The sequence below is a fragment of the Lynx rufus genome, unplaced genomic scaffold, assembly GCF_022079265.1.
Source record: "Lynx rufus isolate CCGP_SWC_20201006 ecotype Redwood Valley unplaced genomic scaffold, mLynRuf1.p SCAF_13, whole genome shotgun sequence".
Classification (NCBI taxonomy): domain Eukaryota; kingdom Metazoa; phylum Chordata; class Mammalia; order Carnivora; family Felidae; genus Lynx; species Lynx rufus.
The window spans coordinates 57,121,870-57,193,958 of record NW_025814827.1 but is presented as its reverse complement, the minus strand read 5'-3'; the positions used below and the strand labels follow the sequence as shown (position 1 = coordinate 57,193,958).

The 72,089-nt window shown below is 36.7% G+C and overlaps 1 protein-coding gene across 7 annotated transcripts; it reads left to right on the top strand.

Moving 5' to 3' along the window:
* Positions 1–14,842: 14,842 nt before the first annotated feature.
* MBIP (MAP3K12 binding inhibitory protein 1) lies at positions 14,843–36,983 on the top strand. Of its 7 annotated transcripts, none has more exons than XM_047075621.1 (9): positions 14,843–14,981; positions 18,753–18,872; positions 20,646–20,870; positions 20,960–21,056; positions 23,821–23,886; positions 24,115–24,267; positions 27,884–27,981; positions 34,599–34,637; positions 36,384–36,983. In XM_047075621.1, exons 1-9 carry the CDS (start codon positions 14,853–14,855, stop codon positions 36,486–36,488), a joined length of 1,032 nt encoding a protein of 343 aa, XP_046931577.1. In that variant the 5' UTR covers positions 14,843–14,852; the 3' UTR covers positions 36,489–36,983. The 7 variants fall into 7 exon arrangements, with proteins under 7 accessions (XP_046931577.1, XP_046931576.1, XP_046931578.1 ...); XM_047075620.1 differs by having other exon boundaries at positions 36,381–36,983; XM_047075622.1 differs by lacking the exon at positions 18,753–18,872 and having other exon boundaries at positions 36,381–36,983.
* Positions 36,984–72,089: the final 35,106 nt, after the last annotated feature.

The following is a 72,089-nucleotide window of genomic DNA, read 5'->3' as shown; positions in this document are numbered from 1 at the left end:
TACATTATTTTAAAATTTTATACTGACCACAGACTCTACTAAAATGTTAACCACCACAAAATTTAGTGTTAGATTTCCATAACTTTTATATATGTAATATTTCTCATTGAATATTAAAATATCATTTGTATCCTTGTAGATACAGCTACAAAAGGATACGCATATTTTGGGCATTATTTTGCTGTTGGTATTGTCCAGGGAGTCAAAATAAGAAATCATAGATCTAGCTTTATTCACCTACTTACAAGTTTCTTTTATTTAGTTATAGCATAAGTACACACTTTAAAAATTTTATTTATTGTTTTATTATCCTTGTTTCAAAAAAGAATATATAGCTCAAGTTTCAAATATGACATATGATAACTTACTGAGTATGCTTATTTTGTTTTTACTTCTATTCTTTTTTATATACTAAGATTCTGAAAGATGCACTCCCCTCTGACTACATTCTTCACCATACATAAGTACTATATAGTTATGAATAATGAAATTTAAAAAGCACAATGAAAGAACAGCACAACTGTTTTTTATTTCTCACTCTTGAGGACTCATCGCAATATTTCCTGCTCCATATTAAGTTTGAGAGCTTCTGAGTAGTATTCTCAGAATTCTGATCTTTTGGAAAGAATAATGATTCAATTAGGGTTTTTTTTTTAATCATGATGATTACTTTATGATAATGATCTTATATAGCTAAGATGTTGCACTTATATTGCATTTAGATGCAGGATTTCATTTTAGCAAATTCCAAGAATCATCCATGACTTTATTATTGTACCTGATTTTTATAAGTTCTTTATCCAAGAACCTCTTCATTCTCAATTGAAATGGGGATGCTATTTGATAAAGTGCAGTGATAACCAGTAGCAGCTGAAAAACATGACAAAATGAAGAATATCAGAACTATTTGAAAGCAAACCAAAAATTCCCATTTGTAGTCTTCAGAATCCACCTTGGAACTGGTTCAGAAACCTGTCATTCAGAGGTGCCTCACAATTCCCTTTAAGTTTCATTGGAGAAATCTAGACTTTAGTAACATATTTGATATAAAGCATTAGTTTCCTCCAACAATAAACACAGGGAACTATGGCTATACCACTATCACCATTTCTAATAACATCCTGCTAGCTTAAAACTGAAGCTGGCCAAATTGCTGACAATTTCATCTTCATTCATTGGAGTGGCGAGACATGGATAGAAATAGCATTTAAAATGAATTGTTTATTAGAGTGATTAAAGAAAAAAGTTTATTTTGTAAAAAGATTAACTATTTTTTCTTTTGCCATCCCCATGTAAGGTATTCAATTTATCGATGTTCATTCAACCAATGTTTATTGAACCCTATGTTATAGAAATGAAACCCATGGCATTGCACAGAAATAAAAGGCAGGTTAAGATATATATCATAGGAGCAGCATAGACAATCCTGGTTCTCTCAAGAGAGCTTCCAGTTACAGGGGCCAGAGAATGTTTGGTGTGAGAGATGAGTCTTAAAAAATAGGTGAGATTAAAAAAAAAAAAGTAGGGGAGATTTTAGTTGGTATAAATGGGAATAATAAAATGACAAAATACGGGGCGCCTGGTGGCTCCGTCGGTTAAGCATCCGACTTCAGCTCAGGTCATAACCTCATGGTTTGTGGGTTTGAGCCCCACATCAGGCTCTGTGTTGACAACTCAGAGCCTGGAGCCTGCTTCAGGTTCTGTTTGTGTCCCCCTCTCTCTGTCCCTCCTCTGCTCACACTCTGTCTCTGTCTCTCAAAAATGAATAAACATTAAAAAAAAACAGACAAAATGAATTCAAGAGGACAATATGGGTGACAAGGAAATAAGTATACTATAGTAATTGCAGAGCACTTATACAAAAGGTAAGTATGCAAATGGGATGGTTATAGTCAGTAGGGTCAGAATTTTAGTTGTTGATGATGGTGATGGGTTTCAGAGAGGTGTGTTTAGATATAATGAAGTTGTCCTTCTTTGAGAGAGCTGAATCACTTTCAAAGAGGAAGAAGAAAGGAATGGTAAGAAGAGTTTAGCCCTGGAAATAAAAAAACAAAACCAAAAACAAAACTCTTCTTTCTTTGCAATAGGAAACCATCCTTCTTTACTAAGAACATCCAAGGTCAAAATTACCTATTGTGCCCTTCCATTCTGTACTCCTCCTCTATGTAAAGTATCTCAGCCCCTAGACCTATCTTTTCATCAACACATAGATTCATTTCAACAGTTATTGAGCACCTACTATGTGCCAGGAACAAGCATAGAGCCCGGCACATCGTTGATAATAAAAGTTTGCTGCTTGAAGGTAGAGATAAGGAAAAATTAAACAGCACTAGTTACCTGTAAATTTCTCAGTAAAGTTGGATGGATATTATCTGGTGAGAATGGAAAGGGTAAGTAGTGAATCAGATGTGTGAGCAGAAAGATCTGAAGCACCTTCTAAGGGAAGTGTGCTGGGGAATAAATGGGAGATCAATATCGAGATTGTCAAGCAGCAATGAGAACCCAGTTGGAGTAGGTTAGATTGATTTTGCAGTGGGCCAGGGGTACACATAGTGTTATGACGTTCTCCAAGAATACTATGTGAACAAAATTCTCTATTGGACAGGAAAAGGATCAGGGAAACACATAGGGTAGGGTAGGGTAGTGACTAAAGATGAGGGCATGGCAGAAAGATAGGGGTTTAATAAATGCAAAATGCAGCTTCTCATTTCCCTATAAGCAAGCCCTGTCTCCTCCAAATAACATGGTGTTACATGATATTTCTCTCATATTCTTAATCCATAAAAAATGAATTAGAATTATATTATAAACTGTCCTATTCTAAAATCACATTTTAACATGACTTCTGAAATAGCTGATTAGTAAACTAGTCTTAGAATTGTTTTATTTATATATGAATGTCCACAGAAGTGTCCTCTTATGATAAACTTCTATACTAAACTTTCATAAAAATATACAAGTATTAAATGCAAGATGTAATAAAATTAATATTAAATAAATAACATTTACTTTACCATTGTGAGATTTTGGCAATCCCATACTATAAGCCTTAGAAATCATTTTTTAAAAATAAATTGGAGATCCTTCCAGAGGACATTAAATCTACACAAAGTAAAGAACAGCCTCTACTGGTTTAGCTATTAGCACATTCATTTATGCTGCTCATTGTCTAGTCAGAATTTATATATCCCATGTGTCTGCATATCTGAAATGACCATAAGAAAATATGGCAAAACTGCATTAGCTTATTAAAAAGTGATAGGATTGAATACATCACAATTCTAAAACTCTGTGGCAGAATTAGTATCTTTTATTTTAAATCAATTTTCTGACACCTGGATTTTCTTCAGTGTAGAGGGGTTCCTAGTCTAAGATGGACAGAAGCTGACTGATTCTGGCTATTTTCAATTCCTCTCGTTCAGAAGCCAGGTAGGTAGTCCAAGGAAGCTATTATGCAGTGGTCAAAAAAACATCATTCAAGAACTAAAAGGCTCTTCAGTATATGGAGTATTTTTCCTTTAGGAACCCTGAAATTCTCAGGATAGAGCTAGGTACACACCAGACACTCAAATACTTGTGTGACTAGACTCCATAAAACCCAAGGATGGATCTGTATCTCCTGTTCATAGCTGGATCTCCATTGCCTACCAAAGCATCAGATACATAATTGGTACTGAGGAGGAAGGAAGCCATGAGGTCCAGAAGTAGTTCAATTGTAAGTAATAACATTCTCCTGGGCAATATCTTGAAAGGGCCAGGCACTGAAGAAAACATCTGCACTTTAACAACTGTGTTAATAATAGCACATGTTATTAAATACCAAAAGACTTTGAAACCACTCACATTAAAAAAAATTTAGAAAATTGCATTCAAATTATAGATAATCTACATATGAAATCCCTTGCAGTTAATGTGTTGCTTAATAAACACACGTTTGTGGGGTGCCTGGGTGGCTCAGTCGGTTCAGCGACCAATTTCAGCTCAGGTCATGATCTCACGGTGTGTGAGTTCGAGCCCCGCGTCGGACTCTGTGCTGACAGCTCAGAGCCTGGAGCCTGCTTCAGATTCTGTGTCTCCCTCTCTCTCTGCCCCTCCCCCACTCATGCTCTGTCTCTCTCTGTCTCAGAAATAAATAAAAACATTAAAAAAAAAAACCACACGTTTGTTCCTGTAAATTTGGTATTTTCTTCCCCTGTGATTTAACTAACTCACCTTTTAGAGAAAGTTGTAAAACTGTATTTTAAATCTCAATAGTTTTATCTTTTTTTTTTTTCAAGGGGATACTGCTGTTGCCTGGGTACAAGAGCAGGAGGTAAAACCAGCTTAAGGGGCTTTGTTTATTATCATCATGGTAAGAGTTCAAAGCAATAACAAAAAAGGTAATATAGTTTATTATCCTCAGGGAGATTTTCGAAGTGTTCTGCTACCCCATTTGTATTGACAAAAATAAATTAGATGAAATTGACCGAAAAGAGAGCTCTCTATAGGAAGAGTTCAAAAGATGAATTATATTACCCTTCAGTTATTGCTAATAACAATAATTTAGCTTACTACTTCATTTTATAGTTTACAACATGCTTTCACTTACTCTGTCTCAATTGATTTGAACAACTTGTAAGTTAAGTCATGCAGCGAATACTAGACCATTGATTTTTTCCCCCTATTTCCTTGATTTTTCAAGCAATTCAGTCATCACAGAAAATTATAGGAAAAATTGTCAGGAAAGTATACAAAAAAAAAACCTACTCTAAACCAATCACAGTTAATATTTTGGTGAATTTCCTTTCAGTCTTTTTTCTATGCATCATTCCAGTATTCGAGTTAACAATCTATACAGTTTATTATCCTATCTTTTTCTTTTGACATTATAACAACCATGTTCCGATTTTGAGTCTTTAAGTATCATTTGACTGAATGCACAAGATACTTCTAGTTTTTAAACATGTATAAATAGAAGGGTATTTGGGTATATTTATGCTCAAAACTTTTTTTTTTAATTTATTTATTTATTTTGAGAGAGAGAGCACAAGCAAGGGAGGGGCAGAGAGAGGGAGACAGGGAGAGGGGAGAGAGAGAATCCCAAGCAGGCTCTGCATTGCTAGCATAGAGCCCAATACAGAGTTTGAACTCACAAGTGGCAAGATGATCACCTGAGCCAAAACCAAGAGTTAGATGCTTAACCAAGAGTTGGAGACACTCAGGCACCCCAAAACTCTGTGTGTTTTAGAATAATTTCTTAGAATAGATGGCAAGATTACATTTACCAAATACTAGAAGCAGCCACAGGATTAGAAGGGATTTGATTTTATGTAGTCAATGTTCTTGCCTTTCAGAACAATCCTATTTTTACAATCCTAAAAAAAATCTATAAAAAGTTTTCCTTGCATCCCCCTTAAATGTTAAAGACAGAAGCCCTCAAATGTGTTTTCATTTTCTCATCTCACTACGTTCTCTGGTGAAGAAAGAAAACAGCTAGTTGCTATCTTAGTACAGTAAGACATTAAATGAATATATTTAATATGTTCAAAGAGATAAAAGAGATCAACAAACAAATAAAAACAGATGATAAAACACACAATTACTTAGTAGTTAAGAAAAATAACCAGACATTTTGGAAATAAAAACTATATTTTATATTAAAAAAACTCAGAAGATGGGCTAAATAGCAGACCAAATATAAATGAAAAGTAAATTAATGAAGGAAGATGGAACTGAGGAAAGCCCCTATCACCAAGATATAAGAAAAAATATAAAAGATGGGGTGCCTGGGTGGTTCAGACGGTTAAGTGTCCGACTTCAGCTCAGGTCATGATCTCCCAGTTCGTGAGTCTGAGCCCTGTGTCGGGCTCTGTGCTGACAGCTCAGAGCCTGGAGCCTGCTTCAAATTCTGTGTCTCCCTCTCTCTCTGCCCCTCCCCTGCTTGCTCTCTGTCTCTCTCAAAAATAAACATTAAAAAATTTATTTTAATTAAAAAAATTTAAAAAAGAAAAACAAAATATAAAAAAATGACATTCATATTACATATTTTCAGGAGGAAAAAATAGAATGGTAGGTGGGCAATACAGTAAAGTAAAATGAGTAGCAATTTGGCAGAATTTTAAAATTTTGTCAAATGCTGATCAAAATTAAGTTAAAAAAAACTCATATCTGAACTCATGGTGAAGCTTGTGAAAAGTAAAGGATATTGACAAGCTTCCACAGGTGAGAAAATACTGTCATTAGATTTCTCATTAGTAACACTGGTACTAGGAAAACAAACAAATACAAGACCAGAAAAATACTTTCAAGGTATTGAGGAAAAAGAAAACAAAACTTGGAACCTAGAAACCTTTGACAAGTCAAACTATCACTCAAGAATGATGACAAAATAAAGACTTTTCAGGCATACAGAAAGTTTAACGCTCACAGATCTTTGCTTTAAGATGTTTGGAGAAGTGGACTTGTAATTGTAGTTCTTGAAGCAAACTTAGTAGCAGAACCACTCTTTTAAGTGGTGTTAAATCAGAGTCAGAGAATGAACTTCTAAGAACAGCAGAATATTAGAGGTCGAGTCATTGTCAGGGACATCTGGGAATTATCTGTGCTTTGACCAACACCTTCTCCCTCCCTTATGAAAATGTAGCCCTGATAGTACTAATGGCTTAGCATAAATTTGGCTTTCCCAGTTCTGGAGGATGTTACCTGTGCCGAGTGTCACAACCACTGCATGAACTATAAGGGAATCAAAAGGCCTAATTAAATCAGTGGCAGACCGCTACATCTGACCAAGGGGCAAGATTTATCCTCCCACTTAAATGATTAGGTGGGGGGTGGGGGGGTGGGAAGCAAAAACACAAAAAAGAAGCAACTGTTTTTTGGATATTGGATAATAGAAAGTATAGAACTGTCATCCCTGAGGGAAAGGAAACAAACAAGTTGAGCCCAGTAATTGTACAAGTTTGCTGCCTATAGACAGTTTCCAGTCTGCAGGTCAGGGAGATGGAATGCAGGTAAAGTCTTTGTCTCACTGGGTTGAAGAGACAGCAATCAGTTTGCAGAGTCAAGGCAGTTAAGAGTCTGTGGGACAGAGTATCAGAGAAAAGGGAGCTCTGCAGAGAGAGTTCTGGAGATCTATAGAGGGGTATCCTAGAATCTTTGAGTATTGATCCAGGTACATGTGAGAGGAAAGTACTCAAGACTTGAAACTAATAGGCAGAACAATTCCCAGTGCTCATTAGAGGGCTGGGGATAAGAATAGTTTGTTTTCACTAACAAGAGTGAAAAGCTCTTGCAATGCAAGGAACATTAACTAGAACACTCAGAATAGGTATTACCTTCGTTGTGGGGCTAAATTAGCCCTGACCTACGACTATTCTAAACTTGCCAAGACAAAACTTAAAACCAAACCTCAAAAGCAGCTTATTACATGTAATTTAACTGCATTTCAAAATAAAACACTATTTAAGTGAATGCTTCAAATTCCATAAACCAACAATGTAAAATTTATGTAATATTTATGTAAAATGTCTGGTAACCAAAAAATCAGGAAAATATGACTGATAACCATAAGAAAATCAGTAGAAACAGACACAAAATTAAGAGATGATGTAACTAACAATGATATGCGACATAGCTAATATAAATATACTCTGTATATTTAAGAAAATATGAGGAAACATGACATGATGAGGAGAGATATGGAGGATATAACAGTGACTCAAATGGAACTTCTAGAGAAGTACAATATAAGAAATGAAAAATACAATGGATGGGATTTAGAACAAATTAAACACTTCAGAGATAATGCCAGTGAACTTGAAGACACAACAACAGAAATTATCCAAACTGAAGCACCAAGAGAAAAAGACTGGAAAAGAAATGAATAGACTTCTGAGATAATACTAGGTGGCCTAACAGATATATAGCTAGAATCCCAAAAGGAAAATAGAGAGAAGAGGTAATAGAAAAAAAATATTTGAAGAAATAAAATTTAAAATTTCCCCAATTGATGAAAACTACAAACCCACAGACCCAGGAAGTTCAATGAACTCCAAGTAGAATAAAAACAAGGCACAGCATAAACAAAGTTGCTGAAAACCAGCTATAAAAAGAAAAATGTTAAAAGTAGCCAAAGGAAGAAAGAGGTATATACAGCAAACTTCTCAATAAACCATGCAAGCCAAAAAATAATGGAGACACATCTTTAAAGTACTGAAAGACAAAAATACTCAAGATTTTTTTGTCCAGCAAATATATTAAAAGCTGAAAGCTCAATAATAATTTTGTGTGTGTGTAGATTTTCCTGACTATTCTTGTCTGTTTATTTTTCCACATTAACTTTACTTTTTTAAAGATTTTTTTATGTTTATTTATTTTGAGAGAGAGAGCTAGCAAGCAGGGGAGGGGCAGAGAGAGAGGGAGAAGGAGAATCCCAAGTAGTCTCTGCACTGCCAGAAAAGCGCTCCATGAGGGCCATTCAAACTCATGAACTGCAGGATCATGACCTGAGCCAAGATCAAGAATTGGATGCTTAAGTGACTGAGCCACCCCAGTGCCCCCATATTGACTTTAAAATGAACCTTCCAGGTCCAGAAAAATTTTTGTTCGATATTTGTATTGGGATTGTATCAACTTTATACATTCATATGGAAAGAACTGTCAAGCTCATAGTGTTTAATACTTAGCCAAGAATGTAGGTCTTTGAATTTGTTCAAGTCTATTCAGTGTTTCTCATAAGTGTTTTACAATTTTCTTTATATAGATTTTGTACATTTACTGAGAAACAAAAATCTTAAACATTTGGAACTACTGACTTGTAAAAATGAATTAGAAATGAAGACTAACTACCTCTGAAATTAAATTACAAGTCAAAGGGGGAGAAAGTGGGATTGAATTTGTAAAGCTTGATTTATATGACTTTTTCAAAGAAAAAAATATTTTTAATGTAAAGTATTTATAAAAAATAAGGTGATTCATAACTATAATAAAATAAAAGAAGAAATGTTAAATGTGTCTTTCCTCTCTTCAATGAGTCATTTTCTTTTACTTAGTGTATCTCTACCAAATGTACCAACCCACATACTGGTTTTTTATTTTATTTTTTTTACCAATTATTAAGAGAAGAGTGTTGAAGACTCCAAATATAATTGTGGATTTATATCTTTCTCCTTTCAGCTCTATTAGTTTTTTCTGATAATATGAAACACTTTTGAAGAACTGTTGTTGCTGCACAAACAATATTGTTAAAGCTTCTTGGTAAATTGACCCTCTAACATTACATATTGCTCTTAGGATACCTACATTGTCTGATATTAAAATAGTCATTTTAATATTTCAAGATTTATTTTTATGGATACTTGCATGGTATTTTTTTCATCTTTTAACCTTTAAGCTATCTCTGTCTTTATATTTAAAGTGAGTTTCTTTCAGTCAGAATATAATTAGAACTTAGTTTTTAATTAGCCTGTAAATTTGAGTTTATATCATTTACATTTAATGTAACTATTAATATGGTTGAATTAAAAACTATTACCGTTAGTTATTTTCTTTTTGCTCCATCTTTTTTGTTTCTTTTTTTCTGACATTTTAAAATTAATTATTTTATAATTCCTTCATATTTCCATTATTAGCTTATTAATTATATTTCTTTTAAAAATATTTTAGTGGTTACCTTAGGGCTTAAAATTTACATCTTTAATTTATCACAGTCTACTTTCATATAATATTATATTGCACCATGTACAATGGAGAAACCTTACAAGTGTACACTTACAATTGCTCCCTCCCGATTTGTGTTATACATTCCTCTTATGTATGCTATATCCACAATAAATTTGCCATTATTTTTGTTTTGGATAGTTAGTTATCTTTATAACAAATAAAAATAAGGAAAAGATGTCTTTTATATGTTACTTTATTTTAACTATTGGTTAAGGTCTTCATTTCATTGTGTAGACACAAATTTCTTTCTGGTATTGTGGTATTTTTGCCTTAAAGAGTTTTTTAACATTTCTTATAATGTAGGTCTGCTGTACTATAGGAACTATATTTTGTTTACATAAAAACAATCTTTATTTACCCTTCATATTTTTTTTAGTGTTTATTTTTGAGAGAAAGAGAGACGGAGCACAAGCAGGGGAGGGGCAGAGAGAGAGGGAGACAGAATCTGAAGCAGGCGCCAGGCTCTGAGCTGTCGGCACAGAGCCCATCATGGGGCTTGAACTCACAGATAGAGAGATCGTGACCTGAGTCAAAGTCAGACGCTTAACCAACTGAACCACCCAGGTGTCCCTCCTTCATATTTGAAATAGAGATGTGGAACCTAATTTCTCTCCTCTTGAGTATGGGCCAAACATCATAACTTGCTATAACAAATAGAATCAGATGGAAGTGGCACTGTGTGACTTGAGAGACTAGGTCCTAAAAGGCACTATGACTTCTGCTTTCTCCCCAGTGAGTGAAAGAACCACAAAGCCACTCCTGAATTTCTGACCCAAAGAAACTAGGAGACAAGAATTTTTTGTTGTTGTAAGCCACTAAATTTTGGGGTAATTTGTTATATAGCAGTATACAATCAATACTGGAGTTGCCTGGTTTCTTGGATCTGTCGTTTGATGCTTTCATTATTTTTTGGAACTTTCTCAGTCATTATCTCTTGAAATGTTTCTTCGGCCCCAATCTCTCTCTATTCTCCTTTAGGGATCCCAATTACATGTATATTAGACTGCAAGGTGCTGTACTACAGTGCTTTGATGCTCTGTTTGCAGTTTTAAACACTTGCCAAATCAGCCTAATCACATCCCTGCCTCTTAAGACACCAGTCCCAGCTGAGCACCATCTCCTTCTCTGAGGAACTCCACAGGAATGCTCCCCTAAGCTCTAAATCTTAATAATTCCAAACTCTTCACTTTGCTTCCCCAGCCCTAGAGGGGTTAGTTGCTTCCTGAATTTGTTAATTGTGATATATTATTGTTTCTTGGTATCTTTTGAGTTAACAATGTACCCTAATAACATTTTTACTAACATTTTCTCTGTTCAAGTAACAGGTATGGTTTCTATTTTCTAACTAAATCTTGACTGATTCAGAAATTGTTATGGAGAGTCCCAGGAAACAAATCCTCAAAGGTAGGATTCTGGAATTTGTTTAGTTGTGCCTCGACTTGATCGTAGTGTGAACTCCTTGCTAATAGGAAGTGGAATACTGTGACGCATTTCATGACACGGCAACACAATTAGTCAACATTACTCCAACTTGTTTGGCCATGGAAACTTCTGTTGAAAGAAGCATCTTACAGAACTAGTATTCAGCAGAACAAACTCTGGGAAATGCTGGCTCAGCCATCCTTCTCTATTCAGTATATCCTCCCGAAACACACCAAGCATGTTCAAGTTGCTGCTTATGCTTTATCTAAATTGAGAATTTATAGTCATCATTTGAGCCTCAATCCACATTCTATATCAGTTTAGAGCTTCTCCTGACACTGAACCCAAACATTTCCTCAAAGGAATTAACTGGTTGTATTATCTTATACATACTTCTAAAATGATCATTGTCACACTATATCATAGTTGTTTGCTTACATATATACCTAGCCCACTAAAATTGGAGCTCTTTGAGAGTCTTTGCCTGATTCATCTTTATATTGCCTATGCTGATCATAGTGTCTGGCACATAGAATGTACAATTAATTGGCATGGCTAACATTCATGACAATGTTTATGGAGGCTAGCTATATTTATTCATTAAGAAAAATTTGAGCACTTTGAAATTGGCATTATTCTAGAAGAGGATAAACAGACATGCTTTGTTATTTGAAATGAATTTGCATATCATTCTTACTATGAGTTACAATTTCCCCTCAAGTATAGAAGCTTGTGGGTTTTTTTTTTCCCATTTACATATCTGTTCACTCTAGACAGGCAAATAAATTCAGCTTAACAAGCATATACTGATTAATTAGTATAGTACCTGACATACAGGTACTATACTGAACCTTAAATACACAAACATGATAAATGGTCATGGCTCAATGGGGAGACAGGCTCATAGTCAAGGAAATTTCAATATCAATATGATAAATACAATAATCAAAAGTATATACAAGTTGCAGGAGCAGTTTAGCAGAAAAGATAAACTCTTCATGAGAATTGAGGGAAGACTTATCAGAGATTTCTGAGCCATAGTTTGAAAGAGGAATAGGAGTTTTATAAACTGAGGTGGGGGCATAAATAAAAAACATGGAGACAAAAATAGTAAAGTTCTAAAGAACTAAAAGCAGTTTCAGGAGCATTAGCACCAGATGGTTTGTGACAGAAAATGAGGCTGCGAATTTAGGCAAAGGCCAGATCATGAGAAGAGACTAAGATGCCATTCTAAGGAACTTGCACTTATCCATCAGGTGATGGGGAAGCAGAGAAGATAAATAACGTTTATTTTTCTTTTGCTGCATTAGTTAAAATTTGTACTACGTACATTGAACAAACATCTGTTGAGCATGTATAATACTATAGGCATTTTGCTGTGCACTGGATTATTTAATGGAGTTGTGCCTTTAAGGCTCTTCATAAAGCATATTTTTGTTGATAAGATGGATAGTCCAGGTTTCATTTATACTTTCTATCCTCTCAACTGATTCTTAGCATAAACTTGCAGGACAGTATTTCTAATTCTGTTGGTAACACAAAGACCAACACTTTGAATCATTTCTGTCAGGCAGCAGATTTTGCAGCATCCCAACTTTATAAACTATAATTAGCCTTCTATAATGAGAAAATTATTTTCTTTATTCCCTTTCTAAATGTCATAGCTTTCATCATATTTTTTGTTATACATCACTATCTACATATTTCTATTTAAAGTTAGCCCAAGGAAATCCACATCTTTTCAGCCTATTTAAAATAGATAGAAGAAAATAAGAAATTTCCAAACTGAAGGTAATAAGCATCAGGAAGGAGTAAGAAAGATCCCTGGAAAGTAGGAATAATGCACAAAAGAGTTAAATTCCAACTATTATCTCATTAAGCAGTACTAAGATATAAGTGTAAGTTTGGATATTGAAACAGAGTTAAATAGACAACATACATAAAAATCAAATGGCTATAAATTCTATAATAGAGGAATAAGGGAACAAGTAAAACTTGAAATTTCAAAATCAGTGATGGCATGGACAGGAATGAGCAGTACCTAATTAAAGATGCTATTCTTATAATATACAAAGCGTGGTCCCAACTGTGTTTCCTACCAGTGTCCTGAATATTGGGGAAAAAACAAAAACAAAAACAAAACAACAACAAAATGTTCACACCTAGATGAAAAGAAATGATCTGAAACTGGTTGCTAATTTGTTACAAAACAAAAATTTCTAGTTACCCTCTTATATTCTCCTTGAAAAGAGACCTAAGGCAAAAAATGCTAGCATTGCAAAGAATCGTGAATTTAGGTTAGGTATGGAGATGAGCGCAAAGAATCGTGAATTTAGGTTAGGTATGGAGATGAGTTAGGTATGGAAGGTTGCTCAATTTGGGATTACACATTGTGAAATCTTTCTCTGGATGTTTCTAGACATAGGGTGGATTATAAATTGTGTATCTTGCTGTGAACAAGGAAACAGACAGGATTTCTCAAGATCCTGTCAAGCCTCCTGATCTTTGGAAATGAAAGCCTAATTAAGAGGCTCCCAAGGGACAGGTCAAAGGCATTCTTTTATCCCTACTGCCCCTATTCCACTTTCTTGATGCCTATTCTGCTCTTTTCATTCAGCCTCCTCTAAAACTGAAGAATACATATTGTGCAAGTTTCCACTTTTGCTTTCTCTACTGTAGATGCATTAGACTATTAGAATTAAGAATTTTAAATCCCTCATCCCTTATCTCTACACTGATGTGTTTTGTTTTTGAATAGAGCTTAACATTAAAAATTCTTCTAAAATTTGTGTTCTTCAACTGGACAACAAAACTTTTTAATGTTAGAGTCTGACTATAAGATTGAAAGTCCTTCAAATATGTTTTAATAAATCTGATGAATAATACTCTGTCAAATTTCAATTAGGATTTATGCCTTCCTTCTAATTTCAAAGATTGTGTTGCAGGCAATTACTTGGGTTAAAGGGTTATAATTGTATTGACAGTGTCTCACTTTGAAAGTTTTAGGGTGAGCGTCTCTACAGTATCACCCAGAGAATAGCAGCTGATGCGCGTTTTAAAACTTGACATAATTATTTTGCAGATTTAAAGTAATTAACGTCATTCCCTTGATAGTAAATGAGGCATAGTAAAGCATCTTACTGTTCTTTTCTATCCTCCGCTCCCTCGCATGAAATATTAGTGACGTTAATTTGTGTAAGTTTTAAACAACCCTGTAGATTCTACAAGGTTGTAATGTTCTAAGTATGACAATTCTATGTGAAACAGTTTTCCAATGTTTAGAAGCAGGTGTGGGCACTGCTGTATCCCCGACCTTTCTGCAGACCATTTCACTGCGCCATGTTAAAATTTTAACTTTTAATTTAAAAATTTAACTTCTAAAACTCTAACATTTAACTATGTTTCCTCTTACCATCACTGATAAGCAACATCTAAGAACCAAGACAGTCTTCAGATGCTAACACTCAGTGGACCACAGTTCCAATCACCAACCCAAATACCTTCTGCAACCTCGTTCAGGTCTACAATTCCCCGCTCCCAGTCCTCGGTGTGACGCTATAGCTGCACCTGATTGGTGCACGGGCTTGTCAGTCACAACGAGAGAGTGGGTCCTCGAAAGCCGAGTCTAAATGAGACGCTGTGTTTTTACGTCATCTCCCAGAGACGAAAGCGGGAGGGGGTGGGTTTGTGAGCACAACTCGGTGGTGGCGGGGGTAGCCTGTGAAGGTGTCATGGCTGCTGTCGCTGAGCTTAGTCGCTCCAGCAGTGGTGACAGGAGTTTGGAACGGAGCTGCAGCCCTAATCTCTCCCAAGAGGTGCTCTGCGAAATCTTTCGCTCTCTGCATAGCCTGGTGGGACAAGTGAGTGGTGGTCTGTGGGAGTAGGGGTATGGGAACTATCCGGCCCCTCCCCCCTTTTTTCCTCCAGCGGAGGCGGGGGGCCGAGGACCCCGGCCGGGATCCGGCCTGAGTAACTGAGGCCGGAGGAGGAGCCCGAGCCCAGCAGCCTACGGTCGGAGCGAGGTTGGCCGTACGGACTTAGTTCAGGATGGGTTGCAGACTAGATTTCCTTGCAACTCTTCTCCCCAAGAGTGAGAGAGGAGAGTGTAAGTGGAAAACCCGGCTTAGAGAACATGTTTGGAGAGAATGAATGTGTAAAAAGCTGTGTAGGTTGGGAAGGCGCCTGGCGCGTAGGACTCTCTTTCCTTCAGTCCATTCATTATTGAAATTGATAGGCTAGTGCGGCCTGAGAGTTTTGGAAAAGAGCTCTCAGCCTTTTTTGAGTGATTTGCTGTAATGAGTCACTTGGTTTTCTTTCTTTTTTTCTTCTGGTCGTTGTGTGCATCTCTTACCCTTTCATACAAGGAGGAAAATAAAAGGAATTAATCTAAATACTTCTTGCATAAAGTTGGATGAGTTAGCCACGGTTGACAACAGTTTGCATCGGGAACTGTTGTTTAATCGTCATTTAATTATTAACTAATTTAACTGGCTAATAAATAACCTCTGCAGATAAATCATAATAAATTGGGCTTAAATAAAAGTACTCCCTACACTCTATTACAATTAAGTGACTATTTCGTTTCATGAAGTAAAATGCAAAGCATATTTTAAATGAGAAACAACTTGAAAATACGTTTGTTTGCTTTTAAAAAAGAAATCTTTTCTCATATTTTAGATGGAATATTTTCTAGCTCTAAATGTTTGTTGTGGGGTTGGTACTAGTGCGGGTAGCAGACTTTTGTGTCGAAGATAATGTTATCTTCCTTTATAAAAATGGATCATTTGATTGGTAAAACATTATTTTAAAAAGCCGTGTGTAGATAGAGAATTCATTTTTTTAAAAGTTATTTCAGTATTTAAAAGAAATTCTAACATGTCGCGACTTGCAAAAAGTACTACTCCAAGTTGAACATTAGTTTGGTGTAATGGAACAGTTATTAATAGAATCTGACAAAAGTTATAACTTTTGAACTCAATTGTTTGCCACGGACTTACTAAAAAAATTTTAAAGACTGGGGGACATAAATATTTTAGTCTTATCACCGAAGACCTGTACTGGTTTAACAGTTTAAGAATGTTTTATGACATTGGAATTGTAAGGTTTATTTATATTTAAATGTCAGGATGAAAAAAGTTTTTGCTCATCTATAATTTACATAAGGTTTTTTTTTTAGTGATGAGATATTTTTTAAAGTAGAAATAATTTAAACATTTCTTTTGAAATATTTTGCATACTGAATTTTTACAACTCATTTAAAAAATTTAAACATTCAGATATTCTGAAGGTACAAATAGAGATGTGATTAAAGTTTACTTATGTCACTTGTCAAAAATGTTAAGAGTAAATATTTGGCGAGTTTACATGACACAGTGAAGGGACCATCTATACAAGTGTCAAAAATTAAATCCTTGTCTCATCAATTAAATGCTAACCATTTTTTACAATGCTAACCATTTTGATATTACTCTTTATATTTTGAGATGTATTCTTTAAAGATAAGCATGAAAGCCACAATACTTATCAAATTGCTCCTGGAGGAAATCACTATTTACTTTTGCAACAAGTTTGCAGGCTGTATTTTTAATTATAAGTTTCAAAAAAAATGTCAATATGCCTAATTTCATTCTGCGTAGTATCATTATATTGTTGGCTCTCCTCAGTAAGAAACAAAATTGAATGTTAAAAAGTATTTTCTATCCCAGATTTCAGATTTACTGATTTTAACCTTCTTGCTTGCCTCTCCATGGCCCATTTTACCAAGCTGAAGCATTATTTATTGTTAGTTTGGAGTTTCATATTAATTTAAGTTTTTACTGAAAATGCATATTTGTATAGGCCATATTAATATCGAACTAATACATTTTTGAGTGAATGGTTTACAATAACAAGTTCTGTAGGGTAAAAATGCATAGAACTTGTATTACTAATAGGGAATTTGTTAAGTAAATAGTTGGATATATTGGGATAATTTTATTTATTTATTTATTTTTATTGGGATAATTTTAAAGTTAATTTGTATCATGTGGTTTTCTTGAAAGACCAAATATTTTTAATTGTGCTTGGAAGGCTTACATAATCATGCTGAATTGAAAGGAGAATATGATCCCAACATTAAGATTTATTTTCTATAAGTTATTTTCTCTAGAAAATTTGATGCTTTGCTTTGGTTGAGGATTTATCTGTGTTATCCCTAAACTCTATTATAACTAGTGTTTAGGGATAACTCTCTTATGAATAACACATAAATTTATTATCAACTATAGATCTCTTACAGGACTGTAGAAGTACAGTAATAGTTTACTTCCATACGTAAGTTGTTGTCTAATGAAATTTTTACAGGCATTAAATAATATAAACTAAGATTAATGCAGTAATCTTAATGTAAAACCTTAGTTAACATAAACTAACCTTTGCCAATGCAGTCTATACAAAACTTCTATTTCTTTATACGTATCTAATAGGGACCTTAAATGTTTCTTGTCTCATGCAAAGGGTGGGGGTGGTAAATTTTTGTCATATAGTATTCATTGAGTATAGTGCCTTTTTGGTAACTTTGGGTCTCTGGTTCTTTATTCAGTGATTCATCTTTTTGTTTTATTATAATCACAACTCATAACATCTGTATTTGAACTAATGTAACACTTGCCTTTATTTTGTACAAAATAGGACTTTTAATAAATGATTTCTGAAAAAATAATTCTACGATGCAGCATATCTTTATAGTATGCTATAAACACATGTCCCTAGAAAAGTTTATTATGGTTCACTTTTATTAAGAGCCTAAATATGGAAGCTTTCCTTCTAAAATTTTCACTAATTTTGATACTAATTTTATATTCGGGTTCTTGGTAGTTTTCTGTATATAATTTTATTCTAACAGGTCACACATAGCCAATTTATAAGAAGTTTTATATGATAAGCCCTCACACAATACTAGAAAATACTATTTAACCAAAGATTTGGCCAGTGTTGTGGAAAAGTTTTTGTTTTTCACTTCAGATTCCACAGCTAAGTAATTGTTTTTTTATTTGAAGTAAATAAACATGCTGCAGTTTATCCCTAGATTTTATAATATGTATGAATAATCTTGAGTTTTAAATTATTTTAAAAATTGGTTAAAGTTGAAAATGATAAAAATGTGATTCAGAAAACATCAGAGTAATGATGTGTGCCAGTTATGTTTTTATGTACATATTTAACAAAAAGAAATGTTTATATCAGAACTTGCATAAATGTACCTGCCCCTTCTGTTTAATGCTCTGAGCTAGAAGTACTGAAAAGGGCAAGTCTTTCTTGCCTCTCATCCAAAGGTTTTAGATAATGAAGTATCAAAAAAAGCCTTATCTTTCCATCTTTCCTGGACAGTTTCACCTGTGAGATGGTCCCATTACACAGACCCAAGAATAAAATTAGAATGAGATGTCATTGTGATTTTTTTCTATAAAAATTGCACCTTTCTTGGCCTTTTAAAATGGTAACTAGGTAGAGCATTTTAATGTATCATTAAAAACCTGATAACTTTGAGCTAAATAGGCATGTTACTCTAAAGAAATATTATTTTTGTGACATCCCATATATTCAGCTTAATCGTGTAATTTTTGTGATGTCGCTGGTTTGCCCCTTTGAAGCTTAACCTCAGAGATGATGTGGTGAAAATTACAATCGATTGGAACAAGCTCCAGAGCCTCTCGGCATTCCAGCCCACTTTGCTCTTTAGTGCACTTGAACAACATGTTTTATATTTACAGGTAAATTTCTTGTTAAAAATGTTAATTCAGTATTGAGAATAGAAATTAATTGCAGTTAAATTATAAGCTAGAGTATTTGTCAGGTCCGTCTTAACACTGTATTAATAGTGTTATCAGTAAAAGGTTACTTCAGCCAGATTAGATCTAAATCTGTTCATTTCCATAGTGATCTGGACAGTCTCAGGAATATAGTCCAATAGGCCAATGTGGCTATGAAGACTGAATGAATGCAATTCTATTCAATTCTAGACTTGTGCCGAAAATTCAATACAGTAGCATCTATGGTGGGTTATAATTAAGCAATAAGACACGGCAGGTGTGTGTCATGCTATGATAATGATTCCATGCCTTGGGTGAGTTTGGAGGCTCATGGAGTGCTTTCAGTGGTTCAAGAAGTGGCATTATCCCAGCATGACACATCCTGGAGTGTCTACTGCAATTAAACAGTTTCAGCATACTTTTTAAAAAGAAAGTAATTTCTGTGACATTAATGTCTCATCTTAGTAAGTAGCCAGTCACTATTTTATCTTTTCTTTTTCTTAACAGTTTGAAATAATTCATCCCTTATATTAGAAGTCAACATTGAATTATTTATAATAGTATTGCTATATTTTATAATATTTCAGTTTAATAACTGAACTAGTTATTTGCTAGTTTCCAGCTGAACATCTCTGCAGTTATAACTGATATTAAGTTTGCAGTTTATCTCTAATCAAAGTATATAATATGAAGTGTCAAAAGGTAAGTGGAAGAACTGTTTGGATTGGTCATTTTATTGCTATTAGGATGTTATAAGGTTTCAGAAGAATAGTTGGTATATAGTAAACAACAGAAGCAAAATTATAGGTATGAAAAAATAACTGGAACATTGACCAGTACTGGTGTGTTTTGATTAATGGAGTAAACATTAATTCTCAACCCTCTGTTCAGTGACTATGGGAAATTTTAACTCTGTTTCATATTGAAATAGTTAACCCTAAGATTAAAGGACAGAAATAATGAGTTGTAGAACTCAATTGAGGCCTGATTGTTGGGGGGGTGGAGGGTGGAATTAGTGGTATAATTTACATTGTACAATAGGGTTTTTTTGTTTTGTTTTGTTTTTTAATTCCCTCCAGTATAGTGAATGATAGGCATATATCTCTTTTCAGCTATGGAACTTGAGAGTTTTTATTTTCTTTTTAAAAATTTAATTTCGTGACCCAAGAAGGTACCTTGCCATGTCAGGAAAAGCCTGAGTGTTCACTCAGCATAACACCTATATATTTCATATCTATGCTGTCTCATTCACTTTGGCCAACTGCAGTTTCAAGTGGAGAATCTCCAGTGATACAGTGATAATGCAGGGCTTTGCTGAGTGAGAGCACTGGCTCTCATGTTAAGGAGGAAAAATACTAAGCCTTAGTGTTCTGAGGAGGCATTTGAATGACATGTTAATTAAGTGGCATTGGTGCCAGAGGCTGAGGCTTTGATTTGGCACAAAATAAAAGATGAGTGACAGAATGATTCCCTCAAAGAAAATTTTAAATTTCCTCAGGTTTTCTTTCTTTCTTTCTTTCTTTCAAACAGATTTATAGCAAATGATAATGGTCACAATAGCAGAGAACAGCAAACACATGTGATCAGATCTATGTATCCTGATATGCCAACTTTTTATATTTTGTTTGATATTAAATATTGCATTTACTTAGCAGAAATTTATATAAATATATTAAATGTGTAATTAATTTTGATTAGTTTGAACCTCTGCAGATGGAATTGTGTTTTTCTCAGCCTTTTTTAGCAAAACTTCAGCCTCTGATTAAAGAGGAGAATACAACTGTTGTTGGAGGGACAGAAAAAACAGAAATGGGGAATAAGAATGAAGTAAATGCCAAATTTCCCATTAGTGACCTACAAGAGGAAGAAAAGCACAAAGATTGTGATTTAGGAGATGTGAAAAAGACACAGATCCATGTTGATCCAGAAGTAGTTCAAATAAAGGCTGGAAAAGCAGAAGTAAGAAGTTTTGTTTTTTTTTGGGGGGGGTATTATTTTTTAAAATCTTATGCTTGAATTGTTAAAACATGCGTACTTATTGTTTGTAGATTGACAGACGAATATCTGCATTTATTGAAAGAAAGCAAGCTGAAATCAATGAAAACAACGTGAGGGAATTTTGCAATGTTATTGATTGTAATCAAGGTAACTACCTCGAAGAAGTTAATTTTCATAGGATTTTAAGCACAGTTTTTACAGTTGCTCTGATTTTTCATTTGTTTTTAAAAATGAATAACATTAAACCAGTTTATTTCACAGGTTTATTTAGAAGCTAAGGCAGCAGAATTTCTTTCTGTTTAATAATACACTACATTGCAAAAACAGGTTTCATTTTAGTTATGCAAAGATCAAATGCTACACACAAGGGCTACCACAGGTGAAGATTCTTTTAAATTTCCTTTAGAAATGAAGATGAAGTGTGGGTGGCAGTGTTGCTTAGTCTCCCAAGAAGGAACTAAGCTATATAAATTTCAAGCCTGTAAATGTACTTTTGAAATTATGATGTTAATACATAAAGTGAACTTAGTAAAGTTAATACTCCTCAAGAGGGAGCAGTTTTCTCACTACTCATGAGCTGTTTGAAATGTTTTCTGTCACGATAAAAAAATTGTCATGAAGACTGGTGTCTTATGCTTTCTTCCTTTCTCTCACAGTGCATGCATTTGCTGTTCTTTTTATCAGATTCTCCTTTTCCTTTCCACTTGGTGCTATAGTATATTTACAAATCTGCAGGTATGCTGCAGTATACAAAATATTGCAAAGCACTGGCATAGATCTTACTCAGGCATCATAGTAATAATCAGAACAAGTAGTTCTTAGAAAAAATTATGGAGAAGAGTTCCTAATTGGAATGAACATTTTTCTTGTTGCCTCTACCATCTCTTAGCTAATTATTATGAATACAGAATTGTGAGATGAACCTAGAATTGACACTTACATTGGTATACTGATTCTCTTAATAATGAAATAATACTGGCTCAAGTGGGTCCTGAATTCAGCCTTTTCTGCTATTAACATTATACATGCACATCTCTAAGTAAATTTTCCTGTTAGCTTTTCAGAACAGGTGCAATAGTGGCAAAATCTCAGGTATTGCAATCCATCCAACTGCAAGCAACCCATGAGAAAGGGTTTGTTGAGGGAACAAGCACATGTGTCACTAATGTTATTCCTCTGTTCTCCCTGCTAACTCTATTATTATAAACCACCAGGGGATAGAAATTGACAAGAATTGAAATGCTCAGCAGGATTCCTTGGCCCATTCAATCCCTTGCTGGCTCAAAACAGTGCTAGCAAGAATTGCTGTGGAGAGTGGCTAGCACTCATACATTCACTATCTTCACACCATGCTGAATTTCTCACTGATGGGTCAGTTAATCTATATACATGGAATATAACTCTGGAATGGATGATAGCTTCTTTTTTTAACCCTTAGCCCCATGAAATGTTAGAAAAAGAATGGAGAAGTGATGGCCCTTTGAACGTATATTGAGGTATCTCAAAAAAAAAAAAAAAAAGGAAAGAAAAAGAAAATGATTCTGTTTACTATCTATATAAAAGATAAATTTAGAATATTCACATAATTTAATTTGTCAGCAGAACTGTTAAGGAAACTCAGACTGAAAAAATATGAATGTATTATAATGTGTTCATGTATTCCTTTGATACCTGTCAATCTGACTGAAACAAAAAATATTTTTTGTTTGAAAATCAGTTTCCATAGGGAAAAAAAGAATTTTCCCTCAGTATCTCTTTTACCATCTATTTTTTATTATAAAATAAGGGGAAATTTTCAGGAAATTTACTGCGGTGCATGGCTTAATGTCATTTTAAGTGTAATTTCATAATATTTGACACATTTATGTTTCACATTTATTCATGTTAGGTTAACATTATTCCAGTTTTCCCCTGGGTTTGTAATTCATTTTTGATACCTAATTTGAGAAAAAAAAAAAAAAAAAGCTATGCCTTTCAGCTTAGAAAAACATTGGAACAAATTTTTACAACTTATTTTTCCTAAAATTGTACCTTTAGACAGGAACAGTCTGGAAAGAGATAGATAGCTTTTGGGATTCTGAAATTAAAATGTGTTAAATGTATAATTAATCCTTTTTATTAGATGATTGCTAATTTGACCAATAAGTAATATCAAAATGCTGTATTTTTTTAAAAGGCATTTCGGTAAAAATAATGAGTTCTATTTATTTCTGTGATGAAATAAAGGGAATAAAGTCTCTTTGGCTTAAAATTAAAATGCTTTCTATAATATATAAAGTATTTTCTCCAAAGGTCCAGATGGTTTGGGTGGATATTGGTATTTGTTAAAAAATTATATTAAATTATGCCACTGAATGCTGAGGACTTTTCTTTCTGTAAATGTAAAAATTAGGTACGATTAAAGCTTATAAATTTTAGAGGGTAAAGGTCACTAAATTTTATCCTGAATAAGATGGTAATTTAATTACTGTTATTTGAAATGATAATTCTTTTATTAGTAGCATGTTAATATGAATTATTGGAAGTTTATCAAAATCTCATATACTTGAAGTTAAGGATACATTTAAACTTTTTTTTTTCAATATATGAAATTTATTGTCAACTTGGTTTCCATACAACACCCAGTGCTCATCCCAAAAGGTGCCCTCCTCAATACCCATCACCCACCCTCTCCTCCCTCCCACCCCCCATCAACCCTCAGTTTGTTCTCAGTTTTTAAGAGTCTCTTATGCTTTGGCTGTCTCCCACTCTAACCTCTTTTTTTTTTTCCTTCCCCTCCCCCATGGGTTTCTGTTAAGTTTCTCAGTATCCACATAAGAGTGAAAACATATGGTATCTGTCTTTCTCTGTATGGCTTATTTCACTTAGCAAGGAATATATTTAAACTTATACTCATCTGAATTCTCCTTAGAAAACAGTTGTGCAAGAACTGATGCCATTTTTACTCCTTACCCGGGATTTAAAAGTCATGTAAAAGGTAAGTATCCACTACATATCTTCATCACTGACAGAAGTTTATTCTCAATTATAAACAAAATGGAATAGAAATCACCTTCCTATCTAAATTTTGTTTATTTTAAAACACAAAAAAAGTCTTGCCTTCATACTTGGGTTGGTTAGATGGTCTTTATAAAGTACTGTTAGGGAAATAGAATTTCTGACTTTGGAGCGTATTAAATTTACATTTCAAAGTTTCTTAATTTAGTTTCTAGAGTTGTGAATACATATGGACCACAGACTAGACCTGAAGGAATTCAAGGGTCAGGTCATAAACCTAACAGCATGCTCCGAGATTGTGGTAATCAGGCTGTAGAAGAACGACTACAAAATATTGAGGCTCACTTGCGATTGCAGACGGGTAAGCAGAGTGCTGGGCAGTGCCCTAACAAGGTACCTTTGCAAGTAGTTAAACTACACAATTTATTGAGTCACAGAATTTTCATTGAGCACTTGCCACGTACAAAACATGCTTCTGGTTGGTATGAAAATGAACAAAGCATAGTCTCTACTCTCAAGGAATCTACAGTTCATGTGTTCAGGTTCTCCCTCCTCTTGCACTTCTCACCAATTTGAGACTGTTAGTAGAAAGGGAACAGATTCCAAATAGATCCTGACACTCTCAGTTTATTAAAGTCATGGCTGAAAATTAATGTAGTCTTTTTCCTGCCACCAGTGTCATAACTTAACCACGACTATCACCCACTGTGCTAGGTACCAAGTATTGATAAATGTGATCCTAGTCCCCAAAGATCTTTCAGTGAGGAGAAACATATAACTAAGTAAATACCATAGGGGAAATGAACTAACATTTATTGAATAATACTAAGTGCCAGTCACTCAAAGTATTATACATGTCAACTCACCTAATATTTAACAGTACCTTTGTGAGGTGTTGGTGCTGTTATTGTCAGATGAAGAAACTGAGTTCAGAGAGCTCAAGCAACAGGCCCAAGGTAGTGATGACAACTCGAAATCAAACCTCAGTCTTAACTGGCTGTAAAGCCAGTCTCCCTTCTCATTTAGTCACCAGATAACTGTTGATTCTGTCTTCTAAATATCTATCAAACCTACCCACTTCTGTCTACTTCCACAGCTGCTTCTCTAGTTGAAGTCACTGTTCTCTGCCTCAGACTGATGGCAGGATATTTGCTGGTTGCTTTGCCACTAGTCTTCTTTCTCTTCTTCCTCAAGACCAAATCTGTACCAGTGGCCAAACTGCTTTTTCTGAAGCTCAAATCTGATCTTGCTGCTCCCCAGTTAAAAATTCTTTAATGGTTTCCTGTTGCCCTTACATGCATACCAAACTTAGTAATTATATATTCATTCCACAAATAGGTATTAAGTTCCTACTGTAAGCCAGGTACTGTTCTAGGCACTGAGAATACATGTAAACAAAAATTCTAGTAATAAATTATATGCTACACAAGAAGAGCTACAGAGAAAAGCAGGTTGACCAAGAGAAGAGAAAGGAGCTTAGGATGGGAGGGGATTATAATTTTAAATAGCACGATGTACTCCTACAGTTCCAGCCCCCTCTGGGCTTCCCAGCTCCTACTCATTTTGCTGTCCTTACGGCCTTTACCAAGGCTTTTTCTTATGCCTATGCTTTCCCCTCCTGATCCCAGACTGTTATGGATTGCCCTTTCATGTAGTCTCTGTAGCACGTGGTACTCCCTGCCCTCCTTTACAGCAGTTAGCACAGTTGTGTTTGTTTAATATCTATGTCCCTTGCTAGATAGTAAGGTCTGTGAGAGCAAACTGTCTGCCATGTTCATTACTTTGTGCTTAGCGCAGTGTCTGGCAAAAAACGGGTATTCAAGAGGTTTTTAAATGAACGGTTGCTCATTTCCCTTTTCAGATGTATGCAAAGTACAGTGGGCACAAAGTTAGTGTTCAGAACTCTCAGGAGAAATCAAGAGATGGTATCCCTGGTGAAGTGTTATTTGCATCCTTGAAGGATTAGTAGGAATTTGTCAGCAGGCAGGAGCAAATTATTCCAAAAAGAGGGAACACCGTGTGCAAAAAGTACTGAGGCACAAAAATATGGTTAGGGAATTTCTGAGTCCAGTCTAGCTGGAGTATTTGCCGGATAGAAATAGAAGACAGAAGATGAGAAGGAGTAAATCTTTGAGGGTAATAAGAGATTAGCATTAAATGTTAACCCCTCCCCCAGAAGTAAATTCATTTAAAAAAACAACTAGATAAAAGGATTGATTGGCTTATTAAGTCTAATAGTATCAAGTAGTTAATTATGAAAAGTATCTGTTGAGTGCCTACTATGTGCCAAGTACTATTTTAGACACAAGGGGGACTGAAATGATATAGCTGCGGTCCTTAGCTTCAAGAACTTCACAGTCTGGGAGAAAGAATAATGCTGAAGTGGAATGTTACAGGGGCTATGAAGGAAGGACATGGTGGGGCACAAGGAGCCTCCATATGAAGAGATTCAGGCAGTGCTTCACTGATTCAGTGAAGTTTGAACTGACTCTTGAAAGATACAGAGGTGAGGCAGAGGACATTCTAGGTAAAGGGGGCAGCAAGAGCAAAGTCAGTTGAATAAGTTATTCATTTTGCTGTACTCAAGAGCAAGAACAACCAAGATCCTAAGATAAAAAAATTCTGAAAAAAGAAACCCACTTCTAGAGTTTTCATACTTAACATCAACAAAAGTTGATACTTTTGATAGAAAATTTGCCTGTATGCTTTAATTGCATAATGATTATCTAATTATATATTCGTTCAGTCTGTAAATACTGAGCACCTGTTTGTGAACTGATGATTCCTAGGTTTGTGCAGTGCACAAGCTGCACAGCCATACCAATGAACACAACAAAATTTTGCCCTCCTGGAGCTCACATAAAAGTGGAGAAACAGGCAATAAAACAAAATATATGGACTGTAGTAGTAATATATGGAGGTGGTAGTAATGGTTTGGAATAAAATAAGGGAAAGAATAGGGAGTGTGTCTGTGGGGAGGTTTAGCGCTGGTATTTTTAAAGGGTGGTCAGAGAAGTCCTTCCTGATAAGGTAACTTTTGAGCCCAGACCTAAAGTTGGTGAAAGAAAGCTTTGTGTAGGGAACCACAGGTGCTAAAGCTGTGAGAATATTTGGCCTACTCAAATAACAGAAAAAAAGGAACCAAATGGCTAGAATGATAAAGGTGTGGGGAGAATGTCCAAATTGTTTAGGACCTTATATACTACTGTAGAGGCTCTGGTTTTTAGTCTGAGTGAGATGCAAAGGTATTGGAAGGTTTTGAGCAGAGAAATGACACTATCTGACTTACGTTTTAAAAAGATCATTGCTGTGTTGAGAACAGACTGGGAGCAAGGCAGAAACAAGAAGTCCAGTTTGGAGGTTGTGGTAATCCAGACAGAGATGATGGGGGTCTAGACAAAATGGTCACATTGATGTACTGAGAAATAAAAGGATTTGGGATATAATCATAACATTGAAATTTGAGTAACTTTAACTTATCTTCCCCCTCCACAGAAAGTTTGTTAGGAATTATGATGAAGCTCCTAAACATTCTTTTAGGTTAAAGGGGAAAATGTGGCATGTAGGGAGAAATATAACTTGAAAGTGATAAAGACATTGCAATCACCAAATTGAACTGTCTGTGGTCCCCATGCATTTTTCTCCTCACAAGTAACTATCAAAATCTATCAGAAGTACAAATTGTCCGATACAGGAACTATTCAGTAGCATGTAATAAATTTAACATATAACAAATCTTCTAGAAATATAGGAAGCATAAATGGGGCTTGGGGAGAGGTGTAATATAATATATCCCACAGTGTATAACATAAAAATATGAGCTAAGGATTTCATTTTATTTTACTCTTGTTCGTTATCTTCTGAGGCTTAAATATTTCCCATTCCTCTGCACAAGTTTCTCTGCATAGTATTTTAAGAATAAATATTGTAAGAAGAATTATTCAATAGAATCTCAGAATTTTTTTAAATGTATTTAGGTGGTCCAGTGCCAAGAGACATTTATCAGAGAATTAAAAAACTTGAGGATAAAATCCTTGAATTGGAAGGCATCTCTCCTGAATATTTTCATTCTGTAGTAAGTATAAGTATCTTTAAAAAAATAAATATTTTATTTTATGATGCTTCATCATATAACAAACAATTCACTCATTTATCTGCTATATGTGAAACACTGGTGGTTTTTTTTTTTTTTAATGTTGAGAGAGAGAAAGAGAGAGAGCACGTGTGAGCGCATGAGAGGGGAGGGGCAGAGAGCAGGGGTGACACCAAATCCAAAGCAGGCTCCACATTGTCAGCACAGAGCCCGACGCAGAGCTCGAGCTCATGAACCGTGATCATGACCTGAGCTGAAGTCTGACACTTAACCAGCTGGGCCACCCAGGTTCCCCATGTGAAACACTGTTTTAGTAATTCAAAGATAGAGGTGCCTGGGTGTCTCAGTCAGTTAAGTGTCCGACTTCGGCTCAGGTCATGATCTCACAGTTTGTGACTTTGAGCCCCACATCGGGCTCTGTGCTGACAGCTCGGAGCCTGGAGCCTGCTTCAGATTCTGTGTCTCCTTCTCTCTCTGCCCCTCCCCAACTTGTGCTCTGTCTCTCTATGTCTCTCAAAAAAATAAATAAACGTAAAAAAAATAATAATAATTCAAAGATAAACATAGTCATATGTAGGGAATTACCTACCTTTTAAAAAATTATGATTCTGAATTTTGTATTTAGACTCATAATTTTTTTTAAAGGGGTAGTTTTATTAAACATTACCCAAATTCTCAAACTTCAGCCATTTTCATATCAATATAGCAGCCTAGGTAGTTGTCAATCCTGTCACTTACGAAAACGCTATCTTATAGAACAAAGGCTTCCTCTGGGACCCTGCTCTGTCAGTTATCCTTTCTGTCTGTTTAATCCCTCACTGTCCAGACTCCTTCCCTCAGCTCATACATGTTTACATTTCTCCTCCATACTAAACAAACAAACACCTCAATCTGCCACCCTTTTTCTTTAGCTTAACCACCAAACTTTTTGAAAGACTAGTCAATGCTTGTCTAATTCCTCAACTCTGGCACTTATTTATTCATTCATTCATTTTTACTCTTTTTTCCAAGGACTTTAAGAAACGGTGTTGTACTGATAAGTCTCTTTTTGTCACGTCAGCATGTTTCACACAAGTGACCCTGAGTTCACTGTGTTATTTTACTCAGTCTTCTGGGGTGATTATACATACACCTGCCTTTTCTGAGGTTTTATTTTGTTTTTGTTTTTTTCTTTTTTTCTTTTTTAAAGCAGTGTCATATTAGAACTTTTCACCTAAAAGTGAACAAAATGTCATCTAAAAGTGAACAAAATGTTTTAATTTACTAAATTTTTAGTGAAAATTTTACTAAAACTCCTGGGTCAGAAAAACTATGTAAAATAACTCATATTTGCATGAATCATTTATAAGTCACTGGTGAAAATATATTTAAAATTATTTTAGGTAAACCAGCAATTTTTCCAAAGTGGTGAATTAGGTATTCGAGTAAGGTAAAGAAAAGAAGTATTTCCAGATGAAGAAGGCAGGTTTATATAACAAAAGTGAGCAATGAAGCTTAAAGATCAAGAATTTAGAGAAAGAGTTTTAGAGATTTATTTCCCTCAAATGTAAAATAAGGTTTATTGAAGTTCTAAAGGCTGAAGCAAGGATTAAATGAGGTAATACCAGTCAAGCACTTAGCACACTGTCTAGCATGTGGTAAAAACCTCAGTAACTCTGCATTTACTTAGTTTCAGAAACCAGCTATGAATACACTGTGTCATATGTAAAATGTGGATAAGTCCTACAATTCCTTTAGCCTTCAGTTGTCTAATTTAGAAAATTTCTTGGTTATATTACATAATTGCAAAGGTGTTTCCACTTTTAGGGTTGTTCTTTGAATGTATCGTCCTAGAAAACTTGATAAAGATTTTATGCTTTTTCCTAAAACAGTCTGCCATAAGTTTTTTTTCTCCATTCAAGTTGCCTTCATTAAGTAATTCCTAGGCAGATTATTTTTCTAGTTCAATTTCATACTTTGTTAATATAGCTCTTGTTAACAACAGAACTGATCTTAACAGAGAATATCGTAGTATTGGATGCCTCCAGAGAGACCTTGCTCCATCATTATTCTCTTTGTTTTTGATTTATAAAGCTTAACATCTACCTGTTACTGAAATTAACAAAAGAACAAGCCCTTCAAATCATAATCTTGTTTTGGGGATGTCTTATACACAAGTTAGAATGTTTAGACTGTTTTGGTTAAAGAGGTAGACTAGTCAGATTGTAGAAGACCTTAAATACCATACCCAGAAGTTTAAAGCATTTAAAGTTTAAATGCTATTGAAAGCATTTGAGCAGGGAAGAGACTTGTGCAAGTTACTCAGAAGATTTATCTAATACTCTGAGAGATAAATGAAAAGGGAGAGACCAAGAATAAGGAGACATTATTATACTAGCTTAGATATGAAGTGAGATTCTGAACTAAGGACAAGAGAGTGTGAATAGAAAAGATTAATGCAAGAGGCATAGAGCAAGGGTGAGTCAATTTTCTGGTTGGAAAAATTATACTATCATTGACAGAAATAAAATCTGGAGGGGGAGTTATTTTGGGAGGAAATGTGAATTTAAAGTCATATCAGGATATGCAGATAGAAACATCAGGTAAACTTTTCAAGAGTAGGACTTATACTTCAAATAATTGGGAAAGTCTGTAGAGGTGATAATTAAAACACAGAATGGGTAAAAGAACACTGGGATTGTCAGAGGCCTGAAGTCTGAAACTTGGTGACAACTTGAGGAGCAGGAAGCATTATACATGCAAACAGGATTGGCCTGTATGTGTTAGGTTGCCATACTTGTGATAAAACTAGTACTCTAAAAATATATTTCCAGATATGTTAAACAATATATATTTGATTAGAAGGATCACTTCTGGATTAGTATTACAAATGACAAGTCCAAATTAATAGTGAGCTACAAGGAAGGACAAAACACTGAAAAGGTTTAAACATTCAGATTAACTCTATCCTTAAGGCCTATAAATAAACATGGCACAGGCCCAATGGCACAGGCACTCACCCCTCCTAAACAGAATGAATGTGCCATCTCTGGGAGCCACACTCTTCGCTTAAAGTAGGTCCGGCTCTAGGAACATCTGTGGACATGGGCAGAGTTAAAACACATACCCTGTAGAGGACATATACTCATCACTCTCACCATCCTCATGCTGGGAGTACACATATGGAAATCACGTATTTCTACATATCTTTCAAAAGTGTATAGAAAAGAGTACATATGCTGTACAGTCTTCTAGCTTCTACAGTTAGTAAGGGAGGGGTGCCTGTGGCTTAGTCAGTTGAGTGACTGACTTCTGCTTGGGTCATGTTTTTATAGTTCGTGAGTCTGAGCCCCATGTAGGTCTCTGCACTGACAGCGAGGAGCCTGCTTTGGAATCTGTCTCCCTGTCTCTTTCTGCCCCTCTTCTGCTCATGTGCATTCTCTCTCAAAAATAAACAAACATAAAATAAACTTAGTAAGGGAAAATTGAGCCCATTATATTTCTTATGGATTGAATTTTTATAGAAACTGAATTCTGAACTCTGAGAATATTTATCTGTGTTTATTCCAGATTTACATGTAGATGAATTCTAAACACAGGAAAGACTCATAGTTGAACAGAGATTGGTTATCATGGGTAACATTGAAGCACAGCATATGAAAAGGGAAAAGCTAACGGAAAAAAGATATAAATTGCATTTGGTTCAGGAACAAAAGTAAGTTACGTAAAGTTCTCTTCAGTTATGAAACAGACATAAAACTCCAAAACAATGTATATAAAGCAGGAATTACAACAAAGATTAGTGTTTTGTTGTACCTTTTAAAGTAATAGTTCTAAAGGTCTTCATTCTTCACATTCAACGTGATAAGATTTGAATGGGATAATGTTTTAAAATTTTTAAGGGCATCCCTTAATAGACATTTAAAAGATAAAATCCTTATTAGTATTTCCAAAGAATTATTACTGATTTTAAATTTTGACCCTTGAAACCGCAAATATAACATGCTTCACAAATATATTTTTATAGCATTGTTCATTTTACAGCACTTACCACTTACATGTTTACACATCTGTTTTTTACACTATATTTTGAACCTCTGAAGGGCAGGAACTGTGTCTTGTTCATCTTTGAACACACAGACCATAGTAGGCATTGAATAAATGTGTGAATGGATAGGGTTTGGGTGCTAGTTCATTACTGGATTTTTGAAGGTGTGTTACCTTTGTTCCAAAGCACTGACTAGGTGGATCCTTAACCTTGTCTGTAATGGTAACTCCTGGTTCTGAAGGTAAGTATAGGAAGAAGGGAGTCAACTTCATGTGCACAGGCCATGTACGTGTGAAAGTGTGTCATGGGCCTGAAGCGTGAGGTAGTAACTGGATCTGGCTAGAAAATAAAACTGCAAACAAACACATTTTGGAGGCTCTTGAAGGTCACACTAACCAGTTTGCAATTCTGGTGTCACTGGTGCACAATTAAGTTTTTGAGAAAGAGAAACTTGTTCCTATCTGGTGGCATTATGAAGTTTGAGTTAGAGATTAGAGTCCAGAAAGATAGTTTAGGAAATAGATCATTGTCCACACCAAAAAGAAATCTGCATCACGGTAGTGGGATGGGACCACAATGGAAGAAATACTTAAGACCCTACACCTAAACTAAGCCCCCCAAAACCACATTTTACTGTTTTTAAGTTACTGAATCTGATGTCCTTATTCTCCTCATTCTGATACTTCTCACTTTGGTTTTGTGATATAATAATAATCTGATTGCTCAATGACATGGAAACTGTCAATATTTTAATAGACTAAACTGTTAGGAAGACAAGGGGAAGTATATTTTAATCAGGTGTGTAAAAAGGCACCCCTTGGGAAGGTAGAAGACTGAGGAGTCACCTGACCAAAATTAAACCTTAAACCCTTACCTGCCTATGGGCCCCATAACAGGTATCCAGCTTAGTTTGGCAAAGGAAGGAACCTGTTTATATAAACACCTTTCCCCCCATATTTAATAATTATAGTACTTTGGGGCACTTGGATAGCTTAGTTGGTTAAGTGTCCGACTTTAGCTCAGGTCTTGATCTCACAGTTCATGGGTTTGAGCCCCAAGTCGGGCTCTGTGCTGATAGCTTCAGATTCTGTGTCTCCTTCTCTCTATGCCCCTCTCCTGTTCATACTCTGTATCTCACTAAAAAATAAATAAACATTAAAAAAAAAAACAATTACAACACTTCATGATTTCCCACTTACTGTAACTACTGATAAAGAAGCATACCTCAGTATTCTTTGAAACAGCTTTTGACACAAAGGAAAATGAAAGTTTTTACCTTTTATTCTAAATCTTAGTGGTCAGAAATATTCATGAGAAATTTTTGCCACCTACATTGACAATTTCTTTGTCAAATATACCGATATACTAATTTGCCATTCAGAAGCTTATGGTTCTGTGAAACTAAGAAAATCTAGAAATTCATTTGGCCAAGGTTTAAAAGGCTCAGCAGCATGTCAGTGAGAATGTTGTCAGCTTAAGTAATAGAGATTTAAACTTAAATTGGCTTGAACAGCATGGAAATTATCTTACAAAGTAGGAAGTTCAATGGTAGTACACTCTTCAGGGTTAATTGGTTCTTGGGCTAAATCATGGTTGTCAAAGAATTGGGCTCTTTCCCCCTCAGCTCTGTTTGGTATTGGCTTTTCCCCCAGTGGCAGATTGCAAGACAGCTACTTTCAGGTGTCCTATTCAGACACAGCAGTGTCCAGAGGAACTGCCTCTTTTGAAGGCTTTCTCTTAGAAGTGAGAAAGCTTTTTCCAGAAGCTCTCTCCCGAGTCTCCAGCAAACCTTTCTTACTCATTGGCCACAACTGGGCCCATGTCCATTCTAGTCGCTGACAAAACCAGTGGGATACGATCAGCATTCCCGAGTCCTATAGAGGAGCAGTGGGTAGCTACTTGTACAGACAACCACAGTGATCATCAGAATCAACCAAGGATGTGTGTGCATGTGTGTGTTTTCACCTGGTACTCCAAATTCTGTTTTCCTCTATTGCTTCACTTGTTCAGTATCCTGAAAGGCTATAAGAAAGGAAACTAAGTAGAGAAAGTCCCCACAGCATCTCCTTCCATAATTATTCCCCCTCATTAGAAGCTGGGAATTAATGGGAATGTGTGTGTAGCCAGGGAGGAGCATGTTGCTTTGATGTTACTACTATATAGTTTTTTTTTTTTTAAGTTTATTTACTTATTTTGAGAACAGAGAGAGTGCTAGCAGAGGAGGAGTAGAAAGAGAGAGGGAGAGAGAGAATCCCAGGCAGGCTCCTTGCTGTCAGCACAGAGCCCAACTTGGGGCTTGATCTGAGCATTGAGATCATGACCTGAGCAGAAATCAAGAGTCAGATGCTTAACCGACTGAGCCACCCAGGCACCCTATTACTATATATTTTTAAGATCATCTTTTAGAGAGTATCTTCCAAGATACAAGGATGCAGATATCAGTGGCAGATAGTGCTTGATGAGTTCTGTGGGCTTTGTTTCTGCCAGGGTTCTCTGTGTTGTGTTCAGTATTCTATAAAGGAAAATTGTTTATATTTTCTAAGCATTGATTACTTACTTTCTTTTTATCTAGAGCTTTTCCGGAAAAAGAAGAAAAGTACAACCACCTCAAGTAAGTTACTGAATTCTCATTGTGGCTTCTGAAATAGTTGGATAAATTTTATGCCTCTCATCAATAAAAGTTTCTACAGTGGTTGTTTTTAGATCATACCCTGGGATTCAAGATTGAAAAAAAAAGGGGGCAGCATAAATTAATGAACTTGAATTAAATAATTTTATTTCAAGGGTAAGGAATGATTCATATGAGTCATATAAATGTGAAAGTATCTAGCTGTTAATTGTGGCATAATGTATCAATTACCAAATGCAGAAAAATAATAAATGCTAGGTAGTTTAAATCCCCCCCATCTCAGGAACCCCAAGATTAAGAGCCCTATGCTCTACAGACTGAGACAGCCAGGCACCCCACCCGCCCCTCCCCCTTTTGCTGACCCTACTAATTAGCAGCATCTAAATCCAAAAAGGATGTTTGGCAGAGGTTGACTTCAGCCTACCACTGTCCACAGTCCTACTATATTAATTAGTTGAATCTTAATTAGTGAGGTTCTCATAGCTGTTAATGGTAGTAATGTAAATTTAAAGTTGGAGAAAACTTAAAAAATTTTTTTGGTTTATTTTTGAAGAATAGTTTTCTACTTATTTTTTTTTTGTAAAATTTTGAATAAATTTCTGAGAGCATCCGTGTTTTCCAGGAGAGGTAGTTGCTTGCAGTTGATCCATCAAAAGAGAATTTCTAGCAGTTAAGCTAATCCTAAAGTTTAATTTTTTTACTGTGAGAATAGTCAATTAAAGGAAAAGTTTTTACAATCCTTTCAAAGTGAGAGTAGTCAGTTAAAGAAAAGTTTTTACAATCCTTTAGAAGTATCCAGGAGAGCTTCCTCATTAGGAAAGAGAAAAAAAGTATGAAATATTTTAAGCCTTGTTATTTTCTGCCTATCTGATATAGCCAACATAAATAGTTCAATTTAAGAATTATTCTTATGGGGGCACCTGGGTCGTGCAGTCGGTTAAGCATCCGACTCTTGGTTTTGAGTGAGGTCATGATCTCACGGTTCAAGAATTCGAGGCCCGGGGCGCCTGGGTGGCGCAGTCGGTTAAGCGTCCGACTTCAGCCAGGTCACGATCTCGCGGTCCGTGAGTTCGAGCCCCACATCAGGCTCTGGGCTGATGGCTCAGAGCCTGGAGCCTGTTTCCAATTCTGTGTCTCCCTCTCTCTCTGCTCCTCCCCCGTTCATGCTCTGTCTCTCTCTGTCCTAAAAATAAATAAACGTTGAAAAAAAAAAAAAAAAAAAGAATTCGAGGCCCTTGTCAGGCTTTGCTCTGATAGCACAGAGCTTGCTCCTCCTGTCTCTGCCCTCACTCGTGTGTCTGCGCTCTCTTTCTCTCTCTCTCTCAAAATAATAATAATAATAAAAACATTTAAAAATTACTCTTATGAAGGAAAAAAAAGACATTTACTGTATTGTCAGTATTTCTAGTTCATTTAGCCCTTTATCTGCATTAAGATACTTCAGAGTCTTTTTTTTTTTTTTAATTTTTTTTTTTTTTCAACGTTTATTTATTTTTGGGACAGAGAGAGACAGCATGAACGGGGGAGGGGCAGAGAGAGAGGGAGACACAGAATCGGAAACAGGCTCCAGGCTCTGAGCCATCAGCCCAGAGCCCGACGCGGGGCTCGAACTCACGGACCGCGAGATCGTGACCTGGCTGAAGTCGGACGCTTAACCGACTGCGCCACCCAGGCGCCCCAAGATACTTCAGAGTCTTATTCAGCAATTTCTATTCTTGTTTACAGCAGAATTATTCACTGGCTGAACTTGATGAAAAAATTAGTGCCCTCAGACAAGCCCTGCTCAGAAAATCAAGAGAAGCAGACTCCATGGCTACCCACCACCTTCCATGAAAAACTCCTCTCATTCTTGTCATTTTACTTTTTTTATATACATGTAACTTACAGTGCAATTAATTAAGTGGATATGTGTTTATCAATTTAACTTTCCTTCTCTGAAATCAAGGTTCTTTTCATGAGAGTCTGGCCTGCAGCAGGTCATCTGCAGATATTGCAGTGAAGTTTGAAATGGTTATAAGGTGTGGAAAATAGCATTGTCGGAACGTGTCCCCTTCTGTTCTAAAGGAGGTATTTTGGAAACCGAAAAACTTAATTTCAAAACACATCTTTTTGTGTGTGTGTACGTGCCACAGAAAGGACGATTTATTTTGAATAGTGATATTTAAAAGGACTTTATATTTGTAACATCAGTGTTAACCAGTTTTTTTGTTTAAATCAGTACTTTGTACGTAATAGGCAAGAAGAATTTACCAACTGAAATGAATTTTAAATGAATGCATACTTTTTTTCCCAAATGCCAACTTTAATGTAAATAAACAGTAGACTCTACCTTTATCCCCTTACTGTGTGACCTTTAGCAAATTAATCTCTCTTTGTATCTTAATTTCTTTATCTGTAAAATGGCATTGATAATAATAAAACCTACGGTTGTCATGAATAGGTGAGATCATGCATATACAGCTTTTGAAACTGGCCCAAGGGCAGTGCTCAGTAAATGTTAGCTATTATTCCAGTATAAAACCAAGTCTGTCTTTGAAAGTGTTTAGATGTTACAAATAGTCCCTCTCTCTTGACAGCCTCACTTTTTTACAGTGTCCCAGTTATGTTAGGCAGCATATGTATTTCTATAGTTGCAAATTAATCATTGAAAAGATGCAGCTACAGTCAAGGAGCAGATGTTTAGGTCAAGAATTGTTTTGGTTGCAAGAATCAAATCTACCTAAAATAGCTTGTAAATAGGAAATTGTTGAATCAAAAAATCTGGAATTATAAGAAGTATAGCTGGACATTGTGGTACCTAGGAGGTCACCAACAGTTCATCTCTCTCTGTCTCTAGCTGCCTCTGACTGTTTCTATTTCTAGTTCTCTGTGCCCTACCTTCCTTCTTTTCTGCTCTCCCTCTTCCTCTCTTTCCCTCTGTCTCTCTTCTTCGTTCTTTTTCTCTTACCCCTAACCATCTCTGTGACTGCCTTATTCTCTGTGAACTGATTTCTCTGAAGGCCTGTTCATTACTACTTGATAGTAACTTCATTACTCCATACAGGGTGACATGTTAGCCCTGTCTCCATAGCCTTGGCATTCATGCCTTTGAGTTGACATGGTGCAAACTCGAACCCAACTCTGCAGAACCTCACAACTCCTCTTAGATCTCACTCAGTGTGATCAGGGGTCTCTATCAGTTGTGGCCAGGATGACTGGGGCAGGACCTCACAGAAATATACAGTATGCACACAACCTTGCACAACCATTTGTGGAAGCTTTGAGAATGGGGGCACCAGGTAAAAAATAGGGGCTTTGAAATCATTCCCAAGAAGTAGCTGTGGACTAGGTCGATTCTACTAACATTTTAACCACTATATTTCTTCTCTGTGGAGCAACTCATCCTTCAAGATCGTCTTGCCCAGCGTAATCCAGTATTACAGGCACAGCTGCAGATGACTGCTCCTCAGTCTCCATTACAGTCTGGTCATTGTAATGATCCTGCCAGAATGACCTCCTCTGGGTTTACTGGCACATTTACTACCATCATGCCAATAACAACAGGAAAAAAGTCAACAAAAGTAAAAATGAGGTTGACTTAGAGGTAGAGAAGAAACCTAGAAAATGGGATCACATACTGGTCACTAGTCTGCCCCAAAATAAATGTCTTGAGTCTGTTTCTTGACCCTCTTGATAGTAGAATAAGTTCCCAAATCATGCCTAACAGTCCTAGGATCTGTCCACTAGAAGGATTTCCTTTTACCATTGTCCCCTTCAGGCCTCCTCTCTCCACTTTAGTAAGTGTTGTCCGGTGCCAGCATCCTTTCTACTGGAGTTCAAGCCTCCAAAAGAGACCAGGACTAAACACCATGTTGATTTGAGTTGGCATAGGTACTTACTCAGGACTAAGGTTCTGATGATAACTACCCCAGAATTTTAGAGAGTTTTCAATCACCGTCTTTCTTGAGTACATCCTTGACTGAAAGTCAATGCTAGGAATTTCTGTGTGGGTAAGTTTGCTTCTTTAATTACCAGGCTACCTAATGACCATTTCCTCAGGATTTTTGTTAGTTTGGCTCTTCTTAGACCCATTGTTCTTAATGGCCCGGTCCTCAAGAGAATAAAGGAGGAAAAGTGGAAAAGGTTTTGCAAAACAGGAAACACTTCCACCTTAGTCTACCCCTAAAAATCCCTCCCCTCCAGTCTAAGGAAGTGATTTACTAAGGGTTGGGAGCTAGCAGGGGTGATAGTAATCAATATGTTTATCCTGAGGAAAAGGGCTGGGTTTCCAGCTACTACTGGATAGCCTTTCAATTGCTAGGCTCCTGAGCCCTGAGCTTTTCCAAATTCATGAATGGTATCTGGACATCGTTTTCAACAATCTCATTAGAAAAGACTTACCTTTATGAAACAGATACGTAATTTCTGCTTTTCCCTATCTGCTTTTAGCCAACTGGGTATAGAAAACTTTTTGCCACTGCATTTTAATCATGTCCATAGGGAATTAATCCTACATTTTGACATTTGACAACTTTTAAATCTAAGCTTGGCCTTTAGTGACATGTGGTTTGGGTCCCAAGAAATTTTAGACAATTGTTTAGCTATTTTGCCAACTCTTACCTCCATACTACCCCGTTTTCCATGGCATAAGGAATCCTTTCTGTCACTCCTGCCTTTATCCCTCTGCCTTGATTCCACAGCTAGTTCTTCATTTTCACTCAGAGTCTGTGACTTGCAATCCCATTGCTGGCACTAATTTCTGTTTTAGGGATTTGTTGTTTTCAAGAAACAGAAAACCAACTCTAACTTACATATAGGTTGTTATAAAGAATATAATTCAGGGGTGCCTGATGGCTCAGTTGGTTAAGCACCCGACTCTTGATTTCTGCTCAGGTCATGATCTCATAGTTCATGAGTTTGAGCCCCTTTATAGGGCTCCACATGGAGCCTTCCTGGGATTCTCTCTCTGCCCCCTACCCCCCCCCCCCAAATAAATAAAATTTTCAAAAAAGAAAATAAAAGAATGTAATTCAGGGCGCCTGGGTGGCTCAGTCGGTTGAGCATCCGACTTGGGGCTCAGGTCATGATCTCACAGTTTATGAGTTCGAGCCCCGCGTCAGGCTCTGTGCTGACAGCTCAGGGCCTGGAGCCTGCTTTGGATTCTGTGTCTCCCTCTCTCTGCCCCTAACCCACTCGCATTCTGTCTCTGTCTCTGTCTCTCTCAAAAATAAATAAACATTAAAAAAAATAATGTAATTCAAATTGCAGGAAGTTCAGCCAGGTTTTGTCACTCTGTCACACTGAGCCATGTCGTCTGGATTCTGAATATATGCCCCGTTCTGCTTATAGCTTGACTTCTCTGAAAATGTCTTCTTTTCTCCTTCTTTGCAATTTAGTTTTGTGTAAGACTTTGGGGTCTGTGTGCTGCTAGCTCTCACCTCTTTGGCTCCAGTGTCCCGTGTTTATTACAATTCAAAATATGAAAAAGGAGTAATTTGTATTCAAAACTGTCTACCCCTGGACCAATTATCTGTGGCCTGAGAGGATATTCAAGAACAAAAAAAGCCACATGACCCAGCCCTTTGGGGGAATAAGTGGCACTGCCACCAAAGAAAGCATGGGCCAAAACTCTGCCCCTGTGATCTAGATTGATGGAACAGTTGGCCTTTACAAAGTTTTTAGTTCTCTAAGAAATACTTTTCTCCCCCATGACTTTATCTGAAAATGTTTTATGACCTTTTAACCCTAGAGATATCACATGAGTCCATTAAACAAAATTTTAGCTTTGGGTTTCTTTTTTGAGCAGTGCTAACTTTATAAAGATTGATATTTCATGACTTTTAGTCTCTTAATATTCTCCAAGGGATAAAAAGAAAATTTACTTTTTAAAAATAGAATAAAACTCATATTTTTCAATTCCCATAGAGGTCCACTGGACCCTTCTATAACTCTAAGATACATTATGGGATCTCTGATTTAATTTTTCCTACACCTTTTGAAATATTTTATTTCATCATCCCAGCAACTATTTAATTATTACTAGTCAACTATTTGCAACTGTGCTTTAAAAGACTAAAACAGTAAGGAAATGGAATGATGATGGAAACACCTAGAAGAATGTAATAGTATATATAACAGTAAAATAAGTGAGGATCCTTCTGTTTTCACATAACATTGCCCAAAGTATTGCATTATCTTTTAAGAAGATATAAGGGTCTAGAGAGACACCATCAGAAGATATAAGGGTCTAGAGAGACACCATCTTTAGAGTTTTTTTTTTTAAGGCTTTCAATGATGATTACAGTTAATAGTTTAGATTTCTTTGTTTTTACTATAATGACAAGTAGAAGGAAATTAACAGAATTTCCACAATTATTAAAGGAATCAGAAGGTAAATGCAAAGAGACAGAGGGCAGTGCTCTGGATCCTAATGATGTTGATGAAATTGACCACATAAGCAAAATCTCAGATCATGAGTCTTCAGACTGTGTATTCAAAGTCTGTTTTCTCAAACTCAAGAATGAATGAGTGAACCATATATTTCTAAGCACAATTAGAATATCAGGTATTTTCATCCACTTATTCAATAGTCATCATGCAAATTTTATAAGGACCTGGACCACCTAATTTTGCTAAATGGGTGGTGTGGTTGTATTTTTTCACTTTTTATGATGTTTATTCACCAAAATTTACTTGATATAGTTCCTAAGTTGTAAAGTGCTGAAGACAGCATTTTTGTATATACAAAGGTAATTGAAAGGATATAAACGATGTGGAAATGAAAAAATTACGGGACTGTTCATTCTAATTGATGCTTATAAATCTAAAAAAATTTTAAATGTTTTCCAATAATTGCCATCCTTCAATAAAATCATATCATCAAAGTTTTTTTTTAAGTTTTGTATTTTCACGATGCAAGTGCAAAAGAACCATAAGTAATGATAAACTAGAACCTAATAGAACTGTATTTGAAATCTAGAGTTACTATTTACAAGATGGATATGTTCCAGGTTCGTGCCTGGCAAGTGATGAGCAGGTGGTCACATTCAACTGACATATATCTATCTACCTTTAAAATGTGTGTGTGTGGGGGTGTGTGTGTGTGTGTGTGTGTGTGTATACATCTTCAAAGCCAAAATATATGGAATAAAAATTGTGTTTATCATGCTTAAATTCTTATTAAAGTTTCTAATTGAACTACCCCTTTATACTTCATAAATTATTAATAAAATGACTTAAATACATATTATAATTATTTTATTTTAAAGATTCACTGGACCCAGATGGTAAATGGCAATGACTATTTTTCCTGGTATATTAAAAGTTAAGATGCAGTTTTAAAATCTGAAGATCTTTGTAAAATTCACATATGCCTAATATTAATTTTTTATAACAATACCAAAGTAAAAAAAAATCATATACATAAGCAAGCTAAAATTACTTTCAAATATTTAATTTTTAAAAATGGTTCTAAGAAATTTAAAGACATGTGAGGTCATCTCCCTACACACTTCCTCTAGGAAACTTTAGTCAAAAGGAATGAATAAAAATGTGAGAAAAATCCCTGGATTACAAAATGTTCACATGCTTCTGCTTTTTAAGAAAGTAAAAGTTTAAGTAGCTGGCAAACTGCTTTCCCTGTGTAAAAAGTTGAGATCGTTTCAAAAACCATCCTTGTAGGACAAAATGCTTCAAATGTTCTTACTTGCCTCTTATAACTTGCAGCTCTTGGTAAGCACAAAACTGTCAGGAATTTATTATCATGACTACTATTTTCTTTAGTCCATTTAGACTATTTTCATAGTCTTTAAATGGCCTTTCTAGGATGACCTTTTTCTACACTACTATGAAATAGAATACAAATTTTTTCCAAGTTATCTCAAAATTAAAAGCTTGAATACTGATATGACTTTAGATTATCAAACAGGGTTAATAATAGATTTTGCCATGTGAAATTAGTTCCTTAAAACTATGAACTATTAGGACACCTGGGTGCCTCAATCGGTTGAGCTCAGGTCATGATTTCATGGCGGATGTGGGATTGGGCCCTGAGTCGGGCTCTGCGCTGGGTGTGGAGCCCGCTTGAGATTCTCAATCTCTCTCTCTCTCTGCCCCTCTCCTGCTTGCTCTCTTTAAAAATAAATAAATAAAAATAAAAGTATGAACTATTTCAAACATGTAAGAGTACAGACAATAATATATCAGAGAACTGTTAATAGATGTTAACACTTGCCATATATATTTCAAGTTTTTATTTTTAAAGGAAAAGACCAAGTACAGATATAGCAAAACCCAGTTGCTCCTCCCTCCCTTTCCTCCTCCCTCCCTACCCCTCTCTGTCTCTCTCCTCAGAGGGAACCTATATCCTAAAGTTCCTATGAATCATTCCTTTGCATTTTTTTACTATTTTTTTAATATATTAACATTAATCGTATCATGCTTGGTACTCGCTACTTTTCACTGAACATTCTTTTGGGTTTTACCACATTGATCTTTATAGCTATGCTTTATCTATTTTAACTGCTATTTAACATTTCAAATGTATAAATAAACTAAATCATGTCCTTCATTTGAGGGACCTCATGAGGGACACCTAAAATTGTTTCTACTCTTTTTATTTCTTGCATGGTACCCTGAACTATGCGAGGCAGACTCTGGATTGGTAGGTTTTCCACGCACATAGCTTCCAACCTTGGAAAACAAGCCACCCCAGAGATTTACTAGAATGTTATTTTGAAAAAGGGATGTTGTGGGAGGGGGTGGGATAGGCTAAATGGGTAAGGGGCATTAAGGAATCTACTCCTGAAATCATTGTTTCACTATATGCTAACTAACTTGGATGTAAATTTTTAAAAAATAAAAAATAAAATTTAAAAAAAAGGATGCAAATGACTTATAAATAAAAATCTTACTGACAGAGCTAGATATATACCTAGTGGTAGGTGGAAAAGTATAACCAAGCAAAAAAGTATGTTCATTTTTAACTGTGACAATTCTGTTTCTTTCCTGTATCTCAGCTGATTTAAACATTTAGGGCTTAATAGCATGGGAAGTATGCTTTGAAATTCACTATTGCTAAAGAACTTTAGCCTTCATGTGGCAGCCTATTAAATAGCTGCTATTCACTGCCTTTTTCTTTTTTCCTTGCTCTTGGAATTCTGATCTCAATAGAAAGACAAGCATAGATGAACTCTCATGCCAATTAACAAATCTGGAGAAAAAAATATGACTGATGCTTGAAAAGTTCTGGTCTCTGACCTTTATTTGCCTTTATAAGGTAAAGTTAGAAAAAGGGAATTGAAAGGGCATTCTGTTAACCTTAGTCTGTTGCCTGAAACTATCAGTCCAATGTACCATCATGGTAAAAACCACAACAAAAAAAGAATTATGGAAAATTTATTTATTCATTTAAAATCTATTGAATAACAAGTACTATAATGGGGCTGGGTATATGTTGATACATAAAACAGATGGAATCTGCCCTCAAGCCTTAACCAGTGTATGCCCTTATCCACAGCAGTGACAACAGCCCCAGTTGCTCCTTTTCAACAAAACCAGGAACAACTGGAAATGCCCAAGAAGCACAACTAACATAATCAAGAGAATGTATGAATGAAAATAACCAGAAAAGCTAATAAACAAGCTATTAGAGTTTGTGTATCCACTATGCTACTTTTGTATACAAATTACAGAAAACTTCTTCTTAACTGGCTTGAACAATAAGAGGGTTTATTATCACACATAAAAAAAAGTCCAAGGCTGGTTAATTCACTAGTTCAGTAACTGTCACTGAAGACCCAGATTTTTCCCATCTTTCTGTTATCACCTCCAAGCTTTCATGATGGCAAGATGGCTGCCACACTTCCAAGTGTCACATCTTCTGCTATAGGACAGCAGAAGCAGCAATGTGGGACAATGTCAGCATTTCTTCCAGGTGTCTCTTTTCTTATGAGACATCCTCTTACATCTCATTGGTCAGAACTGTATTACATGTGCCTTCTTAAACCAATCACTGGCAAGGGGAATTACATTTCCATACCTGGCTTAGACTACCTTAGTTCAATTAAAAACATTGAGCACCCACATGCCAAATGTCTTCTCCTTTTAACTGAAAAAACAAATGCAAACAAACCAAATAGAGGACAAGTATTGTGCATAGCTCAGGAATATGCAGACAGTGAAACAGATGTGAAATTTAAATCTCTGTGTTAATAAATTGATCGACTAATTTGTTTCTAATGTTTCCATCTGACTACACTAGCTATCTGCTACTGGGAGACAAAATCAATGTTGGGAGGTGCCTATTCCCCCAATAAAAGTCTTCTGATGATTCCTGGCTCTCAGCAAAATAACTACAAATCTGAAATTTCAAATGGGAAATATAATAGAAATTAGTCATCACTCAATATTCAAACTCGTGCTCATTTCAATGAAATACCATTACTGAAAGAACACTATCTTCTTTCAAGAAACACAAGTACATCCCTGACTGTTTTATATTTTGCCAATAGTCAAATTTAATGTTTTGTGTTGATGATTAGGAGGAATTCTTCTTGGATTAAATAATACTGGTGACAATAGGGAAATAATCCCTTGAATTTGTAGAGTACTTTATGCTTTCAAAGTGCTTTCTCATATGTTAATCTGAATTATATCTCATTCTTACTCTAGGAAGGGGTAAACAGCTGCACTGAATCCTCATTTTTTAAATGTGAGAACTGGGACATGTCAAAAGTTAAAAGATTTGCCCAAAGACTTCACAGCTAAGTAGTTAAATAATCAGGATTAAAACCAAATTACTTCATTCTTAATTCAATGCTTTCGGAGCTATTTAACAAACTCTCAGGTAACTTAAAATTATTTGATGCTGTAAAAACCTATTTTAAAAACTGTTTAAAAAGTTAGAATCTCTCTTGTGAGTACATTATAACATCTTTTAAATCTTATCTTCTCCAACCCAGACCCAGTTGTTAGATCCCTGAAATCTAAGGCTCTTAGATGTATGTTCCTTTTTTCAAATGTTCCTATCACCTCTCCTATTAGAAACTGCCACATATTTCATATAAACTGAAAATCCAACAAGCCTGGACATTTGTGTGACTTTAAATTCTATTTATACCCTGATTCTGAAAGAGCCAAAGTCAAACTTAAAACGAATGAGTTTACAAAGAAAACAAAAAAAAAAGACAGAAAGAAAGAACAAGATTACCCAGAATGAGACCCTCAATGACAAACTTGAGAAAAATCTCACTAGAAGGGACCTTAAAAGGGAACTTGTGTAGGAAAAATAATTCTTCTTACTTTCCTGAATTTCAGGAGAATTAAAAAACGAAGAAATATTTTAAATCTGTCACTCTTACCTCAATCTTTGAAAAGTGACAGGTGATAGGGAACCAAACAAAGCAACAGGCTTAAAGAAAGGTATTTTCTCACTAAAACTAGAAGGAGCAAAAATTTCCCAAAAAGGACTGTGACAAGCCATTTCTCTTTGGGAATGTTGATCTAAATGGAGATTGTGGAGTGCACAAAATATTTATCTCCTCTCCTGACCACATTTCTATATCCAGTGGTCCACTTGAAGTCACTGCTCAGATGTCTTGAGTTTTATCAAACTTACCACTTCCTAAAGTAGACTCCTGATACTGTCCTCTGGCCTGCTCTACTTCTATCTTTCCAATCTCAGTGGATAGCAGCTCCCTTCTTTTCAGGCCCTCAGATTGAAACCTACCTTTCCAGGGTGCCTGGGTGGCTCAGGTCATGATCTCACAGGTGGTGAGTCCCAGCCCTGCATCTGGCCCTGTGCTGACAGCTCAGAGCCTGGAGCCTGCTTGGGATTGTGTCTGCTCTCTGCTCCTCCCCTACCACTGTCTCTCAAAAATAAATAAATGTTAAAAAAAATTAAAATAAAACTACCTTTCATCCTTTAACTCCTATCTTTCAAATATTTGGTTTGTTAGGAAATTCTGTTGTCTCTTCAAAATATATTCAAAATCCAACGATTTCTCTTTACTACTTCCTATCACCTCAGTTTGAGCCACCATTGTAGTGTTCTCCTAGATTACTGCAAAATCCTCCTGGGGTCTCCCTGCTTCTGCCCTTGTCCCTCTGTTCTCTATTTTCAACACAGCAGCCAGAGTAATCCTTTAAAATAATAAGTCATAAGTCAGGGTGCCTGAGGGGCTCAGTTGGCTAAGCGTCATACACTTGATTTTGGCTAATGTCATGATCTCACAGTTCGTGGGTTTGAGTCCCACATGGGCTCTGTGTTGATGGCGTAGAGCCTGCTTGGGATTCTCTCTCTACCCCTCCCACGCTCACACTTTGTCTCTCAAAATAAATAAACATCTAAAAACGAGAGAGAGGAGAGAGAGAGAAATAAGAAGTCAGTTCATGTCCCTTCTTTGCTGATGTGGATTTTTACATAGTTCACTCAAGAGAGGTAACAAAATCTGTCCAAAGGCCTACAAGCCCTCCATGTTCTGCCTGGCCCCTTCTTTCTCATCTCCTCATTACTCCTCAGCCTCCTGCTGCTGGGAATGCACCTGCCATACTCCCACCTCTCGGCATGGTACACTCTTCCCCTAGACTGCTGTCTCACATCCCCTTCAGATCTTTGCTCAAATCTCACTCTTAATGTGGGGGTAGGACTGGAGGGGATATGTGTGCCAGGAAAACTATAAGGTACAAGTAAAATTTGAATTTCAGATAAGCAATGAATAGTATCTTAGTTTAAGTATGTCCCAAATACTGAATGGGACATGTATATTTTAAAAATTATTCATCATTTATCTCAAATTTGCATTTAATTGGACATCCTGTTTTTTGTTTTTGTTTTTGTTTTTGTTTTTGTTTTCTAAAACTGGCAATCCTACCATGGGTTCTACCCTGACCTAAATATATCATGTCTTCCCTCTACCCCCAGACTTCAGATACCATCTCACCTGCTTTATTTTTTTTCTTTCTTCACAGCACTCAGTTTCCTCTAACCAAGCACATAATTTAGTTAAATAGCACATTTACTGTCTGTATCCCTCCTCTGGAAAACTTTTCCATGTAAGAAATTCCAAGATAAAAGGAAAATTTAACTTGTGGTTAAAGAATTTCATTTTTCAGCATATTTCTTTTCCACTGTTTTGAAGAGTTGAAAGTTTTTCATGAAAACAGGGAAACTAGGCACTTCTCTCTCTCCACTCTTACTATTCTTACATATCTTATACATATGCACATGTTAATGTAACTGATTTCCATTTAAAACTAACCATTTGCTACAACTGTAGAACTTTGCCCTCCAAAAAATACACGAGATACATAACACGAGACAAAATAAAAAATTACCATGTTGGGGGGGGGGGAATTACCTTTAACAGAAGACCATCTGTTGAATTCTATAGTTCGACAAAAGGTATAGAATATGTAACCACTTTGTTGATCCATTCGTTTACGTATTCATTCAACACACTGTCCTTGTTTAGCCACCTTGTGCAGAGCACTGTGTCTGGCATGGGGCGGGGGGAGAGTGGGAGTGATATCCTTGAGAGGGAAGAAGCACCCAAGTCCAAAGGGCCTGGTAAATCAGCTTAAAGAGCCAGTGGGAGGAGCAGGGGGATGGCCCCATCAGACGTGCACATTAGAAAAATTACTCCAGCTTCTGGCTGCACTGTGGAGAAGAGATTACTATGCTTAGGTACATTACACTTGATTAAGAACTTATTATTATAAACAGGGTCTTAACCTTAACTTCTGGGCCTCAAAGTAAAAATTTCAGAAAAGGGCCCCCTTTGAAGAAACCACAGATCTATTTTAAGTATCTTATTATGTTCTGTTTAAATGTAGTTTTTAAAATTACTATATGTATAGCAAACATCTGCAATTTCATTCACATCTGTGAATTTCTACTAATGAATGGAGAAAAAGGAAGAGCTGGTATGAACTAACAATTGTGAGTACTTCCTCAAAACACACAAAGGATGAAGGCCTTCTCGTGCATTATTTCATTTAATCTTTACAATATGCTGAGAGGTTATTGTGTTATTATCCCTATTTGCAGATAAGGGATTTGAGACTCAAAAAGGTGAGTCCTGCCCTCTGTAAAAGGCAGGGTTGGTTAACCTGCCCTCATGCTTTCTCAAGCCCACATTCTTGCCCCTAACAAGAGTGCAAATTTATTTACAGTACAGCTAAGTTAGGCAGCAGATGGGTAAGCAGGGGAAAGGCTGAGGCAACCTTAAATAAAAATAGAATAAAGACAGAAAATGGTCAGCTAGAGCAAAGGCAAAAAAATAACTGAAAAAATAAAATTATGAGTAATTACCCTTTTTTGGTAAGAGCAAAAAAGGCAATTTGCTTCTCAAATGGAGAGATATAGAGCTATAAAGATTATCAACTTTGCATATTTTGGAATACCACAAGTACAACCACAAACACACTTTCTACTGAACTACAAAATTCAAGAGATGGCCTTTTTGCTGAGGTGCCAATATTAAAGATAAAATGCTATAGAAAAGAAATCCACTTATTAACTTATGTAATTTAACCGCTCTCATCGAGCCTGGTATTTGTCATTGGCCAAGCAGGCTTGATCAGCATGCAGACCCATGAAAGCCAGCTACTTTCAGTAGATTTGATCCTCTGGCAGAGTAATGTTCCTCGCTGAAGGGAACAGGGGGTCTCCTGTCCCCAAAAGAAACTTTCATCCAGGTCTGTGCCAAAAATTCTAGAATACAAACTGTTTTTGGAGAGAGATCCAGTCACTCTGAAGCATCGCTTCATGCCTTTTCAAAGACACAGGGCTATCCAGGGCCAGTTGGACAGTCAATGGTCACTCACATAGTGAGATTTGAGGGACACAAGCAATGTCTCCTTTCTGAGACTAGCCTCTCTACTGGTAGAGATCTCGGATTAATGTGCATGGCCATTGGATTAATCAGCCAAACACCTACCAAAAACTACAGGGAGTGGAACACAGATTTGGCACAATTCGACAGGCAGGATACAAGGGGAGAATGTTGGCCCAGGTAATATATCTCAAAGAGAAGGCTAGCTAGCCAGGAAACAGATGAATCTGCTGAGGTAAAGAGGACAGGATCTGTATATCTGACATACAGTGGGTTGTTATGTCTGATGTGGAAATATTGGGGTTCAGAGCAAATGGTCAAGAAAGAATTCTTGAGAGGTCTTTGGTGCAAAGGGTGGTTTTATTAAAGCAGGGGGACAGGATCCGTGGGCAGAAAGAGCTATACTGGGGTTGACAGGTGACTAATTCTACACTTTCAAGTTGGAAGGGGGTTGGGGACAGCACAACCCAAGATATTTTAGAAACAGGTTTCCAGAACCCTGAGGGGGCTAGCTGTTGTTAGGAATAGGTCATTTATTACTGCTTAGTAAACAGTCATGAGACCCTTCACATGTATATCAGTGGGCCATATGCTTGGAGGATGATTGCTAACACATATCTTGGGAGGATAGAGATAAAGGAAGTTTCCAAAGGAATTTCTATGTTAAAAGTAGACTCACAGGATCCTGGGGAGGGGGGCGGTCAGGATAATGTTAAGCTACAATTGCCTTTTGCCCTTGGCAAAGTGTCAACATGGAGGCAGCTGAGCTCCCAGAGGAAGGTCACTCTGCCTGTTTCAAGGACTTGCCAATAGTCTGTAAGTTGTAAGGAATTTTTTTTTTTCCATTTGCCTTTGCTCCGCACATCAGTGTCCACAGTCACTATTCATTGGTTCTTGAATAATTGTTACAGTGTTATGGGAAGTAGGGATGAGGGGTCAGCCCTCACACTAATACCTATTTAACAAGTTTTCCACTGCCTATATCTGAACAGGCAGAACACTGCTTAGTTGAATAAAGTGATGGTACAGTGAAAGTTACATATACATATGTATGTATACATATATACATATAGTATATGTATTTGTGTGTGTATACCCTCTCCATGGGGCATGGTGTGAACGATGTGTGAGCTTTTCTCTTGTTAAAAAGAAACAACAGGTCCAAAATGGAATGAATTGTGCTAAGCTCCACATCAGCAAACCAAGACTTAATACCTAACTTAATTGCAGTATCAGTCCTTCCCAGGAATGAAATCTTAACTGGTCAGACTGGATTTCCTGGTCAGCACTAGTAAGGTAATTTGTCTGATAGACCCCTTTCACTTCCTAAAAGTGAACCAACTTGCCTGAAATAAGCCACTCTTTCCCCACTTCTGCCTATAAAAGGCTTCCATTTTGTGCAGCTCCTCAGGCTCCTTTCTCTTTGCCAGATGATATGCTGCCCAATTCATGAGTCATTGAATAAAGCCAATTAGATCTTCAACTTTACTCATTTGAAAATTTTTAATACTCTTCTAAATACTCCTAGATATGTTTGTGCCTTCCTACTTCTTACTAACAAAGAAGCAAAGAAAAAAGATGGAAGAGAAGGAGGGGGAGAGAGACAAGACCAAATTTAGTAATTCTCTTAGCCCCTGTCTGGCCTTTGTCCCTGGGGTGGACTTTATTGAGGAATATATTCTTTTTTTTTCCTGAGAAACTTAAAGTCTAACTGGCATCAGTCACCTGAAAATGGAAGTAGAAAGTCTTTGAAAATTCTGATTCAATAAACCAACAGCCAGTACCCTGAAAGGAGGGAAGAGAAACATTCCCACTGCCAGAGTATTTTGCAGATAATTAAAGCAAAGACTGAATCGCAGCAGGATGATTTTAACATACCTGACACAGGGCTTGACTAGAGCTCTCTCAGTGTCTCTTCCAGTGCAGTTATGCTATTAGCTTTCAGAATATCATATGTGGGGAAAACACTTTTCCTTGAGCTATTCCATTTTTCAATTACTAAAGAGCTTTGAGTTTAAAAGTTCACCAAAAAACCCATCATGTTCCCATCTCGGACATACCCCTTGTCTAATGGGTAGTAACGAGATCACCCTTTTCAGATACTATAGTCCACATTACTTAAACATCAGGCTGCCCTATTTCACACCTAGAATAGGCTATGCAATAAATCTATTTGATCTTTTCTTTATTGTCTGTCTTAGGAATAGATGCAGGATTTTCTTCTTTGCTATAGGAACAGATTTCTTCTTTGCTGTGTAGGAAGTGATTCACCTCTAGGAGGCTAATTTCTTACAGTTGAGTGCAGGATCTTAATAAATAAACCAAAAAGTGAAGTGCTATTTTGAACAGCCCTCACACCAGCAGGAAGAATCAGTGAATGAGGAACCATGGAAGACTGTTCACTTCATACCCATTTACTCCAAAATATTATTTGGATCAGCATTGGATATTTTTTAATAAATTATAAGTGATTCTTCTTTCTGTATTAATTAAGAACGTACACTACTCAAGTGTTTTAACTCCCCCAGTGCCAAGTTTAAGCCCTCCGGATTATTCCTGATGTATTAAGAGTTTTGAAAACATAACAATGGTAAGCAATAACCCAGGGTGCTTAGGAAATCAAGATGTGTGCAGATGCTGGTAAAAAAAAATACAGAAAGATGGCAAATGGAAATTAGAAAGATTGCCAGACATATTGTGAGAACATACTAAAAATTTAAGGCTTTGAATATGCTAGATTTATATCACATCTCACTTTAGAAGAAAGTGTGAAAGGGAGAAGGGTAGGAAAAATATGAAGGATGCAAAGCTTTTAAGATAGAGCAAATACTCAAAACAAGTTACCATGAAACAAATGAAAAATAGTGACCAAAGATAGGGATGGAAAGAGAATAATATTTCTGTAGTGATTTTAAGTAGGTTTCCAGCACAAAAAGGCTTTTTTTTTTTTTTTTTTTTTTTTTTGTCCAAGCCGGTGACATCTGATGAGGTATCTTAGGCATGTGTATTAGAGTTCTCCAGAGAAACAGAGCCAATAGGATAAATAGACAGAGAGGTAGGGACTTACTATGAGGGACTGGCTCACATGATTATGGAGACAGAAGTCCAGTGATCTGACATCTGCAAGCTAGAGACTTAGGAAAGTCGGTGGTGTAGTTCCATTCCAAACCTAAAACACTGAAACTCACGAGCTGTGAAGTCCAATGGCAGGAGAAGATGGATTTCCCAGCCCAAAAGAAAATAAATTTGCCTTTCCTCTATCTTTTATTATATTTAACTCAATAGAAAGGATGAGGCCACCGTGCAATGATAAAGATGATCTCTACTGTCTACCAATTTAAATGCTAATCTCTTTGAGAAACACCCTCACAGATACACCCAATAATGATTTACCACTGGGGTGCCTGGGTGGCTCAGTCCGACTTCCGGCTCAGGTCATGATCTCGCAGTCTGTGAGTTCGAACCCCGGGTTGGGCTCTGTGCTGACAGCTCAGAGCCTGGAGCCTGCTTCTGATTCTGTGTCTCCCTCTCTCTCTGCCCCTCCCCTGCTCATGCTCTGTCTCTCTCTCTCTCTCTCTCTGTCAAAAATAAAAATAAACATTAAAAAAAAGAAAAAAAAGAAATGATTTACCAGTTATCTGGGCACACCTTAGCCCAGTCAAGTTGACACAGAATTAACCATCACAGTATAACTATCAACTTACATCACCGATTTCAGTTTAGTCAGCAATCAAATCATTTTCATGCCAACGTAATCTTCTCTTTCTGTAATACAGCCCTGCTTCTTCGTGTATAGGCTTTTCTCAGTTTGGAGAACTTGTAGCCAACAGCTTCCTCCAAAGGAATTCTGAAAGGATGGCCACTGGAATTTTCAGTCCAGATCCAGTAAACTGGAGGCTTCCCTGACAGGGGAGGGGGCAAGCAACATGTAGTGATATTGAAGTGTCTCATCTTTCCATAAACAGAGAGCCAGGACCCAAAATCTGTCCCTCAGGGCTCCCTAGCAATGATCTCCTGAACAGTCTCGTGGCTAGAAAAGTACTCTCAGTAAATTTTACTTTTATGGGAGAAGAACACCTCAAGAAAGCTAAATGTTTCAGATTTTGCCTAACTTTAGCCCAACATGCAAATGTTCTTCATCGATGGGTTTTTCATAGCAACGAAACATAATTTAAGACTTTCTTGACAAATAACCAATAGAAAGGTTACACGGTGTTTCCTTTGACCTCTTTCCAGGTAAGCCCCTGCCCAAAGGTTCAGTGCTGACTTCTTTAAGTGAAATACATACTTTACTCTTGATAGCCAATGTTCACTTTCATCTAAGCAACTGGATTTTTAGTTTGAGTTATAAAGTGAAAAACAAATACAAGCTAATTTTATGGAACAACCTTTCTGGGAAGTAACAAACCATATCAGAACAATCCCCTTTGTAGACCTCCTATTAAACTATGCTGTGTCACAGACAAAATACTCATAACCGGGAATAGGAAGGTATTGTTTCAAATCTATTATGTACAAATCACCTAATTTTTCAAGGTTAATGAGAGTAATTTACCCATCTTTGGTTACTAAAGGGGCCATATATGATGAACAAAACTTAAGAGTTCATCCATTTTATTTTTGTTGTTGATTCACCTACAGTTGTTTGGCTTTTATGTCCATGTAATTGATTTGTATAATTCTGTCCAAAGCAGATGGGCAACTGCTCATGACCACTTGCAAACCATTTAGATTAATTTTGTACTGATGTTTATTCAAGGCCAAATGGAGAGAACATAAAAGGTGTGATGTTCAACTTAACATAACAATATCATGAAAAATCTATTTGGTCTCAGCAGTAAAATAGATTCTCTCTACCAATCAGTTTCATAAGTGCAAGTGAATTACTTCCGTCTGTGTTCCTGGACTAGCTCCCCAAATTAATTATGGCACAGTTCTCTAGTTCTATAATATACTTCAAACTTTCCAAGAGCATAATAAAAGGTCATTACCAATGCTGCATGATATTAAATTTCACACTGAAGACTTACATTTCTCCTCACACCTTCGAACCAGAAGATAAAAAATTATAATCATCTGTTACAAACAAGTAAATAGATACATGCTTGTTAATCCAGAGAGCCATAGTCTACTTAAGTAATTCACAGACAGTACTGATTCCAATTTTTTTCAATGAATGGATTTTTCCTTACTTTAGTAATGTTGAACCTTGCAACTTTATAGTCCTGCTTTGCATTATAATTAGTACTACTGAAATACCACAATGTCTATTCAGAACCTTTCACTGTGTTGGTTTTTTTTTTTCTGGAAATAAACTATATAAACTTATATAGATATTTTTCTATGACATCTGGATACATTTAAACAAGTTTAAGGGGCGCCTGTGTGGCTCAGTCAGTTGAGTGTCTGACTTTGACTCAGGCCATGATCTCACGGTTTGTGGGTTCGAGCCCCACGTCAGGCTCTGTGCTGACAGCTCAGAGCCTGGAGCCTGCTTTGGATTCTGTGTCTCCCTCTGTCTGCTCCTCCCCTCTTGCACTCTGTCTCTGGCTCTGTCTCAAAAGTAAATAAACATTTAAAAAAATGCTTTGGAAGAACTGGAAGAGTGTTTTAATTTTTCACCTCAAGTGGTAATAACTCAGCCTATGAAAGAGACCAGAGATGTCAAGACACTTAAGATGTGTGCATAAAAAGGCCAAGCTAAGAGACTGGGAGAAAAAGTAAATGACCTCTAATCTTTTGGTAAAGATCATTGTGGCTGAGATCTGTTAGAGATTCACCAATACTATTTTATTTCTCTGGGCATAAGGGAAGACTACACTTTTCAGATTCCTTGCAGTTAGATAGGGACCATGCAAATAAATTCTGGGTAATGGAATGTGGGTAGAAGTGATATAAGCCATGGATGTGATATGAGTCATTTTCTGTGCTGGCATAACCCTCTTCTTACCAGATTGTCTCTGAGGTCAGTTCCTCTGGGGAAACTTAGGTCTACTTTATTTTATTTTTACAATTTTTTTCTTTTATTTATTTATTTATTTATTTATTTATTTTAATATGAAATTTATTGTCAAATTGGTTTCCATACAACACCCAGTGCTCATCCCAAAAGGTGCCCTCCTCAATACCCATCACCCACCCTCCCCTCCCTCCCCCCCCCATCAACCCTCAGTTTGTTCTCAGTTTTTGAGAGTCTCTTATGCGTTGGCTCTCTCCCTCTCTAACCTCTTCTGTTTTGTTTTGTTTTGTTTTCTTCCCCTAACTTAGGTCTACTTTAAAAATCAGATAGAATTTTAGGCTAAAATTTCCCTAACCCAGAAAGCTATGGAATCCTTCAAGAGTTAAAGTTATTTGGGCCAGTCTAATAAAAGCTACGAGCATCAGAATAAACTTGTTTTTTAAAGACCGCATGTCTTGGGGCGCCTGGGTGGCGCAGTCGGTTAAGCAACCGACTTCAGCCAGGTCACGATCTCGCGGTCCGTGAGTTCGAGCCCCGCGTCAGGCTCTGGGCTGATGGCTCAGAGCCTGGAGCCTGTTTCCGATTCTGTGTCTCCCTCTCTCTCTGCCCCTCCCCCATTCATGCTCTGTCTCTCTCTGTCCCCAAAATAAATAAAAAACGTTGAAAAAAAAATTAAAAAAAAAAAAAGACCGCATGTCTTGAAAATTGAAAGTTTTACTTATAATGCATTACTGAGTGTCACGGATTAATATACAATAATGTAAAGAGGTTTTTAAAAACTCTACCAGATGTAATGAAATCTTTGTTTGATGACTGTGCAGACAAGTCAGAATTCTAAATGCTGTTCACCATTGTGAACATCAGTGTTCTGTGAAAGGTACGATCGATTAAGAAGGTAAGGGTGACTTGGCTGACTCTGGAGAAGCCCATGATATTTTCTAGGTTGTATTTTTAAACAAAACCTTGAAAGGCAAGATTTTTTAATGCTTCTTTCTTTCTATGCCACTACCAAGACAAAAACACTCCAGTGATTTTAACTTTCTTGTGTATTTAGCAAATGAATGGGAATTTATTAAACATACATTAATTCAATTTATTCATATCATAAAATCTATATTTATATCCTTCTCACAAACACCTGACACTAGCCTCTTTCTCTAAGTGAAGGGTTATTTAGCTTTATGGAAATATACACAATGCCATGTTTTGTACATATTAATATTTAAAACCTCAATTTAAAAGGCTACAGATTTTACAGTGAAAGATAAGATGTTCAACAACTTACTCTAAGGTGTACTTTAAGTCTTGCATTGAAGTATAAAGATTATTTTCTTTTATTAACTTGAGTATTTACAAATTCAAAACCTTTGAAATGCTTTTCTTCTTGTATTTAATATAGCTTCATCTTTTACTTAGAAAAATAAATTGCAATATTTATCAATTTTCTGAGAAGTTCCAACAACTTTAGCTTATAAAATGCTAAAACCACCGTGTAATGGTAACTCTACAATGAAATCAGATATTTTTGCAATCCTTTTCTCTTAAGTGAATAATTACTGGTTAAAGAATAGTTTCTTCCTAAGAAGGTTTTTGAATGGTATGGTCCATAATGCCACACGGTAACCTCAGAGAGTGAATGAGCTTGTCACTAGGGCATATAATCCTCCAGGCAAAGAAGAAGAAAATGTGTTAGGACATAATTAAATACTTACTTCTGGGGAAAATATAGGAAAAGAAACTTTATCTTTTGTCAAACACACTTTTGTTAACCCAGACTTTGCCAGATTTGCAGCATGTCAAAACTGGTCCTTTCCTTAGCCATTTAAGTACCAAGAATGCACACTCATTGTTCACAACTAGTTTCCGCTTGCTTGTGACAAAACAGCTAGTTGGAGAGTCAGCCTCGGTCAGTGTCTATTTAGGGCAAAATGTCAAAAAAGAATGTCCTGCATTTGGAGCTCAACAATAATGAACATGGCTAAATCTGAAAATTAACAAAAGAAAGTGAACAGCTTTTTAAATTCTGAAGAACATTAGATTCTGGTGTCCTTTTTGTTCTGATTGTTGTGGCTTAACATTCTGAAAAGACCACCTGTTGGGCAGCCATTTTGTGATTGTATTAAATGCAGTGATTGCATAAAAGAACACTTTCCAAAATAACCTGGCATTATTATTCACTTATTTTATAGTAAATCTGCATTCAAAACCTGCATTAAAATATGAGGCTTTTCTCCTAAGTGAAATTTAAACTATAAGTTTGATATAAATGCATACTCAACTGCAAACGCATGATTTTATGGTCAAATGCATTATACTTAAAAATGAGTTCAAGTAAACCTTTGATATGGCAATTAGAGAGTGTGCTGAATGAAGTGAAACAGTCAAAAGTGGTGCAGAGGAGACAGGGAATCCCGGAGGAAATGACACAAAACTGATAGCATATAATTATTAGACTGACACAGAGAGACATAATGTAGATGGAGAAAATGACTGCTGCCTATTAAGAGAATATGATATCCTCAGCAATCCTGAAAGCATATTTTATTGGAACAATACCTCTGAATGCATGAATAAAAGAAAAGCCATGTCCCAAACTCACAGGCTTGCAATTCATTTATGCTAAAAATCCCTCCTAGAATGTGGTGGAAATAAAAACATTATTGTTGAGGTCCAATTGATGAAAATGAAAGTTTATGCTGTAAAGGACAACTAAGAAAATACAGGAAGAGAATACTAAAATGAAATGAAAATGAAAAAAGAAACTGTTCCTAGGACAAAAAAGATAATTTGTTGTAACTTTCCAATAGGTTTTAAAAAAATACATATTTTGACACTAAATACGACACTTGTATCAAAAAAATCATATCAGGTGCATAAACAAATGGTTTGGGGGCATGGCTCTATTTTCAGCTCTGTGAGTACTTTGTAATAGTGTGCTGAAGATCGGTTCTGTATTCCATGAGTTTTTGGGGTACATGAGCCTGCAGAGCAAATGCATTTTCCGAATTTGGTAAATATAGCTTTCAAAATGTTTTTTAAAATATTACATTAAATAGTTTCTAGGATTTCCTAAATATTTCACATTTCAACTTAATTCTGAATTCATTGTTGATTCATACAAAATATATTGCCACCTTAACCAATGCTACAATAAGTTCCTCAACTTATGGAGACTCTTATGTGATCCAAACTCAGAATATTTACTCAAAGTGTAAGTTAAAAAAAGAAATTCCTCTTGGGGTAGATTTAAAGGAAAACTTTTTTTCTGATAAATAATCACACTGGGATTTTATATCTTCTCTGACTTTTATTTTTATTTATGTTAATATTTTTTATTTTATATCATATTATTTAAAGAACATCTTACATCTTCCATACCCACAAGCAAACATAATCCCTAGCTTTTAAGAACGTTATTTTTTTCCTTACACTTCAGAGTCTTGTGTAGAGAAATAAATATCAAAATATAAACTTGTGGAAGAATACAACAAACAGCAAATATTCACAAACAAATAACTCTCCTTCATAAATTTGGGATTTCAGAGATGAGAAATTATAAATGCACACATATGTCATGGCCATGTATGTGTCTGGAAGAAGAGCTTAAGATATTAAAATTATTTGGCAATTTAAAATTTCAGTTCATCTCTTATAAGTTTAGCTTCCTAAAGATCTGTTTTCCTGACATAAGTGACACTCAATGGGATATTCATCACCCTTCCCTAAGAAAAACCATATGAAAAAATGACAGAGGCCATCATGTCATGTTCAAATCATGTCATAATCCAGTGTTATTAGAAGTCAGTATAACTGGAAGTCAGTGGCTTAGCAAGGTTACACAATATTTTGTGAAGCTGTTCTATGCCCAGACTACAATATGCTCTATTTTCCTAAGGAAAATAATATCTTACAAACACCCTCAAAACAAATACAAAAGTATATAATATATAACAAATTAATATAAGAATTCCGTTTCCTAGTAAGACTGAGTCCATGAATCTAGTTAATTAGAATCATGGATAGAAACTTGAGTTTATGTAGAAAAAGAGGTTGGTCTCGGGGAAAAAAAGAGGAGTGTATCTTTACTAGAGTTGCACTATACCTGGAACTTCAAGGGTTAATAAGAAGTAAGGAGGAGGTGAAGGGGAAGGAGAGATGAAAGAAATAAGAAAAACTGAGCAGGTGAAAGAAAAGATTCAATGGGAGGTATTCTTGGTCACAGCTAGGTGTCAGAAACAAAACTAGAAAAATGGGAACTGCTTCAACATTGGAAGGGAGATTTTAAAAATGAATGTATACCACACAGTAAAAGAAAAAGAAAATAAGAAATAATAAAAAGGCTTTCAGGAGTTCCACAGAGCATATCTGTGAAAAAAATCAAGCAAGCAAACAAGAAAAGAAACAGTGAAATTGAAATTTCCTACAAAGGTATCTCATCTAGAAGGCTTCATTGTGCCTTTCCCTTTCACATCAAGAATTTAATTTTGCATCCCCTTTGTCTGTCTAGAGGCACATTTCTAGTTTATTCCATGGATTTCTTTTTCTTTAAAAATTCTCCTTACTGGCTAAAAGAAAGGAATAAAAATCAGATCCTTCCCTAGTTTCTTTTGACCCAAAGATGGGAATGCCTTAGTCATCAACATTTCAATATTTGCTCATTTTCTCTGCTGTACACATAACAGTCACCATTTTCATTATCTTTAAGACACTCTCCTTATCATGCTAATACTAGCAGACTCTATATTATGAATTTACCATTAATCAATAAAGCTCCTTCTGTATATTCATGGGATGGAATAGAATAAGTTGAACTGCTCTTTTCAACCCCAGTGTTGTGGTTCTAATCTGAGGATACATTACATGCCTGGCCTTTTGGGGTCGGTCAAGGCTGCTGTGGGAAGTCCCAACCATCAGGAAGGGTGATTTATTCAGGCTACCTTGAGCCTCTTCTCTAATAAACTCAAATTCCAGATTTGACTCTGGAAGAATCTAAATGCTTCCCTCTTTTGCTGGTTTTGGCCCAGAGCCACATAAGCTTATTAAATTCTGCCCATATTTACAGTTTGGGGTTAATTCTGACCTGAGTTGACCTGCAAGCAGGAAGAACACCTGGCCAGTCCCTAACCTATAGCAATTGGGAGAAGAACTCAGGCCTGGACAACAGAATCAGGTCACCAACTGACTCTCATATTACTTGGGGCAAGGAACTTCAGTTTATCTCCTTATAAATTCAAGGTTATTTCTCACTTTACAAGCATATCACAAGTATACAGACCTATTCTCTCCCACTGACCAACAGTACACAGCATTTGTTGAGGCTCCATGGAATGAACAAACCACTCAGCTGATGATGCCAGACCCCGTATATTGTGCCTCCTGCTTATGCCCATCCCCCACAAGTAACCTCAGGCAGCACTCCTGATCCTGAGCTTCTCTCTGGTGCCCATGGCAACCCCATCTATTAATGCTGAAATGTTACCGCAGGTTTTTTTTTTTCCTAGAACAGTTTTGAAATGAACTGTTGATGCTGCAGTTTTTGCACATCCTTCAACTTATGCAGAATTCACAGCCGGAACTTACTAGCCTGAATCCAATCAAGTTCTCTAAGACACACCATCTAAAAGCTGACTTATGCATTCTTACTGATTAAACCTGCCATTTAACAAAAGCATTTTTGCATTTCAAAATTCATTTTCTTCCTTTCACTATTTTTTCTTAATTGTTATAGTAGAAAACTACTCTTGGGAGCAAACTCTCTTGCACAGCCTTACTTTAGATTTATGCGAACCACACCCATAGTAAATGTGTGTGTATGTGTGTGTCTGTGTGTGTGTCTGTGTGCACGTGCATGCATGCACACATACATGCAATACTTGAAGGAATCAGCACATGTATTCTATATCTAGAAGGTCACATGTATTCTATATCTAGAAAGTTCCACGTAGTTTCTTTTCAATTTACCATTTCTTTGCACTATCATATTAACCAATTGATATTGGTTAAGGACAGAACCTTACTAAACCCCCCCTTTGCATCAAAATATTTAATAAATTGCTTATTTGCAAATTATTATCAGTTTCTGAAAAACATGACACAAACATCAGTTTCTTTAAGGAAATTTGCTAATGTTCAAGTAACATCTGATATACTTGAATATTTGACAACGTTTCCTGCTTTAACTTCTTTCCTCTCCGTAGCACCCTGCTTTAGGGGTACTCTTACTCTCACTGGAAATTATATATTTACTCCATTTATCCATTCTTGCTTCTCTAATACAATTATTATTCTTTTAGTTTTTTTTTTTCCTTTTAGCTTTTAAAAGCCTTGTTTTAAGACTGTATTCATTTAATGTGTCTGTCTTTAATAGTTTAAAAATCCTAAAGCTCCTATATTTGTATGTCACCTGTTAAGGGAGTATCTTTTATAAAACACAACAGAATGCCAAGTTAGTCAGAAAAGCCAAACTCTATCTGCGAATCACCCACCTCTGAAGTTCAGCCCTCCTTGGATGAAGAGCAGTAGCTGTGAGGAAGTTTAGCGCTGCTAACATTGTATACCTGGGTAAAGCAGGAAATAAATGGAAATTCTCTACCTGAATGTGAAGGGCAGGATTGGGGAAAGGGGATGTTTAAAGCTGGAATGCAATGACCCTACGTGAGAATACGAACCAAAAACTCAGGATTAAATCTTGCCCTATAATAAAAGATGGATAAGGCCCTTATCAGAGAGAGGGTCTGCCAAGCACTAGGCCAAGGCATGTTCTTCTGGTGGAGAAAAGGCTGCCTCCTACAGCATTACTGAGGGTACCAGCTGCAAGGTAATTGCGTTCTCCCTGTGCAGACCATACAGAAGCTACCAGAAACAGAGGCAAGACCTGGCAGGCTGCAGCAGTTCTAGGGAGTCGGTTAGTCACTCCAAATGAAGAGGAGCTTTCTGGCTGCTTTTAGGAAGGATTGGCATAGGCAGAAAGAAGTGAAAGCTGACAGGTTTGCTAAGCAAGGGCCAGGTAGTTTCAGTAAGGGATGGTCTTTTTCTGTGAAGTGCTCTGTTAATTATCCATGTGGGCAGAAATTGTTTCTCTTGAGCGATTACTGATACAGATATTCAAACAGTTAATGAAACTCCATCTGTACAGGAGCTTGCAAGGGAGAGTGCAGGGTGAATTCATTAATTTCAGATGTGAGGGGTTTTTTTTCTTTCTTTTTTTAAGCAAGGAGAAAACCCACAATTCGAACAAACATATTCGTAAAGTTCTGAAAAGACCTTGCCGCTGGAAATGGGGAGGAAAAAAAATGCTTTCGAGAAAACCCTACTGTGTTTAAAATGAAAAACAATGGTAAAGGTTTCCATATGTAATTAAAATCTCATTCTGAAGTTACCACTGCCACTGGCTCCCAAAGGACTCAATTAAGAGGAAACTGAGAAGAATATGATATCTTCTTTGAGATGCTTTAAGAAATACTCCTAAGTAGGCAAGAGGGTAGATAGTAGCTTTTCTGTCCAAATGATAAGCAATTGTAGTTCATTCCAGGGTAGAAGAAAAGGCTAAGAAGAGTAGGTTTATAATTATGACAATTACATTTTCAAGTGAGAATATATATCATTAGACCTATGCTAAAATTCAGACTGAAAATGGTATGTTTGGTCAAAGTGTAACCTTTCTTAGCTATGAGAATTACTTCTTTCTTTAAAAATAAATACAACCACCACCCCTTTCACCGGAGAAAGGATAGGCTCTCCCTCTGCACACACTTGACCAATGTCTCCTTTCCCAGACAGAGGCTTTCTTACAAGTGGAGACTAAATGCACAGCCCTGGGGATCATCGAAAACTCTAAGACTTGGGTTTTCCAAGTGCCTGGGACACTATCAAGGTTTAATTTCAAAATACTGAATGAGGCCTCCATTGGTGTATGGAGATGGTAGCAAGAATGGAAAGGACAACTCAGGTCAGAGTCTACATCTCAGTGACATTGACAACCAAGCTGGTCAGCCACAGGTGATTTGATTAAGCACTGTTTCAGGTGTCTGTCTTTCCTAGTGGGTGAAAATTGGGTCTTAGGAATTCAGCAGCTGAAACAACCCACTGCACACCCAAGCACTGACAGACTAGGGCTCCCCTGCCCTGAAGAAAGTAGACCATGTCCATACTCAGGAAAGGCAACAGCACTGAATGCTCTTAGAGCTAATGAGCCAAAGCAGAGGCAGCTGGGATGTAAAAATAATTAAATTATAAATACCAGCAAGCTATTTGTTAGTCTCTACCTGTGAGGACTAGGAAAGCTAAACACCTCAATTTCTGGACTTTCCCTTTGATCACAGAAGCAGACTCTGGGAATGTCTCCATTCCATCTTTTCTTGCAGGCTTTTTTTTTTTTTTTTTTTTTTTTTTTTTTGGTCCTTAATGGAGATCTTGAACTGCAGAGCCGCCGTGTCAGAACTCAGATGGTTAACATTCACTTCTTGCTGTTTTATTGCATATTACTGTGCGCGCCTGAGCAGCGGGAGCAGATTCGGGCAATTACAATCAAGTCAGGGCACACGCCGCGGCGGAGCAACACGAGCATGATGAGGATACTGATGAGGCACTTATCGAAAACCCCACATCATCCACACTCATCAGCCACAACATGTCACCCCAAATGAGGCATCAGCTGCCTTCAAAAGGCTCATTGCACAGTGTTTACCGCTTCCCTCGGACCCACTTTTGATTTTACGGTCAGAGCTGGGTTCAAACAGCAGCTGTCTGGCAAAGACAGGTCTGTGCTTCTAGCAGCTTCCCCCAGAATTCTGGGGCTTTGTCTGGGGAGCTTTGGGGAGCAGGAACTGGCAAGGCGAGGGGACACAAGAAGGCAGAGAAGTGTCCAGTTCTGTTTCTCTCAAAGAGGAATCTCTTTCCCAGAAGGGGCCCTTGATTAATTTCAAGCACTAGCACACAGTGGTGGCATAATGGGGGTGGGGGTAGGGAAGCAAAAGAAGGAGGCTTTCACAGATCCCCTTAAAATAGTAACAGGGTAGGTGGGACCTCTCAGGAAGGCAGTAGTCCTAGAAAGGTCAATCCCTTTGAAAAGGACAGATCCAACCAGGAGAGCTGTTCAAGTGATAATTTTTAATTCTTTCACTATCAACTTATTCTTGGGTGATTGGGGGTGGCATTTATTAGCAATTTAAAGGAAGGCTTTATTTCAAAAACCCTGTTTTTCTGCTATAGAAGGAAGCAGATATACTCCTAGTAATACTCCTTCAAACTATGTTGCTTTGGGTTAATGCAACTTGCAGCTAAACACCTGGGGGAACCTATTTGTTTACTTTGGAGGAAAAAAATATAAAAAAAACCACTGCTATCTATTTTTCAGTCTGTATCATTCCTGGTAGGGAGAGGGCTTCAGACTGATACTTCTTTACACATTTTTTTAATGGCTGGGTTAGTCAATGCCATTTATTATAAAGCTGGATGTTCTTAATTTTGTGAAAACATCCTGCAGTAAACCAGTTTCCAGTTAGATCTAGACTACTTGATCCAAAACCAAGAAAAGCCACACAGACTTTAAATTTTTCACTCTTTTCAGCCGCACCACCCTCTCCAACCAAGCCCTTGTGAGTGCCACCTCAACCATACAAAATAGTCAGAAATAATGGTAGCATGTGATGTCGAGCCTCACGTGAGGCAGGCATGGAATAAAGGTGGGCTTCCTCTCCTCGAACAAATGGTCTGTCTTGGAGATAGTGCCACATGTAGAGCATTGTTCAGCAAGGAGTTAGGGGAGATTAGATAGGTTCAGAGAGAATATGTGGGCATGAGGCAGGCCACCAGGCAGAGCCACAAACCCTGATGAAGGTCCAGGATCCTGGGACTTTGGAACAACCTCAATGTACCTGACAGTCTGAGGTGTTCCTTTCCATACCGGGTACCGGGTCTCATGAACTCTCTTCCTTCAGTTTAAGCATAATCATTCCTAGTTTATTTGCACTACTTTTTTGAAAGTAAACTCCACACCCAATGTGGGGATCAATGTCATGACCCTGAGATCAAAAGTCACATGACAACTCAAGAGTTGCACTGACTGAACCAGCCAGGCACTCCTATTTGTACTATTTTTATATGTGATTCTAAAGTAGTTGGCATTAGGCTTTTTTTAAAGTTCACTTATTTGAGAGAGAGAAAGAGTGTGCATGAATGCGCAAGCTAGTGGGGGAGGAATTGTGAGTGAGAGAGAATCCCAAGCAAGCTCAGCACTGTCAGCACAGAGCCAGATGCAGGTCTTGAACTCATGAAACCATGAGATCATGACCCAAGCCAAAATCAAAAGTCTTGGATGCTTAACCAACTGAGCCACCCAGGCACCCCTAGTGTTAGGCTTTTAATGATATTTTAATGTCTTTACAAAAAGTGTAGAACCAAACTAAATACTTCTGTAGACTTCTAGGTTTGAAGAACTGTGATAATTATGATAAATTAATTTACCTTTTCTGGTAAGTCATTTTATCCACCCTTCAAAGTTAAAGCAGAAATTCCCAGAAATTTCAGGAAAAGGGCTCCTTCACTTTCATTCTGTCTCAGAGCTTGTTCTGGTTTTCTTTTCTTCTAGGTCTCTTTCTCTTCTAAACCTTCTTAAACTCCTTTCATGTCCCTTCCCTGATGATATTCCAGACTGACCCTTTCTGCCCAAATTCTACTACAGTTTCTTGGGACCTTTCCTAAATTTAAGCCCACAGGTTTGTATCAAATGCTTGAATTCAAGGCAAAACACCATGACACAGTCTAGGGTGGTGGCCACATGGCTCAGAGTGGCCCTAGGCTTCGTTAGCTCCAGAGGAACCAAAGCAAGAATGTGCACACATTTCCTTTGTCATCTTAGACACCTCAGTCTTCCCCCAGAAAGAAAGAGGAGACTTGATGACTGAAGAGCCTGTGTTTACTGGATGATGGTAAGCAGCACCAAGTATAAGTGCAGAAGAGAAAATGGGTGGGTACATGGGATAGTGAAGTTTGAAAGGTTGGCTAAAATTAACTCAAGAATCTCGAATTTATCTTAGTCCTTCCAAGTTTTGCCTATGACTGATTTTCACTAAGTCATGTCTTATCAACCTTCCACTTAGTATTTCTTTTTGGAGCTCTTCAAGTAGGTGGCATCTATCGATGACACATAGAGAGAAAATGGGTATTTAATTAGAGTTCAGCAGCAGTTACAGAGAGGATTCATTAAGCAATCAGATGCACTTGCATGGACATTAGCAACCTTCTAACCATCAAGGATGCCTGCCTTGGTTACTGGTTCTAGGGGTTGCAAACATTACTTACAATTCTTTAGCAGATTTTTATATTACTGTGGTTTGTGTGTTTAAAATGTTTACATACTGGATACCTTTGTATGTCTTGCTACTGACAGAAAGAGTGGGGAGGAAGGCAGGAGAAGGACTGCAAATTAAAATGCAGCATGATAAATTCTAGGCAATTATCCAAACCAAATGAAAAGAACTTATTCCTGTAGAGTATTCAGAGAAACTCACTGGTCAGGTGGGTACTGAGTCTCCTAGTTTTCAAACTCTGGTTTGGGAATCTACCGAAAATCCTGCAAGATCCTTGCTGGGAGCTTCAGAGAAGATCCAGGCAAGAAAGAAGCGGTTTGCATGTGTGTATACGCATGAGGCATGCACGTCTGAAGTGTACGTGTGTGTGCGCGTGCGTGTTATCTCTTTGTGGGGTCATCATCTAACGCTCTTTGTGATGCACATTCTAAATTAGGCAAAAGGGATGAATCTTTCAAATGCAGATCATGTTTGCATTAGAAGAGCAATGAGAACACTTGTCAGTTTCAGAACATTTATGTGCTAGAAGTACTGTTAGCAGAAGAGCAGTTTAGATAAATTCAAGACTTTTTTTGCTGATCACAAACATTAAGCTTCACACCTGAAGCCCTCAGCCCCCCGCTGTGCTCTAATCCTGGCACCATTCACCCTTAGAGACTCAGAGTGCTGTGCCTCAGCTCTCAAACCTTTGATTGCCCTTACTTTGAATGCCACCACCTGCAAAAATGCCTTTTTATTCCCTTTGAGCCTCTTGAGAAGGAAGTAAAAATGATAATTCATGACAAACATTAATTAATTGTTTACAAGATGATCTTTTCTTTTTCCAACTTCTGTTCAGCAGACATGTTAAACTGCAAGATTCCACTCGCAAGGCCAGGATTCGTCAAGAGGCCCGCATTGTTGTTTCTCACTGAGGCATAGGACCGACTGCAGGCCATTGTTTCTAAAGCTCAAGTGGGCCTGTCTGGTTCGTGTTGGAAGAATAGGGGTGACATGCGTGAGTTCCCCAGTATAAAAGAACTACCAGTTCTAGGAAAGAACGGGAGTTTAGCCACTAATGCAGAGTAAATAAACATTTTTCACCACCTCTTGCTCCATGTGATTTTTTTTAAAGGTCAAGAGCTGCCATTACAGTATTTTAAAAGCTTCAAATTATGTTTAAAGAATGTATCACTAAACTCACAGAAACCTTATCAGAATTGAGGAACCTACTGTGATTGGTCCTTGAGTTTATCATCACTGGGAGGTGGATTGTAAAAGGAATGCAGATGACCCATTGTTTCTGATACCCTGCAATTTGCTCAAAGCGGATGTTGCCCAACCTCTTCCAAATTTTCTTCAAAGTATGGAGAGTGTTGAGACACTTCAATTTCAAAATTTCATACGGTCCACACTGCAGGTCACACATTCTGACAGACAAGAATAAAGTTCAGGGACCTTTCCTGACAAACATGTTCAAAATGCAGAGAATGGGTCCTGTTCCTGGGAAACCTCCAAATGTGTGTAAAAGAAAGAGAGAGAAGTAAAACACAGAGGGAGATTTCTTTTTTAAATTAAAGAATAAAAAGCTTACTTCAAGGAAGTGTAGAGTAACAGCAGAAAGACTTCCTCAGCAACTGAGGTTTTCAGATTTCAAATTAGGAGCCCTTAGATCACAGCTGCTAGGCTAAAAATCAATTCTGTATTTTCTGAGTTAATACTAAGGATTGCACTTAACAGACATGGAGACTAATAAGGTATGCAGAAGGAGTAAAAGCAGCACACACACACACACAAATTCAGGCCTTAGTTTTGGCCATGATCCAGCACAATGATGTTTCAACCAGATTTGAAAAAAAAAAATCAATAACATCTGTGGTATAATGGTTAATTAAAGCAGCTCTTCAGCAGAGCTCAGGAGGAGAGGCTCGGCCTGAAATTCAGACAGCTGAAGCTTGATTATCAGGAAAGAATGCTTTTTTAGCTACGAGTGGATAGGCCAAAAGCTGCAATGTGCCAAAATGGGGAAAAAAATTGCTTTTATTTTAACTTTCTTTAAGTAATCAATACATGCTTTTCACCTGTATTAGGACACTGCTCAACTCCAAAGCCTGTTACTCCATTTCAGCAAAAATTCTAGCTACTGTCTTTTGAAACTTAGGTTTGAAAAGGAGCTCCCATCCCCTGCAAAGCAAAGAAACAAAGATGCAGGTGTAGGTGTATGTCCGTAAGACCAGTGAAAGCTCAGGCTCCAGGATGGTCTAAAGGCTTTAATCAATAAGTTATGAGCAAAGTTGGCCTGACCTTGGAGTAGACAAGAGGCCAAAGCCAACGTACTAAGGCAGCATAATAAAACCACTAAAAATTCTCAAGGAAAACTGTGAAGGGCAGGGTCAAATTTCCTCCTTCTTCCTATTGTTCTGAGTACTGTGCTAGGGATGTTTTCTTTACCTTTTTAAGGACAAAGGTCAAAGAATCAACACTGATGTCTCCTGACTACAGATGGCAAGGTCAGTAGGTGACTTCTCTAAAGAAAAGACTATTGCTCACACCCCATCTGTCTACTGGCACCTTGCTTTGGCTTATATCTCAAATAGAAGTGTCTATGAGGACTACAAATTTCAAACTCCCTCTAGTCAATTGCACTCTGAAAAGGGGCAGAGTGAGTGTTCAGGAGCTTCATGGCAGAGTGACACTGGAGTGGAATCTTAGAGGATGAGGAAAAGTTTCCAGCAAGGGAGAGAAAAAGTCAGAGAAGGCATTCAGAATTTATGTATACTTGTGAAAACTATAAAAACTGTTCAGAAGAACATGTAAAAAAGAAGCAATAAAAATGTTTTATAAAATCTTCATAATTAATCTTTGTATTTTATATCAGTTCTCCTTATTTTAAGAACTGTCAGATCAGATTCCAATGCCTTCCTTTATAACTATCACAATCAACTAGTTCTTTCCTTCTTCCTTTTGGCCACCCTCTCTCACTGGAGGTTGAAAATTTATGGGTGTCTTCTCTAAATTAAATGCATTCAACACCTTTGGCTTTTAATCAGGGGTCCAGAATTTATTTATTTGCCAGAATTAGTCACATACGTAGCAACATGGAAGGCTGGGAGATTAGACTTTATTCTAGAGTCACTTGTTCAGCCAAAAAGTCATGTTAAAGTAATTATATTAGACCCAGGATGTAGTTGCTCATGCTAAGCTTGATGTTAGCAAACCAGCACTTCACTCAGTTTCAATGCTTGGCTCTCCCAAAAAAGAAAGGCTTAGGTCAACCAATTAGTGCCTGCCTCTCAGCACAAAACAATGTTATGAAAATATTTTTACGTTTTTCTAAAGACTTTATAAATCATGAATTGATTGTAGAATTTTTTTCATTTGGAAAAAAATGCTAAAATATGTATGATTCAGAAATTTTTTATAGGAAAAATACACAAATGAAGATCAAATACACTAAGGGATATGAAAAATGCTTTGAAGATGGTACTAAGTATTATGTAAATTAAGATTTTCATTGGTATTTCCAAAGAAAGTAAAGGGGGTACCTTCTATTTTTGTAGTTGGGGAAGAAACACACACACACACAAAACCACTGGAGAAAATTTTAATGTAGATTGGCATGATATAAAAGTTTATATTGTGTTGAGAGACAGCTCATAAATGCTGAGGAAGCATTTTAGTTGAGAAACGAAGTAATATATATGATGGAGTACAACTCATTCATTCGACAATGATTATCTGTACGAAATGATGGGAAAACAGTAAGAAGGAATATTAAGCTAGAATGAATTGAACAATACAGCAAATGTGATACTGCTATGACATAAAATCTTGCTGCTTGAATATTCAAATCCTACAGGTCAGTTAAACTCTATCACTAAATTCAGTTTCTAAGTGAAACTCATTTAATTTTTATTTTCTGGATTCATTACACTTGGGAGAATACTAAAATGACTCATAACCATTTAGCTAGTAATATCATCAGCTACCTATTACAGAGAATTTCAACCTTGTATCGGGGTTTTTAGTGTGGTTGTTTTTGTTTCTGTTTTTGAGTAGCTATTGTGCACTAAATACAACATTGGAAGAACTAATATTAATGCCTAGAACTTTTCATCTTAAGCCTTTTATGCATATCAACAAATTAATTTAAATAGCATTAGCAAGGCAGGTACTATATAAAGTAATGCCCATTTTACAGATAGGAGAATAGAGCAAAACTGCTTAACACAAGGCAATATTTACACCAGAGAAAAAGGTGGAGGTCAGCAAATCGGGCTGCAGGGTGGTAGAAGATCCCATCTAAGTGAATCATGGCCAAAAAAAAAGGCCACTACTTTGAATGAAGGATGATATCCAAAACACTCTCCTCCCCACACTCCTTTAAATAAAGAAAGACAACATTTTCTACAGACAAGAAAAAAGACCGGCCTCAGGATTTCCACACTTCAGAGTAAATACCCAAATTAAACAGAGTGAGAAGGGACAGTAGGCTATGGTCCCAAGTAGATTTCTTTTTTGTTTTTTTTAAATGTTTATTTATTTTTGAGAGAGACAGAGTATGAGTGGGGGAGGGGCAGAGAAAGGGGGAGACACAGAATCCAAAGCAAGCTCCCAGCTGTCAGCAGAGAGACTGACATGGGGCTCAAACCCACAAACCAGAAGACCACGACCTGAGCCAAAGTCAGACGCTTAACCGACTGAGCCTCCCAGGCGCCCCTGATCCAAGTTGATTTTATTTAATGAGAAACAAATTGTCTTTCATGTGTGAAGCTGACAGAAAGAGTCGTAGATGGGGGCACCTGGGTGGCTCAGTTGGTTAAGCATCCAACTTTGGCTTAGGTCATGATTTCATGGCTCGTGAGTTTGAGCCCCATGTCAGGCTCTATCAAAAGTATAATATGGTGCTACTCTAGTAGTGACAGATCCTAAATTACATGAGCATGCAATATGCATTATATGCCTAGAATCATCTTTATCAATGAAAAATTCCAATATGAACTCCACCACTGATTTCTATTATCACACAATTAAAAATATTTTTTAAAAACCCATACAATTATAAAATTCTAATTTAAAAAAGTCTATTGAGGGGGTGCCTGGGTGGCTCAGTCGGTTGAGCGTCCTACTTTGGCTCAGGTCATGATCTCAAGGTTTGTGAGTTCGAGCCTGCATCAGGCTCTGTGCTGACGGCTCAGAGCCTAGAGCCTGCTTCGGATTCTGTGCCTCCCTCTCTCTGCCCCTCCCCTGCTTGTGCTCTGTCTCTGTCTCTCTCTCTCAAAAATAAATAAACATTAAAAGAAGGAGAGGAGAGGAGAGGAGAGGAGAGGAGAGGAGAGGAGAGGAGAGGAGAGGAGAGGAGAGGAGAGGAGAG

Excerpts from the sequence above, each read along its gene's own strand:
- MBIP (XM_047075620.1), top strand. The coding sequence starts at position 14,853 with ATGGCTGCTGTCGCTGAGCTTAGTCGCTCCAGCAGTGGTGACAGGAGT. Across the intron at positions 14,982-18,752 it reads TGCATAGCCTGGTGGGACAA|CTTAACCTCAGAGATGATGT; the intron begins GTGAGTGGTGGT and ends GCCCCTTTGAAG. Across the intron at positions 21,057-23,820 it reads TGTTATTGATTGTAATCAAG|AAAACAGTTGTGCAAGAACT; the intron begins GTAACTACCTCG and ends AATTCTCCTTAG.